This window comes from Gavia stellata, chromosome 5 (assembly GCF_030936135.1).
Source record: "Gavia stellata isolate bGavSte3 chromosome 5, bGavSte3.hap2, whole genome shotgun sequence".
Taxonomy (NCBI): Eukaryota; Metazoa; Chordata; class Aves; order Gaviiformes; family Gaviidae; genus Gavia; species Gavia stellata.
Genome location: NC_082598.1, coordinates 3,571,320 through 3,641,926, shown reverse-complemented (window position 1 = coordinate 3,641,926; position 70,607 = coordinate 3,571,320). Strand labels below are relative to the sequence as shown.

Here is a 70,607-nt window from a genome sequence, read left to right as displayed (position 1 = left end):
TCAGCCTTCACTGCTCTTCACAGCTACAAGAGGTGACCCAGGTAGACAGAGCAAACAGCTCTTGACTTTGCTTCAGACCAAGCATGCCCCTTTCCTCAGGATGAGGCTGAGTGTACGCAGAACATCCTGTATTTCCCCGACACCTGCGTCTAGTAAGGCCCTCGAGAGGCAATTTAAGGACAGTCTTCAGCTATGAATGTTCTTGGTTTCATCACTCAAAGTCAGACCTTTATTGTCATGAAAAGGATATTGTGGTGAGCGCTGTCACTTCCACTCGCTGTTGGGAAATGGACCTTGCCATGAACCAGCTCTCACATACCCTGGAGTATTAACCCATGTATTGCTTTTAGGACATTTATGAACAGTCCTGCCTCTAAGTCACTACCTAAGGGAGCGCTAGGGAGAGACACCTGCTTTAACAGAGACCAGGGCCACCAAATCCACCTGCTTGGGTCCTGATGCCTCCTTCCAAGGCATACACAAGAAATTGCACACGCAAAATGAACTCCATGGCCGAGATCCATGTGCAGCTGAGCCAATGTAGCTGCAGAGGGGAAGAGCCTCAGCTATTCCTCCCTGCTTCTCCCCAGCTGTGTGCTCCTACCCCTTCCCAGCACCCACTCAGGCCCCGACAGCACTGAGCACAAAGTCAAGCCAGTTCTCATCCATGTCGCTACGGATTCCATCTCTTGGGAACAGAGGAGGATGTTGTGTAAGGGCATGTGATATTATGGCTTATCGCAGAAAGTCTTTCCCTTCACAGGGAGCTCAGGTGCTGAAGCATTCAGCCGCATTGTCACAGACCCCAGCACGACTCCCTTGCGTGCTCGTGCAACGCTTGTCAAACACTTAGTCCAGGTGGACACGACCTCAGGTTTCACAGAATGACAGGGGTTGGAAGGGACCTCTGGAGATCATCTAGTCCAACCCCCCTGCCAGAGCCGGTTCACCTACAGCAGGTTGCACAGGAATGTGTCCAGGTGGGTTTTGAATATCTCCAGAGAAGGAGACTCCACAGCCTCTGTGGGCAGCTTGTTCCAGCGCTCTGCCACCCTCAAAGGAAAGAAGTTCCTCCTCAAGTTTAGATGGAACTTCCTATGATCAAGCTTGTGCCCGTTACCTCTTGTTTCATCCTGTTGAACATCTCTCTTGTGCAAGCAGGCTGCTTTGCATTTCTGAAGAACTTTTCTTGTTTTTCTAATTCTAAAAAAAAAAAATATTCTTATTTTTAACATAATTCCTGGACCCTCCTGAGTACATGGTGTCTTCAACATGCTTGAATGTGCCTGGGTGTGCACTGGTCTCTGCCTTATATCAGGGGACTCCCGGCAGCGTGGGGCAAACCACACAGAAGAGCTGCTGAAGAACCCATCCCGAAGGGCTCGTCATCAGGACAGGCAGCAACGAAGCCCCAGCTCCATGGGAAAGCACCTGGCAGCCCTCTCCCTGGAGAGCAGGGAGATGAAAGCTCCCAGGTGCACAAGCAGGCAGCTGCAAGGGGCCCCAGAGCCCGTCCTCGTGCAGCATGTCGTGTTCCCGGAGCAGGATCAGGGTGGTGTGACCCGCTCTGAAAGCAGCCAGGTAATTGCATGCCTACTTGGCTCATCAGTTGGGTCATCTCTTGGATGTCTGCTAGACTCCCGTGAACCCTCACCACTCGGACCTGTAGAAGTGGGTATCTACGCCGAGAAAGGGAGAGAGGCAGGAGTAGCTTGGAAAGCCCTCAGGTGGCACCTCCCTTCGAATCGAGAGGCTACATTCTCCCGAGGAGCTCTCATCACTATGATTTTGTGATATGACGTTCCCTAGCAGACCTCCACATGGGGGTCCCGTTGGCGAAGGCAGGATCTGCCCCATCTACCCCCACACCACCCACTGGAGCCAGAGCTGCTCCCTCACCATCGGGTACGTATCCAGGTCAGGAGCTGCCTGTCCACCTGGCTCCACATTCCACTTCATCCCCAAACCCGAGCTCCTGACCGAGTGCTTGAGCACTGCTTCCGACAGGACCTGTCTGAGCACGCGTTGTACGTGGCTCGGGGTGACGGCTGTTGTTTTGTAGGAATTCACCTCCAACGCAGGCACAAAGTTTGAAAGGAAAGAAAATACAAGATTAAATATCAAAGTTAAACCTGCTAAAACCAGAACCCTGAAGGGACAAGATCCCCAGCCTCAAAGCAGCTTACGCATCTCAAGTTCCTGGTGGTTTTTTGACCAACCTTAGCTCAATCCTGCCCAGCTTTCCTCCCAGACACAGTGTTTGCAAACAAGTTGCTTCCTCACTGTGAAAGCCTTGCTCCCACCCTGCTAATCCTTTGCTTTCCTGCTGCACCCCCCAGATCTACCAAATGTGCTTTTCCCACAGAACCACCTTCCCCAACAGCCCCCTCTAACTACATCCCCATGGTGCATCTCCACCATCTTCCCTGCTGTTGGTTCCAAATGGTCTAAACCCCCCAGGGTCTCTCCTGTCTGAAAGACGCACCCCACCCCAGGTCCAGTGGGCTCCTCTTCAGCTGCCCAAAGCCCTGGGGCTATCACCAGCTCACTTAAGTGTCTCCAGAAATGCCAGCCTCAAGGGGCTTCCAAAAATCATTACTCTTTATCCAGCACGTGCACAAATCTAGACAAAAATGAGACACCTCTGTGCATGTCTCCAGCTCACCACACATTGAATGTCTTATGGTTTTAGGGCAGAAGTTCCCGTAAGGTCTCCAGGACCTTCCCTACACACAGCTCTTCTGCCCTGATGTGGGCTGGGAGAGCCTTGATCTCCCCTCAGCCTCCGGCCTCTGCATTTGCCATCCTGCAATCTCTGTATCAGAGGTGGGATTCAGCTGGCAGATTAAGACACCTAAACATGTCCATCTTGTTGTTGGACATTGATGGGACACAATGGAGGAGTCTCAAATGCCACCAGGTGCCTTGTTTTCAGGCTACCAAAACAAGCATGGATGCCAGCTTTTGGAGGAGCCTCTCCAATCACACCCAGCTGATCTGCTGCTCCAACACAGGTCTTGCACCAGTGCTGGGTACCAGACACATTTTCTGTTTATCCAAACTCTCCTGACAACCATTTATCTGAGATCAACACTCCCCATAAACAGCCCCTGCACCAGGTGCAGGAACATCTCCCATCACATCCAGGTGACTTCCCCAGGTTGGCTTTGCAGAGAAAGCAAACGCCCCATGCTTATTTTAAAATAGAGTTTGGAGACTGATGGGGGTAGGCAATGAATCCCCAGTACAGGACAGGTCTCAGATGCCGTACGCAGATCTCTCAGATCATGCCAGGGCTCAAACAGTTGGTGGAAAGACCTCCACATGGAAACCATTCCTATCTTTCCTCCTGTTAGACTTTACTATGGCATGATCCACGTTTCCTCTTTGCAGAGCAGGTCCTATCACAAACACGCCTGTCAAGGCAGATAGGAGCTGTTTATCCTACGAGATCGTTTTCTTTTTGAACTGATGTGCACTACCTTACACAAACAGCCCGTTTGTCCCCAGCTACAATGCTGTCATGGGTACCTGAGAAAATGGCCACGTTGCTTGGAATTGGGGACAAAACTTATTTCAACAGCAAAAATAGAGGACAGGGAACATGCACAGAAGAGCACAGATTGAGGATGCTGAGCTTTTTATCCTGGGATCCCTCGCTCAGGACACACAGGGACCGATCCAAACCCAACACTCAGCATCAAAATCTACTGGGGTGTATAATGATTTAGCAGTCCTTCTCCACCATGGCTAAGAAACAACCCACAGCCAGCAGAGAATAATGAAAACTACCAAATGCCTCCACTTGCCTAAAACAAGAGGAGTTAAAGATACAAGAGAAAAGATGCTCCTGTAGCATCCCCTGACGTTCTACCCCACTTCCAGTACAGTTGAGGAGCCCATCCAGGAGGACAGCAGTTAAATCCAAGTCTGTATCCCTGAGAAAGGTGGGTTTTGCAGTGCCTGCTCAAGCCAGAAGGATGTTCTGGAATTAAAACCCCACATGCAGGTGTGGGCGCTATTCAGTGCAGTCTTGCTCCATACCCATTACAAAACATCTGTGTAAGTGCTGCCAGCACCCCTCATCCAGAGGAAATCATTTGGGGAGTGAGTGGGCACACGTGTAGCAGAGAGACATGATCAAACAAACATGGGAAAAGCCACCACCAGCAAGGAGAGCCCTGCAGACTCCTCCAGCCTAGCAAGGAAATACAAAGTTCACACAAAGGGAATCAATAAGGGAAAAAAATCAATTGTATTTTAGGACCCCTAAAGTAAAAATCCCAGCAGGAGAATTTGTAAGTCACATTCCAAATGCCAACATTGCTTTTCATGGCCCGTGGGAGCCAAGAGCCAATTTCTCTCCCAAGGGGAATCAGCACAGCCCTGCCGGAGGCACAGCGGCCGTGAGAGATACAGTGGCCCCTGACTTCCACCTGGTGACTTTCTTTTTACAATACAGGGAATTTCCAGTGATGAAAAGATCTCCACGCTTTGTTTGATAATTATCCTCCACTAGCAACTTCCCTTCATCTCCGGTTTTATTTTGACACGTTTATCATGCTTTTGATCCCCACCTTTGCAATGACACTGCAGATAATAATTTCCAACAAAGGATTAAATATTTTGACATCTCCACAAGTAGCATCTGCTGTCACTCTGGCTCAGAGGCAGCTGCAGTACCTCACAGCCCTTATGCTTCAGGGCAGAGAAAGGCAATCACCAGCTGAGATAACGAAGACATTTCCTCCTGCAGCACACCAGTTACGCAAGAATTTGCATGCCATCCTTTGCAGCTCCTGGACTTTGCAAATCCTCACCACAGCACTCTCCCTGCTCCTCGCAGGCTGCAGACGTGTGCAATGGGTCTTGCCCTCTGGAGGTACAGCCTGCAAGACCAGCATGGCTCTCCTTCACCCCAGGAGACCCCTTGTTTTAGAGCCAAAGTGTAAACGTTCAAGCTGAACCCATCCCTTCTGTCTGGGGACACTGGAGGGTGATGCAGGATGCTGCCCAGCGTGCACTGGAGGGAAGGAGCTGTATTATTTTCTTTTGCAAGGGAGGGTTGCAGCTGTCTTGGGAGATGCAGGTTTGGCAAGGGAGGAGGAATGAGATGCTGATGGACAGCCACAGCCCTCCATCACTCTGCAGGACTGAGAACTGGGAGGGCTGCCCAGCCCACCCTCTCAGCTGAGGCTTCCAACCCACCAGGGCTCATCCCTGGGGCAAGAGGGCATGGCTCCCAACCACAGAGCCTTTGCAGAGACACTGCAGGTGCCCAGTTTGCTGACATGCTTTAGCACAGCCACCTCCCCCTGTATTTGCAAGGAGCATCCTCAGTGTCATCCCTCATTCCCCATCTTCGGAGACCACCAGGATGGCTGCTGCCTGCAAATCCATGGGACAGAGCCCAGCCATCCCCTGGCACAGTGCACCAGGGTGGACATTCATGCCGCCCAAAATCACCCGCGACACCATCCAGACTCTGCCATGTGTGGATGAGGGCTTTCTCAGAACAAGAGGAAATGGCCTCAAGTTGCGCCAGGGGAGGTTCAGGCTGGATATTAGGAAAAATTTCTTTACTGAGAGAGTGGTGAGACCCTGGAAGAGGCTGCCCAGGGAGGTGGTGGAGTCACCATCACTGGAGGTGTTCAAGGAACGTGTAGATGTGGCATTGCGGGACATGGTTTAGTGGGCATGGTGGTGTTGGGTTGATGGTTGGACTTGATGATCTTACAGGTCTTTTCCAACCTTAGTGATTCTGTGATTCTCAACCACAGTGCAACATCTCAGGCACAGCTTGGCCATGACCTTGTGTTTGGGCAGGGTTGTTCCCATCCTTCCCTGAGCAATACTGCTGAACTCCTCAGTGGAGGCCACAACATTGAGCATGGCAACAAATGGCAGTCACATCCATAAGGCCATATCCAAGTCTCTCCTCATCGACCTGGGCTATAGGGGGTGAAAAACCAGTAGCTTCTGGAGCAAGGAGCTCAGCCCTGCCTCTCAACTGCCCTGGGCCATTTCTGACAATATTGCTCATTATTTAACTTCTTCCCATCAATCAATGGGAACTTCTCCCCATCCCAAGGGTCTAATTCTCCAAGAAGCAGGAGCATGGCTTGGTTTCCCCACCCAGTCATGCTGTATTCACACTCACCAACCCCAATTAAATCCTCAACGAAAAGCAAGGACAAACTCAATAAGAAAACCCACCTGAGGAGACCATGGACAACACCTTATGCATCACTTCTCCATCCAACAGCTCCCCAAAATCTCCGTATTAGAGGCTGCGCTGCCGCTCCTAAGGAGCTCCCCAGTGTCAGCAACACTTCACGAGCCGCCTGTCAATAAAGCCGCGTGCCAGCAAGGACCACAATGGCATTTTTAAGATGCAATTAAAAGCTGTCCTGAGGCAAAAGCATCCATGGAAAATAAAAACCCAACTGAACCTTTCCCCAGGATTGCAGTCTTTGCTGTTTCTCAGCAGTTTATGGCATTTTTTAATTGAAAAAAAGTGTTCTGGATTAAATTGATAAAATCTTATTCAAGATATAGATGAGTGCTAGCTGTCTGTTTCTTGGGGAAATTTTAAAAACTTTGAAAATCTCTATTTTAAAATAACTCCCTATGTACTTTCTCAGCAAAATGAGAGGCTCCAAAACAAAAGCCTCCCAGGGTTTGAGGGCAGCCAGCTTCTCCAGACTAGTGAAGATGGGTAAGTAGAGGAAGACAGAAACATCAGATGCCTCTCCAAATTTGTCCTGGTAGGCAAATAGGAAAAAACTGCAATTTGGAACAAAAGTTGTTTTGCTAACAACCTGCCATTGATCTGTGGAACTCACTGCTGGAGATATTTCTGAAGCTTTTAAGGTATTAAATGCCATTATTTATAACTGATTTCCACATGAAATACCTCCCTCAGAAACTAACTTCAGTCTCAAATCATCTGAAACACTTCTCCTGCTAGGGTACCTCCTACAGGTTTATGTTTCAGCTTCATTACGTGACTCACACCCAGAAAAATCTATATTAAGATAAATGAAGATGCTGACGTCAAACCTTGAAGTGACAGGAGATGCCTTGATGAGGTGAACTTCCCCTCCTCACCCCGTGCAACAGCTCATGCGCTTGTCCCTGCGAGACCTTGCTGGGACGAAGCAGCTCTGGGATTAAATCTGAACCATGTGATAGGAAATCAGGGTCTGTAGGTCTCTGAGGGGTTTGAGGAACCGTACCCTGCATGAGGGATGGGACATTAAAGAGAAGAACAGCTGCTTTCCTTGTTAAAAGCCATTGCACGTTGCCTGCAAATGCTGTGGCCATCTCTGGTACTGTGATACTAAATCACCTGCAGAAGGAAGAGGAAGAAGGAATTGCTCACATGCACATTATTTCCTAGATGCCCACGATGACAGGGACACCTGCATCATAAAATCACTCAGGTCTCCAGCAATGGCGTGAGGCTGGCTCCAGAGCTGAGCTTGAAGACAGTCAGTAACCACGCACCCACACAGGACAGCAAGGAGGAAACATCATTCCTGATGGCCACTTTGCCACACGTGAAAAACCCTACAAAGTACACATGTGGTGGGGAAAATAATGAATGAATCTAAGTCATTTATGTTGGAAAAGACTTTTAAGATCATTGAGTCCAACCATTAACCTAACACTACCAAGTCCACCACTAAACCATGTCCCTAAGCACCATGTCTATACATCATTTAAATCCCTCCAGGGATAATGACTCAACCACTTTCCTGTGTGCTATTCTGGAATATGCTATTCCAGACTGCCATCACACACCCAAGGAGCGACATGAATGTTATCATGAGCAGCTTGACATCCCCAGCTTTTGAGGTATAGGCTGAGCAACCCTCACTGTCTCAGAGTGTCTTAAATACATGTTAAGGATATCCACAGTGATGCTAGGCAGGAGACACAGAGGATCCGGGAAGGCTTATACAGGCTTGAACTGCAGGACATGAGCTGACACTAGCTGGTGGCAGAGGTGGAGAGAAAGCTCCTGTAGATGAGGTCTCTCATGACTTCCAGCAGCGGGACAACCTGATCATGCAGAGCCATCCCTACCCATAGCTCTGAACTGCACTTTGCACAGTGGTCAGAGGTATGGAGGCACCAGCACATCCATCCTAAGAGACAATTATCCTATTGCCCTCAAGTCCCAGGCTTTGCTAACTGCCCCGCTGCAAACATTTGACTTGTCAGTGCTCATAACCAATGAGCTCAGAAGTGCTCATAAGCTATGGCTTGAGCTATGTGCCACTTTCAGGAACTTAATCCCAAAGCAGGCAAAATTCAGCTGGGCATGTTTACATTACAAACCCTGAGCTGAAACCATCATGCTGGGAAACCCTAGGGGCACCTGCAAGCTGTGCCAAGACTGGCTGGTGACAGGAGCACGGCCCCAGCTCAGCTTTGGGTGGCAACCTGCCAAGTTGCAGTGCTTCTGGTCCCACCCCACAGAGCAAGGAGCAGGTCCTCTGGCCAGCATCCCTTGGCTTCTCTCCCATTCCAGGACCCCTTGGGTCACACAGCTGCTGGTCATAGAGCAGACCAAGCAGCTGGATTTTACAACACTTGGGATGCTGGGGCAGAAAAGAGACTATAGTAGGGTCTTGAGAACATGCAAGATCTAGGCATGACCAGGCAAGAGGGGTTGGTAGACTGAGTCTCAGCCACAAGAAGCAAGACACAATGGATCCGTCTCTCCCACTGGGTCCTCACCTTACAACACAGACAGCCCAAACCAGCATCTGCCAACCTTCTTCAGTCAGGGAGCAGGGTCCACAAGATAGGGGAGGAAAGGACATTGTGCCACCAAGCAAAGCCCCAGAGGGCTACTGGCAGCAACATCCCTGCGGATACAGTGAGCAAGATAATGGCAACACAGAAAAGAAAAGATGCTGAGGATGTGCTGGTCTGGAGGACACTTCCACCCTATCCCACTAAGACCAGTTTGAAATTCCAGCTGGAAGCAGTCTTGGCTGGAACAATATCATTCAGTTGCTCAGACATCTAGTGCCCTTGGAGATGCTCTAGGCCTGCCTCCCCACTTTGCTGGTCAAGAAGGGAGAAGACCCACCTTGTCCCAGCCAGCACCCTGTGGAAGCTTGGGATACTCTCAGGCATCTCAAACAGCAACACACCTACCTTGGGACATCCAAACCCCACACACTGATACCTCTACCCATAGGCATCTCAGTCCGTGAGCCAAATCCCACACTTGGTTGCTGGTTCCTGCACACGCACGCTCAGAGACGCTACCACAGAGCTTGTCGTGGCCAGTAAACAAGGACCAAGAGATACTGCATGCTCTAATGCTTCAGTCAAGTCTTGTATATACTCAAGTGATATGAAAACCAAGTCTTAACACAGCTAAAAAGAAGCTGATGAGCAAGCTAGAAACCACCACTCTTCCAAAACACCTCACACAGAAATTGAAGGCCCCAGGCTGAGCTTAAATAGAACTCCAGGGCCCATGGGTGTGGTGGAGGCCACAGGTGAGGCTGGTCATGGCCATTAAGGCATATTAGTGCCCTCAGAGCCCTGACACCAAGGATATCTCTGATGGCACAAGACACCTGTGTGTGGGCAGCTGAATTCCACCCCATTCCTGGGGGATTGCAACTATTCATGCAACGGCGTGAGCTGAACGTTTCGGCAAAGGTGATTCAGCCATCAAGGCGACGCAAGTTGCAAAAGGGCCAGCACAAACGCTTCATCTCAGAAATGCTCCAATATCGTGTTTTCACATATTGTGAACACCCTCCTTCATTTCTCGTGCTGACCTCACTTATTTTAGGGGTGATTCGCTTCAGCATCACCCCCTTCCAACCCCAGGGCTTCCATAGTGCCCGCTCAGTGAAGCGCTTGAGACCCTCTAGCAAGCGGTGCCACATTAGTGCGGAGGACATCTGCAGACCACAAGACTGTGTCATCTTTCTATCACCCTTTGAAGTGTGGAAATCATCTAATTAGTGGGTAATACAACTGGAAGTTAAGGAGCTTAAAAATCCTGACATTTTATGTTCAAAAGTGCTTGTTTTTACTGCAGCCCAGCAGGGAAACTATTCTGCTCTGACGCCAACCGATGGCTTTGGGGATATTATCTCTTCTGAACATTAATACCCATGAGCAAACAAAGGCATGTGGCTGAAGGGGAAAGAGTCCCACCCAAGGAAGGAAGGCAGTCTTCTTTTTATGCATTTACACTAAAAACTGATTCTAAATTCAGCTTTAGGAAAGGTCAGTTCCCATGCAAGCGACAACATGAAGCATCCGTGTCCACAGGAAGGTTCGTGGGTTGTGGCATTACCGCCAAGGGACTGGTCAGTCCTTCAGAAGACCTTGGCTGTATGAGACAGCAACGGAGACCGTACAGTAAGCAAAACTCTGTTATTGATTCACAAAGCAAATGCCATGGCAGTGTGAGCTGTCCCAGAAGTCTTCATGGCATTGAGAAGAGTTGTGGCTTCACACTCCAAGGACACAAGCACTGGGAAGGGGCAGAACAAAGCCCCAGCTCCCCATCACGTAACCTAAGCCCTCTTTTGACCCATAAGGTGGCAAATAAGTATCTTAGGGACCCTATGAGGGCTTGAAACCCAGTGAAAGACTTTGCAAGGAAAAAAACCAGCATGTGACCTCTGGTCCCAGCTCACCTCTGGCCAGGCTGACTTCTGCCACTTTCCCTCGCCCTTCACTGACAAGATGAGGTAATTCAAGAATCAGCATGACACAAGCAGTAGGCTACTCCCTTACATGGAGCAATACTTTACTCCTCATTCTTGGAGTCATCCCCAGATGTGCAGACCTGACCTGAAGCTCGCTGGGGCACACAGTGCCTCTGGTTTCCATGGACAATGGATGGGATATAGAGGGAAGGAGGAACCAGATCCCTTTTGGAGATGTTGGTGGAGGAGATGGTATTCCAGGTCTTGTCTGCCAGCACATGGGAAGGGTGGGAGCAGTGCCCACCCCCCATGGACATAAACAGCCCGTCTGAGACAGCATGTAGGCATCTCCTGACATCCATCCTGCAGGCTGCACCCGTCTGACTGGCAACACAAACGAACCCCCTTTTCCCCCTGGCTGTAGCTAACAGTAATCCGAACAAGGAATCCCTCTCCTTTCAGATTGCCTGCCCGCCGTTACAAGCCCTGGGTGAAACTGGCTCATTGCAGGTTGCGGAGTGTCTGCCATCAGCCAAAGCAAACAGAAACACCAGCACCAAGGACCCCAGCAGTTGGGGTTACCCTTGGCAAGTGCAGGCTCTGTAGATCAGGATGTAAGCCTCAGCTCATGCAGGACCTGCTGAAGAAGAGGGGGCAGATGGAGCTGCAGAGCTCCTACTTGAAGGGCTTTATTTGTGGCGTGGGCTTGGGGCTGGCCTGGCTTCCCATCACCCTCCAGAACCCTGAATTTCTGCTTTGCCACAGCCAGAGATCAGCAACACCCAAAATGATGAGAAATGGACTGCCCTAGGATCCTCTTCTTTCCTCTGTGAGGATCTCCAGACCTTCTCCTAGGGGGTGCCTCCTGCTCCCCCAAACTAGGGAAGACTAAACAGAATCGCAGAATCACAGACTGGCTGAGGTTGGAAGGGAACTCTGGAGGTCATCTGGTCCAACCCCTACTCCAGCAGGGCCACGGCTGGTTTGCCCAGGACCATGTGCAGATGCCTTTTGAAGATCTCCAGGGATGGAGACTCCACAACCTCCCAGGGAAACCTGTGCCAGTGCTCCGTCACCCTCACAGTCAAAAAGTGTATCCTCATGTTCAGAGGGACCCTCCTGTGCCTCACTTTGTGCCCATTGCCCCTTGTCCTGTCACTGGGCACCACTGGAAAGAGCCTGGCTCCCTCCTCTTTGTACCCTGCCTTCAGGTATTTATAGACACTGATGAGACTCCCCTGACCCTTCTCTTCTCCAGGCTGGACAGTCCCAGCTCTCTCAGCCTTTCCTCACAGCAGAGATGCTCCAGTCCCTTCATCATCCTCATGGCCTTTTGTTGGACTCTCTCCAGGATGTCCGTGTCTCTCGTGTACTGGGGAGCCCAGAACTGGCCACAGTAGTCCAGGCGTGGCCTCACCAGTGCTGAGTAGAAGGGAAGGATCACCTCCCTCGACCTGCTGGCAACGCTCTGTCTAATGCAGCCCAGGTCACCATTGGCCTTCTCTGCAGCAAGGGCACCTTGCTGGCTCATGGTCAAACCCAGGGTGAAGCTAATCCTGGGAAGGGCAAGAAGGTACGAGCTGTCCAGGGAGGGGTGGAACTGGTCACTTTGGAGGGAGGAAAAGGAAATCTTCACATAGAGAAGACGTAGCCAAGAAGATGCCAAACCTTCCCCTCCTGTGAAGCCTCACCAACATCTCCACCCATTGCTCCTTTCTTCTGAGAACATCCTCAACCTGGGCCTGGAAATTCAGGGGCAGTAAGGCTACTTACCAGCAATCTTTCCCCTCTCAACTCCTCCAGGTCCAACTCTGAGGTGGGCACACAAGGCCAGGCAAGGCTCAGATTCCATCTGGCAAAACCCTTTGGGTCTCAGGGCTGCTGGATTTGCACAGGCTCATTTTCCCGTTGACCGGGGATGCCCAGGCATCAGACATTGCAGGTGGGACATGAAAGCAGGTAGGTCAAGGTGGTAGACATTGCCAGACCTCACAGATGCTGGCCAAGGGGATGCACGTCCACTCTTAGCCCACTCCAGCCGGCTCTCACAATATAGCGTGTTAAACCAACTTCATCATCAACTTAAGGGATGTCACTAGGCTTTGCTCTGAAGTGGCCAAGAAGCAGGAACATGCCTTCTCCATCCCCCTCTATGGAGAGGCAGTGACTGCTGGGAGGGAGGTTCATCTGAAATGGCCAAGGCAAGACTCGGCAGCACAGACATGGAGGTACCCTTGGGATGGGGATGCTCTGGAGATGATGCACACAGGACTCTTCAAGGTAACTCCGGTAACCCATCAGCACCCATACAGCTTGCAGTGCCCTATGATATGATCCACACCAGCCTGCATGTGGAAAGCTCTTTGCTTTCTCCACGTCATGTCTCTCATTTCCCAGCCCGAGAGAGGGATATGGCCATTGGAAAGGAAGGCTCCATCCATCTGCCTTCCAGCTCAGTGACCCCTGCTTGCCGTGGGGTCCTGCCAGCACTGGGCTGGCCTGCAAGCAGCAAACACGTGTGTGGCCACTGTTCTTTAGGGAGGCAAAAAGAGTGGGTTCAAATGGTAGTGATGTCTGGGCTCAGCCCTGCCCATATGCTGGGGAAAAATGGACTCACCTCTCAGGTGCTCTAGGACCTAGCTGAAAGGAAGGGACTTTATTTGAAAAAAGACAAGCAAAACCAAAGTAAATGGGGTAATGCTGAGTACCTTGCAGTAAGAACTGCTCCTAGTCCTGTTAATGACTGCATCTTGGCCATCAGCAATGTCCTGGCTTTTCAGTAAGATCCTCTATAGCAGACAGACTCTGGGCTTGGTCTCCTGCTGAAAGGAGACTCCATAGACTCCCCTGCTCTTCTTACTTGAGTTGTAAATCCAGGGTGAAAGCCACCATCTCAGATTATGGTCACCACCCCACTGACACCTACTTATTTGGACCAGACTTTTGCACTTTATTACGGTCACAAGCTTCCTTCCACCTCCCTCCCCTTTTACACAGGTATCATTTTGAGCTGAGATGGTTCACCCTCCTCTCCAGTTGCAGCCATCAGCGGTGTGGGCCTTCGCACATCTTACCTGCATATGGGAATGCTGCAAGATGCTTGGCCAGCAAATACATAAAGAATTTGGCCATCAGGAGGTAACTACCCAAAGTGGACTGCACCCAGTAACACCTCTCTTGTTTTCAGAAGAACAAGTTGATGACGGTGAGATGCCAGATTTTTCCTGAAGCAGCTCAGGTCATGATTGTAGCTGGTGTTTCCCCAGATTTTCACCTCTGAGAGAGATGAAACACCCACCGGGACACAAACTTCTGATGGCAATACAGGAGTGGGAAGATGAGGTTTGCCCACAGCTACGTGTAGCTGGGTCACTGGCCGCAGTGCTTCGAAGCTTCTCTGCACACCCTCCTTCAGAAACCTCCCGGTCAACCCAGCCTGAACCTCCAAAAATTTGGCTGCTGCTTCTTCCCCACAGCTCCTGAGCCCAGCTCAAGTTTCTTGGCTGGCTGGCTGGGAGCCGATGGGTGGCTGCTGGGTCCCGGATTCTTTTTTAGTGCCAGTGGCTCCAGCTGGTCTGCCTGTGCTGGGGAGAGTTGGTAGGGGAGGGAATAGGAAAATAGCATAGGAAAAAGATGTGACTGTGGCTCTGTTTTGTAATCCAAGGGGGCTCTGGTTTTAATCTAGCTTGGGAAAACCCTGAGGGATGTCTCTGAAAGGAAAATAAAGAGAGAGAGCACTCAGTTGTCAAGGTCAGCCGGCTCCTCGTGTTTTGAGAAAGGGCAGGACTTGCGGCCGGGCTGAGCCACAGAGAAGGCTCTGCCTGAGCTGCAAGGCGAAAGCAAGCCTGAGGCGGACTCCTGTGGACCAAAAGCACAACCCACGCGATTTCCATCGTGCTGTGGGTGAACTGAGGCCAGGACTATGGCTGCGTCAGTCACTGACTCTGGCTTCAACCTCTACCCTCCAGCCTAGACAAGCAAGACCTTGGATGCCATAAATGCACCAAGGTCTGGAAGACCCAGAGCTTGTCTGAAGTTTGGCCCAACGGCCCATTTACATGCCAGCAAGGGGGAAGATGGCAGAGCATGGACTTGAGCAAGACCCCTTCACTGTCAGACAGACCGAGAGTTGCATCAATTTAGCGCTATGGTTCCCCTCGTGAAGATGTCGCTGCCCAGGAAGAAATGTGCTTACACCAGTGCAGCACATCCCTACCCAGCCAAGACACATCATCATGCTTATAGCAATGTGGCTCTCCCACAAGGAGAAGTCATGTAAGCAGCAGGTCTGAGGGCAGTAAATCCTCTGAAACCCAATCTTCGTACAGAAACTGGGGGACCTCAGAGCCCACCCAAGGTCCCAGCCTCCCTACTCCACATCCAGGAGAGATCCTGGCTTGTGTCAGCCCCTTCCCCACCGTGCCATGCTTGCTGTGCAAGTAAAGCCCTACAGGGCTTAGAAACAACCAGACTCCACTCGGTCTCGTGTCGAGGGTTGGGGCGCTTCTTCCTGGCCCAAAGGGAGTTTTTGGGCCACCCAGGAGCTTTCATCCTCTTTGGTTTTGTCTCTTCCCCACCCTAGTCTACTCCCAAGCCAAGGATATAACTTGGAAGTGGTGTGCACGTACCCACGCCTCTGCAACCCTTCCCAGCACGGGGCTCTGCCCACTGCCTCCAGGCTTCAGCCAGTCAGGAATATTTGGACAGACCTGTCTTCCTTCCCCCGAAAAATTACAGCGTGTATAGATATGTATCTCGGCAACATACATTGCCTTTCCCTGCTCAGGGGAGTTGGGGAAGGTTTGATGTTTTGCAAACATCCCGTTTTGCATCCTCCTAAAATGCAACATTTTGGGGGCGGAGGATTTTTTTGGTTTGGTTTTGGTGATTTATTTCAGATTTAATGGTTCTTGTTGCATTTGCAGTAGTCATTGTACCAACAGTTTGGGGTGTTTTACCTCCCTGGCAGAAGGAGTCAAAGCTCAACCTTTCCTTTAGGACACACAGACCACTTCCTTCCCAGATCAGGGGTATTTGCAGGGCCCCTTGTTCCCACCGTCCCTGCATCCCCATATAAATCCTTGGCAATGGGCAGGTAGGTCTCCTCCTCTGTCCCACAAGCATCCACCTTCTCTCCAGCAACAGCAGAGGCTGGAGGCAGCTCATCACATGGCAGAGATGCTCTCCATAGGGAGACCAGTACAGCCCAAAGCCACCCTCTCAGAAATCACATCCCAAGCCAATTATTTTTCCCTGTGCCAAGTTCCAAGTGTCTTTTCCCCCACCTCGCGGGTTCAAATGGAGATGGGGGGGAAGGCAAAGTGTTAAAGAGGTGAAGCAGGAAACCTCTGGGACATCCCACCTGCAGCTTGGAAGGAGAAAGAATGGGGGGGCTGAAATCAGACACTGGATCTTTCCATAACGAAATGGCCCGACACTGCCAAGAGGGTTTTTTCCACTGTACAGCTACTATAGGGTTGATGACAGGAAAGCTAATTATATCAACATCCTGTTTACCCGGCAGTGTGGAACACGAGCCCAGATATACTTGGGCTGTGAGGGCATACTCCGATCCGGTTGCGTGAAAGAAAAATCTCAGCCACTCTTCTGGGTGATTTTCTTCTGCAGGTGAAGTGCTACCTGCTCCCACTGCCCCAAACCTTTGTTGGTTTGCCCAAAGAGAGATCCTGGAAAGCAAATCATGCAATGTCTACCTCGTTCAGTTCCTGCTGAGAACGGCTCACAGAGCTGGGAAATTGCTTAGCCTGCTCTTGTTGGAGCACATGGGTTTATTTAAATCCCTGTGGGTTGCTGCTAAGCCTTGCAGCAAGCCCCAGCCCAAAGCCTGGGAGGCAGCTTTCCCTGGGAACACCCTGACCAAGCAAAACTTTGCAGAAGCAGCAAAACACCCAGCAAAACCCACCCAGCAAGTCGAGGCACCTTGCCTCAGTTTCCCTCTCTGTCAGTGCTGTATCCACAGACCTGTGCCTTTTTCCCATCCCCTCCTTGCCCCACACCTTACATTTCTGGCTGGCAGGCAGCTGGGTGTGCTGGCAGGGTCCTCTCCAGACTTGGTTTTGGTTTCAGCCTTTCCACCAGATTGCTTCGCATCAACTGCAGCCCCTCCGCTCGTCTGCTGCCTTCCTACTCTTTTTCCACACTTCCCATCGCTTTGCTTCTGCTAAGCCTGAAACATGATGGGACAGCCCAGGGAGAGCAGAGCTGGAGGAAGGAGGAGGCCACCAGCAACGAGCTTTCTCCATCTCCTTCCACTCCCTGGCGCATTGCCACCATACCCCGCACCGAAAGACCTTGAGGTGATGGGTTATGGCAGCAGCCTGAACGCCATTCTGTTGGCTTTTCCCCCTTCAATATCAGCATTTCAGAGCACCTGTTAAATGCAAACCCAGAGAACTCAAATAATTTGTACAAACCTGGAGAAACCATCCAGGACCAGAAAGTGTCCATTTATTCTGTCCCTTCTACTGGCTCAGAAAACATCAGGAGAAAGCTCTCCTACCCTCTCCCGGCCAACAGAGCCGGTGGCGTGACGTGTGTAGAGAATGAGCTGAAAGGCACAAATTCCTGAGCTAGGGCTAGAGCTGCCAGCAGGCAGGGGATTTGGCACCTGGATGTGGCCCAAGAAGAGTGCTCAGACCTGCCTCCAGATGTCATAAGCTGCCAGCACGTTTCTACCTGAGTATCAGAAATGAATAGAATAGAATATTTCAGTTGGAAGGGACCTACAGCAATAATCTAGGCCAACTGACATATTGTCTTGATGAAGCCAAGAGAGAAAGAGATGGAGATCCACATCTGGATCTGAATTTACTCAAAACTCCAGAGGGCTCAGCAGAATTTGGGATTGGGCCCAGCCTGGTGGGGTCTTTGTAGCTACCCTTTAATGCCTTCAGCCATTCCTTACAGGCGATGTGCCGTGGACCTTAACCGTCTTGGGGTAGCAAAACAAAGTTGCTGGGCTGCTGGAGGTCCTGCCTTCCATGGTCCTGTCACCTCTCTGTTATTAGTGACCCTCCGGCATTTTTGGTGAGGGCTATGTCATTAACCGTGAGCCCCCGGTACCTTTCCAAAGTACAGTTACCTCCAACCTCTTTCAGATCCTGCTACAATTTCCAAGGGTTGTACAACAGCTGAAATACGGGACAGTGGTGTGGGGCACCGCTGCATGGTCAGATGTCACCTCTCAGACAGGCTGCCTTTCAGCAGCCAGGGTGCAATAATCACCTTTGCATTGACATCTAGATATTACGAAGCTTAATGACTCAGCTCTCACAAGGTGCTCTGAAAAGAGACGGTGAAGAGGGACAGATAGGCAAAGAACAAGGAAAACCTGAAGGACCCTCACAATCATTCATTTCCAGAAAAACAAAACCCGAGATCCACATCTCAGCCAAGTCTGAGTCAAGCCAAGTCTGTTTTAAGGATTTTGTTCCTCTTGTCAAAGGAAGACCCAGTCCTAATTAATGTTAGGCCAAATGCCATAGCCAAGACTTCAGAAGACCACTCTTGCTGCCAAATCATCTTCCTTCCTTCACGTCACCTGCAAAACTGAAATGACCATGTTTTTCTCCAGACCTTATTATAAATTAGCAAGGCTACCCAGGTGTATTTATTATCCTGAAACACAGAAATGTCATTGTAAAACACCACAGCCCACCATTTCAACCTTCTCTCAAGCCCTCTTTCATCAAGGCCATCTGAAGAGAAGGGGGAGGTCGCTCCTCAGGCCCTGTGACATGTGTCACCTCATGGGGTATCAAAATAGGTTGAATCAAGAACATGAATCTCAAAGCCTGGCAGTCCCAGCAGGCTCTGGGTGGGATGCGGCTGCACACTGGGGACCATGGGCCATGGAGAAGCTCAGGTCACCACCTGCAAAGGGCTGGCTGATACGACAGAGGACCAAAGGGACATGCACACTCTTCCAGAGCAGCATCTGGAAACCAAGATCTAAGACAGCACTATGAGTCTGCGCCTGCACCAGTGTCCTATGTGAGCCACTGCACCCTGATGTAACAGGGTCTGGCTCAGACTGCCTTTTCCACTGAAAAAGGTGGTTTTAAGTGGCCAGAAGAACTCATGAATTTGGCAAATCCCTCTGGCCAGATGAAAAAATGAGAAAAATAATACACAAAAGTGGGGGGGTGTTCAGAAAAGTCAACATCTGCCACAGCTTATTCACACCAGCAGTACTAAATCAAAACAGAGTTAAGGCTAGAAACAAAAGCAAAACAACTCTTTTGTTTTGGGTCAGATTTCCATTTATTTTTTCCAGTCTCTGTTTTCAGTGGAGGGGGTTCTTCTGTTTATTTACTTTGTTTGACTCAGCCCCAAAATGCCCTTTGATTTTTCAGTGTAAGCTGAAGGCGAAACTCGGTTATTTGCACAGCTGCCTGCACACCCCGCCGCAGAGCACGAGCCCCTCGTGATGGAGGGCATAGGGACAGCCACTTCGGGTCAATCCAAAAGTGCCACACGAGAGGTCCTGTGACAGAGGAGCCGGTGGAATGGCCACAGCACGTCTCAGCCTTTCCCTTGTCCTCCAGTGTCCCTGTGCAACTCACAGCGCCGTGCAAAGACAGGAGCGTGGTGAATTCGTAGAATCGTAGAATCATGGCATGGTTTGGGTTGCAAGGGACGTTTAAAGGTCATTAGTCCAACCCCCTGCAATGAGCAGGGGCATCTTCAACCAGATCAGGTTCCTCAGAGCCCCGTCCAACCTGACCTTGAATGTTTCCAGGGATGGGGCATCTACCACCTCTCCGGGCCTGTTCCAGTGTTCTCCGCACCTTCTCGTATATGCCACAAAAGCCACCAGAAACAGCTGTTCAGCTAAAAGAAAAGGCAAGGTTCATATCTGCAGAAATAATTTAATTAAATTAATTTAATTAATTTAATTTAATTTAATATAATTAATTAAATTTAATTAAGAGTTTTGTGAGCAGCATCACAGCAGGATCCTGGTTCCCTCCAGCCAAGGTCTAGGAAGGCACAAGCCCCACAAGCCTAGGCACATCGGTAGAGAATTAGCATGGACAGCCCCAAACCTCACATCCGAGAGTGAAGAGGCTGGAACAAGTCCAGATTTTCCTCTTCCAATTCCCCATACAAACACCGTCCCATCCTGTGGGAGAGAGCGTGGTAAGGAAGAGCCATTGTCCTACAGCGAAGCAATGCCAAAGTCAAGTTTAACCCAGACTCTTTAGGAGCCCCACCTGCCTCTCAGCTCCGGGTGAAGGAAGAGAAGGGGATGGAGGGTTTCTCGGTGACATCTCTGGTGGGCAGCCTCTGCCCCATTTCCCCAGGGGTAGTGGTGGGGGATTTTGAGGGTTCATGTTTTGGCAGTTCCAGCAAAGGAAGATCATGCCTCATTAATCTTTTAAAATGTACTGCCTGAGTCAATGCATCTCTTGGGGAGAAGCAAGCTGGGCAATCATATTGAGGCCTTCCGTATGTACCAGAGGTGTAATCACATAGCTGAGCAGTCCCAGAGTGAGAAGCAAAATGCTTTCACAGAGTAAAAGAGGAGATAAAATGAAGAACCAGATGCTCTAGTGAGGGTCACAGGCTCTGTACTCATCCTGACATAGCATTACAGTCCCATCCTACCACTACAGGAGATGGATTAGGGCTTGGCTGAATTGTCTAGGTGTCCAATGGATCCCACCTAGGATTAGGATTGGGATACCCCACCTGCCGCCAGCTGCTGTCCCAGCCCCAGTCTCCTGGAGGTCCTCTGCTAAATCTACCAGCCCTACAGGGATGTCCCAGGTGCCGCAGGGCATTGCCCCAGACAGCAATGTTGCCTCTACCTGATTGAAACTTAGGGAGGGAGGGAGCACTGGATCCATAAGATGTGCACATTACAAACTTCTCTGGAACTGAAAAGGAATTTCAGGAAGACACAAAGAGCATCAGGGCAGCTGCATACAGCCCCTTCTCCCTTTTCCCTGATGGAGCATTGCAGGAAGGAGCAGCCTTGTTATGCCAGGAGGAGGTTGCAATGGGCACGTGGCCAACGGAGGCGAGTTTGCTGCCAGCCAAGGACGAAATCTGCTCAAGGACAGAACCCTGTCCTTCTCAAGTACTGCTGGTACAGTGAATGCAAGGACCTTCCCCCCCTTCAACTTTCAGGGTCCTCTCCAATGCACGAGGAATGAAACGGCTACAGAAAACAGCTGGAAGGTTCCCTCCCCACCCAACAGGGGCAAAACATTTTTTACTCCTAATCTCATTCTTGCAAAATGCTGAACTATTTTAGCTGAAACTTTCCAAAAACATTTCAGCCTGAAGGCATCCAGCCAGCCTGGAGAAAAAGTAGGGTCTGGCACAGTTATCAGTAATTAAAGGCAAAGTTTTATCATAATAGGAAACAAGGAGCATGCTAATGATAGATACCAGCTCTCCCTTTAGACAGGCAGGACCTCACTGGCCACTGAAATAGAGCTGTCCTGGGGCACCAAAAGGGAGTGAGTTATGGATGGATGGATGGATGGATGGATGGATGGATGGATGGATGGAGCAAAGTGGTAAAAAAACAGAAAAGTCCATTCCCCGCTCAGGACAAAGGGCAGGGTACTCTTCATGTCCTCCAGATAAAGCCCTACGAGCACAACCCCACTCAGAGGCTGTCCTCTCAGCCCCTTCTCCATGGGCATCAGACACACTTCAGGCTGCCCTTCAGAGCTGCTCCGCAGCCTGTGGTACTGCTGTCATTGGTGTCATCTCACTGGGAGAAGGGGTGGGGATGAAAACTAATCCTTTCAGAGTTTTCCAGCAATATCTGCAGGAGTCCTTGGCCTTCTCCAGACCATGAGTAGCTCCTGGAGCACCAGTCTGCCTAAAGGGGATGCTTTCCCTGACCTGCACATAGAATCACAGGGGAATCACGCATGGCCTTTCAACACTTGGACCATGGAAGATGGCATCTTCAGCAGAAGACAAGTCTCTTCCTGAAATAACAGGGATGCTTTGGGAACTAGCAAGGGGACAGTACTACTGAATTAATTCAATACTGCACAAAGCTCTGCATGGGTAGCTTGCTCCAAAGGCACAAAGCAGTCCTCTTTGCCCTGGGAAAAGCGGGCTTAGACCCACAAGCCCCCAGTATGTGTTAAGACCACCAAAAGCCTCACGAGGATGCAGTCCCAAATTGCACAGACTGACTTGGGGTTTCCAGCCGACTCGGGCATTGAACACATATAGAAACATCATTGCAGAGCCCTGGGCTTGCTCACGCCAGAGCTGGTGCTCCAGTGAGAAATGCAGCGGCAGACTGTAATCCAGCGACAGACAGCTGGAGGGTAGCAGATTTCCATCGTAACCACAAAACGTCAGAATTGCAGCTACAGCGAAAGCTGTGAACAATCAGAAAACCTGCTTTGGCCAAGAACAACTACATCTCATTTGGGATAAGCAGGACGGACAGGCCAACACGTTCACACCTCAGGGACATTGACTCAGGAATTCTTGGATTCTTAAAGTATCTCATTTGGGCTTTTTTTGGTCTGTCTTCTTGCTTTTGAACCTATCTTTTCAGCCTCCTCCGTGCAGCTGAATGGACCAGACATTTTTCTTGCCTGAAGATGTATTCACGCAGTATTCTTGTTAACACTCACACAAGTCAGGGCAGTAAGAAAAAGCACCAGAGATCCCAGTCAACAGCCAACAGCATCTGGTGTATTAATTTATTAATTAATTTCTATCATTATTTTTCTATTAATTGCTTTTATTGCTTTGGCTCCTAAGCTATCCTTTCACGAACCAAGATCACTTTGTGCAAGATGCAATGCAACGAAAAACAGTTTCTGGTGCAAAGAGATAAGATTTCCACTACATTTTCAAGCTATATTTCAAGTTTGCACCAAACTTCAAGAACTGGGTGAGATTTCAAACCTTTGTACTCTTGGACAGGGGAGTGATAGAGAAGTAGGGTCAGCATCCCAAAAGGCACATCTGAAGTATATCCAGCAACATGCATCTCCCACCAAGGAGCCAGAAGATGCAACGACAGCTCCGGGCATGATCATTGCCTGCAAGGAGGCATGGTCAGTCCCTCATCCCTTCTTCCCCCAATTCCCGTATCCCTCTCTATCGGTGCGTGAGCAGAGGGGAGGTCTGTTGTAGCTGGGACAGCTGCATCCATCGCTGCAGGAAATCCTGCGGTGAGACGGGACGCGTCTGGGAGAGGAAGGAAGGCAGGGGAAATGAGGCTGTCAGGATTCAAAGCAAATATCCTGTGCCAGCCGCGTCGCAGGCCCTGTGATGCTCGTGTCCCCTCTAGGGTTTGATGAGATTTGGCTCAGGGCCTAGCCCCATTTTGGGTCCTGTTTTTAAAAAATAAATATATTTATTTGCTTTAAAGCTCCCTTCTGCAGAAATCTCTCTTCCCGCTGCTCCCCTTGCTCCTGCCACTCTCCCTCCTATCGCTGCACTGAGTTGCCCAGTCTCCACTGCAGAGCACGGCTCCGACTGCTGAACCCCAGCAGCCACCAGCTCCACTCCCCCTGAGATGTTACCCTCCAGAGATGCTTCCCACCGGGTGCTCCCTCCACAACAAAGCCCTGCCTCCAGCCTAGCACAAGGCATGGGATGGGGGCAAGACCCAGCGCTCTGATGGATCTGGGAGACCTGGTAAAACCCTGGCTTTGCCAAAAAAACAAAGCTGGACTTCAGGTGGCAATGGTCACTGGGCCATCACTCCTGCTAACTCCAGGGTTTCCCCAGCTTGGCCATCATCTGTTTCTGCAGCAGGAGAAGCATGTGGTCCTTCCAGAGCCAGACGTTGGCTTGCAGCCCTCCAACTGTTTTCTCAGGCTACCTGGTGAACAGAGGCAGTGCAGTCTCCTTCCACCATCCCTGAAGGTCCACCATGGGGTCTTTCAAGCATGACACATGCATCCACACAGGGATGCTGAAGTCACCCCTTTTACCTCCTCATCTCCCCCTCCTCTGTCTCACACATAAACCAGTTCCCTGGGCCTTGGCCAGATGCTAACCTCACCCACTGCTCAGACAGCATCACGGATACACCCCTCCTGCAGTGATCCTGTCTCCTGGCCCACAGGACCTCCAGCCTGGGACCTCCTCCCTGGTCCTATACCCCTCACTAAGCAACTCCTTGTCCCTGGAGCAGCTCCCAACACACTTTCTCTGCTGGGAAAGAGGAAACAAAGGTCTTTTCTGTCCTCCCCAACACTACACAACCTCCACACAGTTGTATATCCAAGTAGTAGTTCAAGTCAAGAACACTTTGAAGACGGGGCTGAAGTAAGGCGGGGAGGTGGCAAGCCCACAGCCTTCACATGGCAAAAATTTCCCAAAGACAGGGATCTCACATTCATATCTAACACAGCTCCTCATTCCACATAGGCCACAGGAATTTATCTGAATGAATGGAGTTAGTAGGTGGCTCCTGAATCCACCTCTCCTTGGAGTGCCAGACCCAAGACATGTAGCCCATGGAGGAACTTGGTGTCAACTGCAGACGTCAGTCAGGACGTGAGGACTTGTACATGGACCAGCCCACAGCAACGCCTGGGTTTGGGTCTCTCTCCAGAGTCTGTGCAGATGGTGATGGGGTAAATATACTGAAAAACTTGGGAGAGCAGCGTTGTTGTCTTTACACTTAGTGGGTAATGCAACAGCCCCATTTGTCCTATCGACACGGACCAGGGCAAAGCATCAGTCCCTGAGCAAAGCATTGCCAGCAAAGCAGAGTTTTAAATACAGGTTTCCAAAGCCCTTTTCAGGCAAGAAAAGCTGCCCCCGACCTTTGCCGCTGATAGAGGAAGGGGACAGGGGAGCATCCATGGAGGTCCTCCCAACCCCACCTCCCCAGAGAAAAGCCGCATGCCCTGCACAGCGCTTGCAGCTCCAGAGACATCTCCGCCCCACCAGCACTGCTGTGCTTCTGGATATAGCCACTAGAGGATGGCAATGTCCTAGGCCACCCGCCGCACGCTGGAAATCACCGAGATCCAGCTTTGGAAACTGGCTGCACAGGGGATCCCATCACCGCCGAGGCCACAAAAAACACCCATCCCGTGTCACTCAAGTCCAAAGCACAAGCTGAAAATCCCCAGCCCTCCGCTCCACTTCACATCCCAAGCAAAGGCAGCTACTTCAGAGACGCATAACTGAGATTTTACAGGGGATCAGCCCACTCGTACTCCCTGGTCCCCTCAGGACACAGGTGGGTGGGTGTTTTGCTGAGTTACCTTGTGCACTTCCAGATGTTATTGTCCCACACACACCAATTTTTGTGACCAGAGGATGGTCAGAGCCCTATCATCAGAGAGTCCCTACCATCTCCATGGTTTTCTTGCATCCACCGTCAGATGGTTTGACCACAGCAATGTCCCTCCGGGCTCTCCGTGGGGCCGTGATTTCCAGCAGAAAGCAGGGAGCCTGACAAGGCGAGAAGGTGGAGGCAGCCCCACACCTCGACCCTAGCATCCCCCCCGGCATGCTTTGCAGGGGACTTTCAAGGCAAACAAATGTCTGGGAATGACAAATGCCAAAGTAAAAGCCCAATTATGCCAAAAATGTCCTGTCTGAGCCACAGCTCGAAGAAATATTCCTCCTCACGAGGAAGCATAAAAGCCAAGCTGAGCTGCAGAATGAGATGAGCCGTATTACCTTTGAACAAGGACTCGTTGGGGAATAAAACATTATCAGTTGTTTCAAAATAAGATCACGGTTCTGAGTGTGATCAAACTTGAGGCTGTGTGTGCCTTATTCGTGGGTGTGCATCGCACTGCTGCGGCCACGGAGCCCGTGATCATGAACAATTCACTGGGAATCAACCTCTCCTCTCCCCTGGGGTTGAATTCTGCCCAGTGTTGCAAGTGTTTTGCTCCAAGCAGAGAAGAAAATGTTCAGTTCCTGGTGGGTTTGAGCAAAGCAACCAGGATAGCCCTCCTAAGACACTGTGAAGAATTAATTATCTCAATATGCAAATAGATCTCAGTATGCAAATAGACAGAATTTGCTCATGTCTGTCTTAGAGTGAATATTGGCAGCAATGATGACCTCTTCTCCCAGCTGAGGTCAGCTGTAGTTTTCACCTTCCCTCCCACTGAGAAGACAGACCCAGCTATGCTGAGCACATCCCAGCCAGCGCGGTGGATCTGCTGGGCTGGCCCCAGTACACCAAGGTCTCTCTTGGACTGGGGAGCCCCAAATGGGACATGGACTCCAGACGTGGTCTTGTGGTGGTCCCAGGTCCTGTTCTGCAAGTGTTCAGCCAGTCCCAGGATGTGATATTTGCCTTTGCTGAACTTCAGGAGGGTCCTGTTGGCCTCATTCTCCATCCTGCTGAATGGCAGCCCTGCTCCCCAATTTGGTGTTGCCCACAAAATGCAAAGACCCACCGTTGGCTCTGGGAATCCTCAAGACAAACCTCAGGAGGCTGGGGAAAAAAAAGGAATAAAGGAAGCTCCCTCGAGTCCCCCAGGGTGCCCCACACATGTCGGGGACACTTTGCTTTGGCCATCTACACCAGCCGGTGGGTGCTTTTGGGGGCCAGAGGGGCACGGTGATACCTCGCCCTTCCCAGGCCATATCCCAGCCCTGGGGAGGGGGACCTGGTAGCACAGCATCCACCTGCAGCGTCCCTGAAACACTTTCCCGGTGCTAATTAAAGGCTCTGACATCAGTGTTTTGATGCCAAGTGGTTGCGTAACACCTGGGGGTGTCCAGAGCTCCGTGCTGCATCAAGGGCAGGGATGAAAATAGATCCCCCAAATTCCAGCTCCTGATGGCCTCCAGCCTGGCACGGGTACGGGAGGGACAGAGGGAGCTGCTGGCCCTGGGGAAGAGGTCAGCCCCCTCCATAAAAAGGGGCAGGTGGTAGCAGAAGCAGTATGGATCAGCACTGCTGATCCCCGACCCTGTGGTGCCTTCAGAGGGGGACTTCAGCTCGATGTCCCCTGCCACCCTCATATGGACCATCTAACCAAGTATCCAGACCCCTTTTCTCTCCAGTGGGGATTTTCATGTGGTGGCTCAGCTTTCTCCACCCAAACAGAGTTATAAAAAGATACAGCGAGACCTGAGGTTCATCCAGCAAATTCCTTCCAGCGAGAAGAGTAGGTTTTCAGAAGGGACTGGGTTGAAGTTTCAGAGCTGGAGCCAAGTCCAGCTGAGTCAAAGCTCCCTACCAGCTTGCCAGCTGGATGTGATGCACCCCAGTTTTACGGGAAAGGCATCCAGCCAAGAGGCATATGAAGCATTGCCCAGGTCAAGTGCTCCTCACCCGTGCACAAAACAGGGCATCGGCTACGTGAATGGAGGCAGGTGCCTCCTCCACGGGACCAGCCTTCTCCATAGGTTGTAAATAATCCCAGAGATGCTCAGCTTAAAAATTCCTGCTACCCCAGGGGAAAGCCCTTGGCTGGAACGGCACTATGAGCTCTCCTGGCTCTCCCTGGTGCTGGTGGGACAGCTGGTAAAAAGCATCTTCTGGAGCCCCCCCAAGGAGGGTGGCTCTGCTGCAGCATCCAGGTTCAGAATGGACTTTGGCCAACTGCTGAACGAGGTTACCCAACGCAACTGCCCAAAGCCGGTCTCAAAAGTCTGAGGACACGTTCCAAGTTTTCTGGGTCAAGCCAGTGAGACTGGCCTCTCCCCAGGCCTCGGGACAATTTTGCGTTGAGCTGCAGGTCTCCCAGCGCTGCTCTGCAGAGGTAATAATCCTCTTCGGTTCAAGCCAAAGCTCTGACCTTGAGTTCTCCAATTTTGGGGGAGCTGCAATATGTTTTCCAGGGCCTCCTGCTTTCTCCTTTCCGTGTGATCGTGTCCCACACATTTCCCATGGGAGCTGCTGATCTTTTCCCCTTCTATTCCCAAGGGCAACATGAAGGACCATCACTCGGTGCCCTGAGAAGAACAACATTACGAAGCCGGATGCCTCTAGGGAGAACAGGTCACCCCAGTGGGCTGTGCCTCAGTTTCCCCAGCTATCAAAAGAGGATTAGTTTGTTTCCAGTACGTTGTGAGGCTCAGAAATAAACATCGCTGGGGCAGGACTAAGTATCACACGGGCAACAGCTTATCTGGGCTGCTCCCAGCACTGCCCAGGAAGAGGAGATCCAGTGAAGCCTTGTCTCTCCAATTAGCCTGGTGACAGGCAGGGACGTCACAGGGGTGGACATGTGTCATGCTGGGTTTCCCTACGCCCACAAATTACTCCAATTGCTGAGCCCCGGTTCTTCCAGTCTCCTCGTTTACCCGGAGGGTAAATGCAGAGAGGGTTTACAGGGAGAGTCCCAGAGCCACATCTGCCCTACAAGACCTGCCACCCACATGTCAAGGTGGGAGGAGAGGTGAAGCCCTTTCCTGGCATGACTGCCACTTTGTGAAGGTGCTTCTGGGGTGGGATTTCTCCTGCTGGAGAGGTGTTTGCAGGAGGATTTCATAGCAGAGTGGAAAAAAATACCTTAACCTTCCCCCCCATCACTCTATCTAGGAAGCCCCTAGCCCACCCAAGAGCAAGGAAATCCCCCTCAAGGGTTTTCATCCACATTTTACACCTGGGGAAACTGAGGCACAGGGATACAGCTTGGCCAGAGAGATCCCAGATGTTGTTTCTCTGAGCGCATTGGAGGATTTTGGGGTGCAGCCAGGATCTTGCATTTTCTCTCGCTTTCTTGGCCCAGCCGGTGCAGAGCGAGATGCCGACCTCCCCATCTACTCCCTCCTTGTGCAACCGTCTTAATTAGGGCTGCAGTGGAGGATCCCACCTCTGCCTCCTCACCCACCGCCGTATCTACCTGGGTCATTGCACACTGATTTACCACCGCGCGAGCAGCTTTAATCCCTGGCAAGGAGCTAACCTTCTCCCGTTACAGGGCCGGGATGGCTCAGGGGAGATTGCTTGGAATCGTTTCCGCCAGCGCAGGGTAACGAGACATCTGGGTTTCTCTCCCTGGGCTCATATTGCAAACTCAGCTCTGCTGCTTCCCACCAGCATCCCGCACTCAATCCCGAAAATTTCCCTATGTGACTGTGATGCCACGCTCCCCAAAAAAATCCATTCCCCTCCACGGCTGGCCAGGGCCAGGGAGGCTTTGCAGGAGCATCGTAGCTGTTGTCCGCAGGTGGCACGGGAAGTCCCTTGTCACCCTGTTTTGGTGCAAGGGGGTGATGATGGCGCTGGGAGCTGCAAACTCCCATGTGGGCATAAAGACAGACCCAGAAGCTCAGTTCAGACAGTCGGAGTGACCATCTCATCATGCTGCTGCCAGCGCAGCACCATGTTTGAAGGCTGCTTTGGTGTCTAGGTACAATGAGGAAACTCAGCAAGAGAAAAACCGGTTAGAAATGACCTGTGGGCAGGATTCGCTGACCTAGCAAGTCCCCAGCTCCCTCCTCGCATGCTGGATAGGGGAGCAGCCAGAGCTCGAAGGTGCTCCGGGCAGGGACTGCATCTTCCTATAAACAGAGGCAAAACTTCCCGTAACCACAAGGCAAACAGCTCTGAGAAAGCCCCCCAAAAACCCCTTAGAGGGGCGAGCGTTGGAGGAAGGATTAGAGAAGAGCCATTTCGGGTGGCCTCTGCGGCTGATGCATTCAGCATTTCCTTCTCCCCGCTCTCCCGACCAGGCTCGGCCGGCTCCACAGGAAGGCTTTGCCGGCTCCCTGTGTTTACTGGCGTGCGATGCTATCAGGAGTCACAGCTCTGCCCGGACTTGCAGGAGGTAAATCTGCATTCGGTAGGAAGGGTGGGGACTTTCCTCGCTCCCAACTTAAAGGCAACTTCAGAGGAGCAGCATCTGCCTCCCATCAGCGCACAACAAGAGCCGGCGTTTGATGACCACTTTGCCGGATTTTTGCAGACGTGGAAGAGGCAAGTTAATTGGCCCCTCCGGCTTGGGGCCAGTGGTAGCCATGAGAACGGGGCTGGAGATGTCATTTCTTGCAGAGGCTCCAGGAGATTTATTTTCCTCTCTTTTTTTTTTTTTTTTCATTTAATTCAGGATAGAAACGCTGATTTGCTCTGCACACGCGCTTGCTACCTAAAGCTCGCTCCGTGCAGGACCTGCTCTTCACGTGGGGCAGGAGGGTCACCAAAAGAATGTGCAGGGTCCCAAATTCAGTGTCCTCAGCTCCAAAAGCGTTAAGCGATGGGAAGAGCTCTGGTTGCAGTGATGGCCCTGCACACCCAGAGACCCTCGATGTTGTCCATCGCACGAGCTGCCCTCTGATTCCTCCCAAATGCTGATGTCCCTTGCACACAGCAGCATCCCCATCTCCTATTGACCTGCCATGGGACAGGGGACATCCCACACCCCTGCCCGCCTGCGTCCTGACTGATTTCCAATGCCACAAGCCAAGTAGCACCCCACCACCTCCACGCACAAGTGCATTTCCTCCAATTTTCACCTGTTGGGAAATTGTCTCCCATGTAAAAGTTGTCCCTGGCTTTACCCAGGAGCCCCTCTCCCTGCGGATGCTCCTGCAAGGTTTTTCCCAGCCTAATTTTAAAGCAATTCTAGCTGATCAGGTGTGGTCCAAATTGAAGCATCACTGCAAGGATCTGAGGAAGGGATGCTATTTAATAAAGATGCTCTGGTCTCTCTGGTCCTCTCCTCCTGCTTTGATTGCAAGATCCTTATTTCTACCCAAAAAAAAATTTCCAAAAAGCAAATTGCCCTCAAAACCCCCAGGGTGGTGATGAATTTTGGTCCATCACTCCACCTTACAGTTAAACTAATGTGTTAGAGGGAAGCAGCTGCTCCTCATAAGGTGGGAATCACCTTCTCTTTCCAACAAAGCTGCTTGGAGGGGTGTAACATCCCTGAAACAGCTGAGTCTCAAGGGACTGCCGGCGAGATGGAGCAGATGGCAGATCACAGGAGCTGCGAACGCCAGCTCTCACATAGTATCGCGACTGAGTGAACACCCAGAACGTGCCTGGGATGGATCCTGCCTGCAAACCCCAAACACTCCTGGATGGGATGCACCTATTGCAAAATCCCGACTCAAGCCCTGGCAGAGCTTCGGGGTGAGACAGCGTGCGTGTGTGTGCGGGACCGTCTGGGTCTGCAAAGGGCAGTTTGGAGCCGTTCCTAGTTTGGAGCATTCCTGTCTCTTTATGGCTGATGTTCTCCAGATGTTTTGTATTGCAGCCTCATGTGGAAACCCACTGGCCCAGGGCTGAATCCTGCTCAGCCCTTCACGTTACACCCGGCAGAGAGGAGCAGGAGGAGGGTAATTACATCACTGTGTGCACGGCATTTATTAGATTTAAAGCATGTTTAAAGCAACCCTGGGGCTGAACCACAGCTGCACAAAACTGCCTACTCCAGTGCTCGCTCTTACTTTTGAACTCTTTTTCCCAAGGAAACACCGCGTGTGTGATCACCCCCTCTCCACGAGTCCATCAAGCACTGTTAAACAGAAAGGTACGGATACAACCTCTGGCTCAGGAAGTCCCGAAGCAGCAAATTGCCGGAAACTGAGAGAATATAATATGGAAAGCATTATCCTGGCTTGGCCCTCGCCTTGCATTCCTCCGGAGCAGCTCCCCTTGGTCCCGGCCAGCAGACGGATACTAGCAGAGACAGGCTGCGGCTCCGAGCCAGGAGGAGCACTCATCCCACCTTGCATGCATGTCCCTCGCCCGTATTGTCCGGTTTCAGTGGATTTTGTTGAACAAGCGGAGGTTGTAACCAAAGAGCCGGAAGGTTTTGTTCTCTGCCTGTGTCTTGTAAGGGTGGGATGATATGCTTGGTGCACTCCTAAGAGATAAGGGGGAATTTGGTTCCCCTCCTTCAGCTCTCGGCTCTGATTTGGTCCCTGTAAGCAATGAGCGTGGCAGTTCTCAGTTTTGTCCCTGTTGGCAAACGTGTCACGCCCAACAGGGACATGGCGGGTCCACGGCCATGGGACAAGGCCGTGGTGGCCCTGGCGGCATCGATGCAGCGGGGCATCACATTTTCCGTGCATTAGTCACCATGCTGCCGATGCACACGCTGTCTCAGACAAACCGGTTCAACCTCTGTTTAGGGAACTTTCTCATTTACTATTTATAATTTTTTTTTTTTTCTTTCCAAAGACATCCCTCCTTTGTTCTTTCTCCCTCCTCATCCCTCCACGGTCCATACCTCACCAAGGGGGAGGAGCAGTCCTACCCCCTCCCCTCTGCAAATCTGCCCATCGCTGGGGCCGCATCCACCTGAGCCCACTTCTCTATTTGCCACCCATCCTCTGCTCTTCCCTGCCTGTCCGTCCTTGTGCCAGTGCCGGCTCCTGCACAGGAGAAGGGCACTCAGCCTCGATAAGGGTCTTTTACCCGGAGCGGGAGGGTGCAGGCAGAGTCCGGTGGTGTTAATGGGGTGAAGGAGGGTCTGGCTGCCTGATGGGAATTCCCGAGCGCTTCCTCACATCTCAGGAAGCTGCCTGCATCCCCCAGCAAATGGTCCCTGCTCTGGAAGAAGGCACTTGAAAAGTTTTCCCGACCTCACTGGTAGGAAAACACCCGTGGCAATCTGCTCTGCATCCTGACCACGCTGAGCCCAGCTCCAGGCCGTGCCGGACACCCCAAACTGCCAGGAGCTGGGCATTCCCAGCAGGATCAGTCCCTGCCTGTAGCTCCGAGCCCTATAGCCATGTCTCCCCCAGCCAAAGCTTTCAGCGTTGCCCAGCGATGTCCAGGATGTTCATTTTTCCCTGGCACATTTTTGGCATGGTCTGGGGCAGAGCAGGATGAGGATGGGCCCACGCGGATGCAGGCTGTGCTGTGCCACCTGCAAGCACCTGGAAATGGGCCCAACCCCATTTACTTCCCAGCATGAATGCGAGCAGTGATTACCCGAATTCCCCTTTCCTATTTGGACTGGCAGGATCCTGCTCTGCAGCTGAGCCCCACGGCACGTTGATGGAGAGGAAGAGCCGCGGGGTTTGGGTTGCCACCCAGGAGCAGTACCTGCTCCACTTGTTAAGCTGGACGCGATGCTCAGAGCGAGATTGCCCTGGATGGGTGCAAGGACCACGGAGGCGGGTCACGAGGAGGTGGGTCACCCCTGGGCAAGCCCTGCAAAAGCAGCGTTGTTCCTTGACTCACAAAGTCATTCATGAGTCAAAGCTCCCAGGTAACCGCTCCCTGCTACAAGGAAGAGGAAGAGTCTGCCCTGCTCCACCCCGCTCCACATGAGTCTGGCAAGGGGCAAAATCAAAGTCCTGCTGACGCTGTGAAAGGGGTGGAGAAGAGGTCTGAGAAAGCAATCCTGCACCCCAAGCGTGGAGCAATGCCTGTGCTACCAGCTGAACAACGCTGCCGCAGCAGGGATGGAGGGAGGGAGGTTCCTCACATCCCGCTTTGGAGGCAGAGATGGGATGGGCACTCTTTGCACGTCTGATGTTCACCAACAAATGTCTTTTGCTAGCCGTGTTCCCTCTCGGATCGGCTGGCAAGGCTACCCCATAGACCTCGAGTGAAAGGAGGGAGAACGGGAGGCAAGGAGTGGAGAGACCAAAAAGTCATGGTGGATGAAAAAGGAAAAAAGGGGCAGAGTAAGAGGGATTGTTTCCAGTGAAGGAGCTGGAGGAGGACACTAGGACTGTGGAGGTGTCCAGGACCTGACAGCAATATGCCATGGGTGCTGGGACCGGAGAAGGGGATGGTTTGCAGGAGCCCATCTCTTCCTCTGCCCACCAGGTCTCCCATCCACAACACCTGTGTGATTGGCTTGGCCAGGCTGGTGAGATTGAAGGTCCCCTTGACCAGCAGAGACAAGATATGGGAATAAATGCCCCAGGTAGACTGTTTTTATGTCCTCTCTACTGCTGACACATGCTGACACATGACCAAAGCCCATTTCTGCTGGCAGAGTTGAGTCCACACCAAATCTTCTGCCAATGCAGATGGGCTGAGATTTCAGCAGCATAGACCTCACCCAGTAACATGGCTCAGGAAAAAGCCTGAGGGAAGTAGACAGAGGGTCAATCTCAGTGATGAGAAGGGAACATCAAACAGAAATCCTCCTGTAGGACCCACTAACACCTTCTTCTGCCTCATTTCATTGGGGCCTCAGCCAAGGATCAGCCCTTGACAAGCCCTGTGAAATCCCTGCCGCAGCCGGGGAGGGCTCCAGGGGGCACATGACACCGGGCAGTGATAACACTACAGATCTACACCTCCACCATCTCCTCCGTGCTGGTAATCAGAGGGTGTCTCTCCCCACAGCCACCTCATTAGTTTTCATCCAAATAGAGAAAATTACACCCAAGCCCTGCTGAGGTTGGTGTTCACTTCCCTGCCGGAAAAATTTTGGGTTTTCTGCTCAAATGAGGGCCCTTGGGCAGCGACAAGTTGGGTATCAGCATTTGCTTTCAGAGGGCTTGAGAGCACCAAAAGTGCAGGTACCTCATTGGGTTCGCTCAGCTCACTTCTCTTTTGGGAACACACTGAGCTCACCAGGCCCATGGAGCAGACCACGGCTTTCCTTGGGCTGCATGGATGAATGTAGGTCTAACTCACCACGGGGAACACAAAACTCTGCCACCACCCGCAAGCAAGTCTGAAATGCCACCAGAAAAGAGCATGTCCCTGTCCCACAGCCCAGTCATGATCCACCCAAGGCAACCTCAGAGGAGCAGGAGATCCTGGCAGGCTGCAGGAGGTGGTGAGTCAGGGCTGCTGCCACAACTCCAGCCTCCACTCGCTTCACATGGACACATGGGTCCCATCCCTGGGCTTGTCACCCCACTTCTCTTGGGATGACAACAGATCTGCCGTGGCATTCACGGTCCAGCACCACCTCAACTCAGGACTGGGCTACGAGGAGAGGTTTGCAGCTGGCTTGGTTCACATGTCATGAGAAGAGCTTCCCAAAGACGAGCTGCTCCTATAACAAGTCTCTAACTCCCTCTGCTTCCTCCCCAAAATCAGAGTAAGGACTTCGGGGTATCTCTGCAGGCTGGATCAGCACAGGCGAGCATCATGTGCATCGTAAGAGGAGTAGGAGATCCCTTGCCCAGGAGAAGGCAGTGTCTGCTCCATCTGCTTTATGCATTTTGCCAGCGGGGGCTATGCTTGTGCAGTGCAGAAGCAGCTTTGCGATGGGATGGAAAGAGGCAGTGGAGGTCCACCAGCCGGCCTGAGAGCCCTCCTATGATTGAAGGTAGGTGATTAGCAGAAAGCAAAAACATCCCAGAGAGGAATGAGAGAAGAAAGGAGACATCTTCCACCTTCCCAACGAGACAGACCCACCCTCCCTTATCATGCTGTCTCTCTGCCGTAAGGTCCAGGCATGCAGCTGGGCTGGATCTCAAATGCCTTCTCTCACTGAGTAGGAAAAACTGAATCTTCTCATATATAAAGTGTGGTGTTATTAGCAGGAGCGCACGGAGCAGGGAGAAAGTGAACAGTGTGGTTTCCTCCGCAGTCAGGGTGGTGAATCAGAGCTCGGAGATGCATCCCCGCTCCCCGAGACGAGCCGGTTTTGGATGCCCCCGTCCCGCAAGCCTCGCACCGCCAGCCTGCAGTCAGGACACTGCTCATCCGATCCTTCCCCTTTCACCAAGGGGACATTCTCAGCCACATGTCCACAGAGGCAGCAGCGTTTCCCAAAGGGGAAACCGAGGCAGGGAGGACAGTACATCACAGGGAGCTGTTTGCTATAACCGGCAGCAGAGCTTGGGCATAGGGCAGTGTCTGGGAGCCCTGTGCCAGGACTGGGAGTCCCAACAGCCACCGCACTGTCCTGGCCACCCTGCCTTGCAGGGAGCTGTGTCCAAAGGCAGAAGGTCCCTGGCTGAGGGGCCGGTTTGGGGTTTTTTCTGTCTTCCGAGGAATTTCTCCCTCTGGTGAAATGTCACAGCCTGGTTTCCACCTGCACCCCAAATTCCTTCATGCCTGTGTTTGTCACCTCCTCGGGGTGGGTGTCATCTCCTCGCAGGTCCCAGCAGCTCAGGAGAGCTGGAGGAGGAGGAGGTGGCATTTAAGGAGCCATGCACCAAGCATGCCAGTCCTCAGCTCCCTCTGGTCCCTGATGGGCAGACAGACTGAGCTGAAGTCCTACTCTCCCGCATGCAGACCCCCTCCCCAGTGCAGCCCCCAATCCCTCAGCTATCAGTCTTTGCAGACCTCCAGGAGGAGCAGCCGCAGGGACATCCTGCCCCTTGGACTGCGGTGACAGCGAGTGGGGCCATGCCACAGCCCGTGCTCATGCACCATCCAGCTGGCAGCACCCTCTGCCCAAATCCTGCCAGCAAATTTGGGCTGGACCGTTTTTCCCTCTCCATCCCCGCGTGCAAAGCCTGGAGAGACATGGGAGCCAGCAGACCTCCCCGCAGCTCTGCGCTGACTCTGCCAACCAGCTGAAGAATAACTATTTATTATTAAGGGCCAAACTCTCTCTTCCTTGAATATAGGTAACAGAGGAGGCGGTGTGAACAGAGACAGCACATTGCTTGCCTTCATGAATTATCACAGCATGCTGTGTCCCAACACCACCCCAGCCATCACTCAGGCTAGGAAAGGGAGATGTTTCCATCCATTTAGGTGCCCTAAAAGAAAGATGACTTTCCTTCCAGGATGTGCCAAGGACAAAGGCTGCGTGCGTGGCCAGCGGTGCTCTTCTCCACCAGCCGCAGCTCCAGGCTTCACCCCGGGGGCTGGCCAGCGTAGGAGGAATAGCAGAACCTGATCTCCGAGTGCATTTGCTTCCCAAATTCATCCTGTCAGCTGCTGGCGGTAGGTCCCTGCGGGGCCCTGGCTCTGCAGCCTCTTTGTCGACACCAGGACTCCCAGCTAAAGGCAGCTCCAGCATGTTCAGGCAAATCCCTCCCATGTGAAGTGGGGATTCCCACGGCAGGAATAAGGCTTCACTCAGTGAAAACATCCAGCAAACTGGCTCCCTGTCTCATTGCTCAGGCATCCCGAGGTCAGGGCCAGCATCGTCTTCAAAGATGCTGCAAGTCCTCCCACGACACCTCGTTAGGGCATCCTGCACTCACGCCACTGCCTTCCTCCGCTGGCAGGGGAGACGAGGTCGCAACTGGGATTAGTTTATGCTCTCACAGTGCCTGGGGATCCTTGCGTCTCAGCCCTCTCCAGAGCCTGGAGAGAGGCAAGGCAGGAAAGCAGCGTCAGTCCCCGCTGCAGGAGAAGTTTCCCACTGTCACATCGCTGGCAAAGGCCATCCGATTTCACTGGGATGAGGCTGCTGCCATGGTGCACCCCAGTGCATGGGGCTGAGGGAAGGAAACACCATGGAGTGACTGTATTCTCAGGTTTCTCTTTACAGGCTTGCAGCTAATTACAGCCCTGCCTCCTCTCCCTGGCTTGCCCACCGCTGAATCTGGCCTTGCCGGGCTTTGCCCGCCCGACTGGGAAAGGAGAAGGAAGATAAGACTTTCCTTGTACGTTAACAACATCCTGCAGATGAGCCTGAGCGCCTCAAACCTTGTGAGGAGCTCTGATAAGGATGAGATGAGTCACTGATGTACCAGAGATCCTGAGCTCAATAAATCGCTGCGGCTCATGACGCACGTGCAGATGGGCAGCACGCATGCTGCCATCACGCCGGACATTACTTGGATGCAGAGCCCCCGCTGCGTAGGTGCAAGCTGGTCTCTCTCCTCTTGCCTGCCCGGTTCATCTTCGAAGGGTGGGAAGAGAAAACGCGTTGTCCTTGGGACAACGAGAGCTCTTCCTGATGAGGTGACACTAGTGGGCTGACATCGCGGTGCCGGGGAGCGATGTCATTTCTCTCCCCAGTGATGTTGAGTGTGTATGGGATCACCCGGCTAAACCTGTTTCGGAGCACAAAGGCGAGATGCAGAGCTTTGTCTCACCTTGACAAATCCTTATCTATGCAGGGATGACCTGGGGGGAGCTGCAGAAACGGCTCAGCCTGAACACTGCCGAAACCCGAATGGAGCCTGAATGATCCCTTAACAAACAAAATGCCCCGAGTACCATTCCACCACTATTCAGTAACTTTGTGTGCTAGACATCACTAAATTACCACACAGACTAAGGAGCCACCAAGGCACCAGAGATAAACATTCATGCATAAGCCTGCCCCCACCCATCAAATCAGGGAATAAAAACCGTAAGGTTTGGGCAGAAAAATGGGGAGAGTCATTTTTCCAAGGACACAGCCGGCTTGTAGGAGATTCTTTCCCCCTTGTCCAGGACGCTGTACAAGGTAACTTCCCAGGGATTGAGAGGCCTTACCTGAGAGAGAGGGTAAGCGTTTAAGAAACATACGTATGGTATTTGGCATGCTTTAAGATCGTGATTAGTGCACTCTTTTTTGTAAGGTTTTAATATCTAGTGCGCTTGTGAATTGTGTATTTAATTGCAATAGTGCGTTCCTCCATTGCATCCATAAAAGAACCTGCAATAGTGGCGTACTGGACCTGTGAGTGAAGTTCAAATAAATTGTTAATTTGAACCTGACAGTGAAGTCTTTCTCTCCGTCACAGAGTGCCTGGGATGGGGATGGGGATGAGGATGGGGACAGGTCCTTCTCCCCCTGCGGACGCTGGCAGAGATGACCAGAGCAGGCCGGGGCCTGCTCACACACCCCTCCCAGTGCCACCTCCTGTCCCCTCTACACTACCCCTCTTGGCACCACTGCCACCCCGTCCCCACTGCCACCACCCCCATATCATCTGCCTTGTCACCACCACCACCCTGTCCCTGCCGCCATGCCCTGTCCTCACGTCCACCCACTGCCACCCTGTCCCCACTGCCACCACCCCCATATCATCTGCCTTGTCACCACCACCACCCTGTCCCTGCCGCCATGCCCTGTCCTCATGTCCACCCACTGCCACCCTGTCCCCGTCCCCACTGCCACCTCCCATCCCCACTGCCACCCCCCATCCCCACTGCCACCTCAGGCCTCCAACGCCACCTCACATCCCCACACCATCCCCGTCCCCACAGCCCCCGTCCCCGCTGCCACCCCCTGTCCCCACTGCCACCTCCTGACCCCACTACCACCTCAGGCCTCCAATGCCACCTCATGTCCCCACACCACCCCCCTGTCCCCATGCCACCTCCTGTCCCCACTGCCACCCCCCGTCCCCACTGCCACCTCAGGCCTCCGCCACCTCACGTCCCCACACCATCCCCCTGTCCCCATGTCGCCTCACGTCCCCACACCACCCCCCTGTCCCCATGTCACCTCCTGTCCCCACTGCCAACCCCCCGTCCCCACTGCCACCTCCTGTCCCCACTACCACCTCAGGCCTCCAATGCCACCTCATGTCCCCACACCACCCCCCTGTCCCCATGTCGCCTCACGTCCCCACACCACCCCTCTGTCCCCATGCCACCCCCCGTCCCCACTGCCACCTCAGGCCTCCAACGCCACCTCACGTCCCCACACCACCCCCATGTGGCCTCACGTCCCCACACCACCCCCCCGTCCCCATGGCACCTCCTGTCCCCACAGCCCCCGTCCCCACTCCCACCCGCAATGGCGCCTCAGGCCCCCCCCGCCCTCTCCACCCCGCCGTGACGTCATCCCGCCGCTCCGCCCCGGGGCGCGGCGTCGCGCAGGCGCAGTGCGGGCGGCGAAGCGAAGCGGCGGTGCCCGGCGCCGGGCCTGGGCGGGGCGGGGCGGGGCCGCCTCCATCCGGGTCCCTCCCCGCCGCCGGGCAGTGCGGGCGGCGCGAGCCTCGGCGGGACAGCGGCGGGTGAGTGCGGGGCGGTCGCGGGGCGGCGGGGGCCCCCTGGGGGGCCGGAGGACCGGGCACCCCCTCCCCACGCACCGCTCTGTGGGGCAGGGCCCCCCCCCGTGCGTTGTTCTGTGGGGCAGGGCCCTTCCTCCAGCACCCCTGTGGGGCAGGGCCCCCTCTTTATGCACCGCTCTGTGGGGCAAGGCCCCTCCTCCAGCACCCCTCTGGGTCAGGGCCCCTCCTTGTGCGCTGCTCTGTGGGGCAGGGGCTCCCCTCCCTATGCACCGCTCTGTGGGGCAGGATCCCTTCTTCAGCAACGTTGTGGGGTAGGGCCCTCCTCCCTGCGCACCGCTCTGTGGGGCAGGGTCCCTCCTCTGGCACCTCTGTGGGGCAGTGCCCCTCCTTGTGCACTGCTCTGTGGGGCAGGGTCCCTCCTCCAGCACCCCTGTGGGGCAGGGGCACCCCGTCCTCAGCAGTCCCCGTGGGGCACAGGCCGCCCTCCCTCTCAGCTCCACAGTCCTCTGTGGGGCAGAAACCTCCACAGGGAAACAGGGCTGCCCCTGACTGTGCCATGCAGGGCAGGACCTGTCCCTGCTGCCCCCCACGCAGACCCCTATAGGGCAGGCCCTCCTGGGTGTGACCAGGGTGTGCCTTTGGGGCGGCTGGCGGCCCTGTGGGGGTGCTACAAGTCCCCACTGGGGACCCATAAGGTCCCCACTTGGGGGGCAGAGGGGACAGCCCAGAGGAGGGGGCAGTGGAGGCTGGACCATGGTCTGGGACCGCATCGTCCAGGAGTGACAGAGGAGGGGGCTGGGGTGGCACAAAGGGACAGGGGACACGTCCCCACCCAGCGCCCATCGCACCCGGACCCCCTTTACAAGGGGGAGCTCCTGGGGGTCCCGCCCCACGCTCGGCTTGGGGTCCCTCGGTCACCCCATTCTCAGTAGCCGCCTGTTTGGATGCAGGCACGTCGCCTCACTGTCCTGGGGCTGAGACAGGACGCTGCGGGTTTCTTCGGCTTAAAAAAAACCCACCCAGAAGTGGGAAAAGCTGCATTTCAGAGTTACACGGGGCTGCTGTTCCTGCCGTACAGGCACGTACGGAGCCCTCCCAGCATCCGCTGCTTCGCCTGCTTTGGCAGGGGACGCGCGCGGGTCCCACGGGACTGAAAACTGATGAGTAAAAATGCACCTCCTGGGGTTTTGGGGTTTTTTTTGTTTAGTTTAGCCTGTCTTTGTTTTAGCCTGGATGTGCGGAGAGGAGCATCTCGGTGGGTCCCACTGCCCCACACACCTACAAGCGGTGCCGGATCCTTCAAATGTGCCAGCGTGTGTGTCTGGGGATTATTTCCCCCCTCCCTTGCGCACCTTTGGCAGGAGGTTTGGATGACATCTTGCTCTGGCACGCTCCTCGCCTTTGATCTCGAGTTTCCTGCCATGTATAACGTGTTCAGCAACACGCGAACCCAGCTCCGTGGCTGCCGGGGAGGGCGATGCGGGTGCCTCCTCACCCCGGTTTTCCCCAGCTGGCTCCTGCCGACAGCTCCTGGCTTTCCTTTGTCTTGGCTGCCGCCAGGACGGGCTCTCGCAGCCCGAGGATGCTCTGAACGGAGCAAAGACAAGCACAAAAAACCCCCGTCCCTTTGTTTGCAGACGTTCGCAGGCTCAGCTGATTTTATGCGGAGTTTCATGTGCCCAGGCAGATAAACTGACTAGTCGCATCTCTTCCTTTTTTTTTTTTCTTTATTTTTCTGTGTTATTTTGGGTGATGTAGTTTGCAGGGAACATATCCCAGCTGCAGGCTGTGCCGGAGGGATGCCGGGGTGAATTAGCCAGAAGCATAACTGGAGCATCTCGTGGTTGTCCTCTCGCGTCCTCCTTGCGTCTCCTCGGGTGAGCAGGGCCATAAGCACTCGGCACCACACACTAAAGTCCGGGTTTGCCAACCCTCCTCCTTGACCGTAGGAGAAGTTCGACCCAGGTTTGCACGGCCCGCTGCCGACAGTGGCTTTGGGGCTGGCGAGGACGGAGAAAGGTTAATGAAACCCAGGGCCAGGCTCCGACCTGACTGCCTTCATGGCTGAAATAAGCAGTTTTTTTATGCTTGACTTGCGAGAAAGCAAAATACAAGTTTTAATATTATTATTATTTTTTAGATTCCTATTGTTCTTTCGGTTCCCATGGTTGTTTGGTTTGATAGTGAGACCATAGCCTGAATTCATATTAACGCTTCTTTTTTATGACGTGTGTAAACAGAGCTATCTCGAGCGTGTCAAACAGCCCCTGAGTAAATCAGGATATTTGCTCTATTACTTTATTCATACAGGTTACATGCTCCAGCTGATGCATCTAGAGTGCTGTGCCATCTGGAGCAAAAATTAAATACAAATTTGGCCCCCAGCCTGGAAAAATAACAAGCCTTTGCCTCCAATAACTGGCGGCGGAAGAATATAGCCCCTGACAGAAGAAATGCTTGGGGGCAACATGGGAGGAACCCAAAACGCACTAATTGAGGTATTTAAAATGCACCAAAAAAAGGAAAAGAAATCCTTCCAGCCCTGTGTGCCAAAAGCAGACAGGAGGGTTGGTGTGATCCAGTTACCAAGTCATGGGGCTGATGCCTGCAGGTGAAGGTCCTGGTCCTAAGCGGGTGGTGGAGCTGCTGGGGGAGAGTGTGGTGGTGACCTCCTGGGTCTCCCAGTCTTGCTGTCAAAGGAAATCCCCTCCACAACCTCCCGAAGCTCCACTTGACCACCTGCTCGGCTCAGTTTTGCTTATTTTGTCCCTGCTCATCCCGGTAAAAGTTTCTGCCAAGGCTGGCCCGCTGGCTAGGACCTTTCTTCTCATCTCCAGCTGGGTTTGGATGCTCTAGGACTGCTGGTTGGGTCGCTGGCATTGTTGTTTGGTCAAAGGCTGTCTCAGATTTTGGGGGACAAGATGTGGAGGTGAGTAAGCTGTGGTGGGACCTCTTGCTTGTGCAGTCCAGGCTCCAGTCCACTCGCCTCCAAGCACAACTGGAGATACCCGTGATGGACCAGCCGTGAAGGACACCTTGATCAACATGCTCTGGATGTTGTGGGATCTGTCTGACCTTCAAATAAGGAAGACCGTATGTGCCACATGGGAAATAAGATGGTGACTGCTGGTTGCTACTGCTGTTCTTGGCCAGAGGGTGGTCCTGGCTGTGTCCTGGGGGAGAGGCAGGTGATGAGGAGGAGGAGGTTGAGGGTTACGTGGTGAGGAAGCAGCAGAGCTGCTGGTGGGGTGTCTCCAGACTGTGAGACTGAACCAAGCCTGGAGGTTTTACCCAAGAAGGGCTGATGTTTCCAGCTGATCTCCTGGACTAAATAATGTGTGGGATGATAACAAGGACACCCGCCTTTTGCTAGGAGGGCTTTTGTGCTCGTGGACCGCATCTCCACATGTTCCCTCTTGGATCACCCCTCCCAACAGCCCGACCATCACCTCCACATTGGCCATATGGCAGAAGATGTGTTGCAGGTGATTAGCTCATAGCCATAAAACACCACCTGGACGTTGAAAAGGTGGAGAGAGGCACAGCTGGGCACGGTCATCTTCTCCTGTTGCCACACCGCGACCTGAAATGCTTCTGCGATGGGATGGCAGGGCTTGACACGGCTGAGACAAGGTCCTCTCCCACCGGGTCAGACTCTTGCTGTCTCACCTAGGTACACAGTAAACCCAGGCAACTCCATCCCTCGGGCCAGCATAGGAGGTGCAAATGCTTCTGATGGTCTTCAACCACCTTGGAACCATCGGTGTCAAAGCCTGGAGGATGGTTTTTCAGGTTTGAAGCTTTCTCTGGTCGTCGGGTGTCTTGGTCTTGGCTGTGGTTGGTGTTGCTGAGCTGGGTTTCTGTTTATTTTTGTTTCCTGTGATCAGTCATCATAAAGCTGAGTGTTGTTGACATAAGATAATGTCTAGCTTGTGTCGACTTCCCTCCCCTGTCTCTTTGTAGCGACGTTGCCCTGAAACCGCTCAGACTTTGTGTCGGGAGCGGCCGCTCTGCCCGCGTCCCCACCCTGACTCACTGACAGCACTTTAAAATGACATCAGTGATGATGTGATGCAGGGCTTATCTGCAAGAGGGCTCAGCCGTCGCCTGACTCCAGTGGTGCCTCTTGCTTGGTTGAGGAATGCAGGTGATCCCATCGAAAACGCGCTTGAGGAGAGGATGCAAAACCCCCGCGGTTTCACCATAGCGATGGGCAGAGGTGATTTGCTTCCTGACCTGAGGAACAGGAAAACCTTGGTGTCTTCTCCGTGGAGTGGGCACGGTGGTTTGGAGTGGTACCTGGTTCCCCCCATCCCGGGATGCAGCGGTACCTGAGCGCTCCCTGGGGATGGAGCTGCATCATTTTCGGATGCTTTTCCCTCCCCAGAATGATGACACGGGCCATCCAATGTGTCTTTTTTCTACCTGTATGGCACATTTAATTTCCATCAAGGAAAAAAAACGAAACCTAAGCAGTTCCAGCGATGTGCCAAGGGCTCCTGTGTCCTGTTAATGAGCTGATTACGGTGCCAGAGGGATGTTGACGGGAGGAAAGAGCAGCCATCCAAAGCACCTCGAAAGGATGCCAGCAATAGTGTTGGCGGTGAGGACGGAGCGGCTGTGAAGCCTCCAAGGTAGGGATGAGCGGTGGCAGGAGAGGAGAAGACACGCTTGGGGAGGATGGACAACCTCGCTGCTCCAAGAGAAGGAAAAAGCCTCAAGGCCGATGCGTGGACGGGTGGCGGGAGCTGGACGCCAGAGCCCACGGACCAAATTAGCTGTGAGCAGCTGCCTCGGCATAGCCAAAGGCTGCGAGGTCTCGGGTTGCTCCGAAGCCGGAGCTAAAACTGGATCAGCCTTCGGAAAAAGCGGGCAAGACGCCGAGGAGCAGGAGGAGGAGCGAGGGCCGGGCTGCGGGAAGCCCGGGCAGGGAAGTCCTTCGGCCGGTTCCTTTTTCTGCTCCAGCTCCGGGGCTGCGAATGTGAGAAGCAAGCAGGAATAACTTCTCCTGGTTTATTTTTTTATCCCCGTGGAGGATTAGCCTGGCCACTAATACAGCTTTTAACTCGCAAAGCGCCTTAGAGGAAACCACCCAGGAGCGTGTTTGCAAGAGAGAAACTGAAAGCACTGAGTGGGGAGAGCAGCTGCCCTCCTCATTTCAGCCATCGGCCGTTACCGCTCTCCCTGCGTGCAAATAGCAGGGGGTTTCCCGGCTTCTTGGCTTGGAGGAGTATTTAGGGGAAAATATAAGAGCTCTGGGACCGTGCAGATTCCCACGCTGGGAATCCACGAGCGTGGAGGCAGGAGGTTTTGGCTGTTCAGTTGGACTGTTTGAAGCCAGGAGGAGCAGCCCAGCAGGTAAGAAGATGGGTGAAGCCCATCAAAATCGGGTAGGAGGGAGCACAGTCTCCCATCTGACCGCTTCCATCTAAAATAAATTCATCCCAGCGTCGTGCCTCCCCCCCGACCAGGCTCTTCGTGCTTGCAGCCTGCACGAAATTAAATTGCCGGCGTACCGTAAGGATCGAATTAAACTCCTCTCCACGCAGAGCTTTGTCGCGAGCAGGCAGATATTTTGCGGTGCTTTAAAGACTTTCATTTTTCTATTGTTCTGTATAAAAACCCGTCGCCAGGCTGGGCTTCCCCCGGGGCGATTTCCTGGCTCGTTGGTTATTAACACAGCTGTGCGGTTGGTTTTTTCTTCTGCTTTTTAGCTGAGAAGTGCCGACTTAAGACCCAGCATCTCGCTCTCTTGGTGTCTGAAATAAAAGGTGAGGCTTTTGGAGACAGTGGCGGTGGTGGCCATCCAAAGCCTGGCGGAATTGCGCAGCGTTGGGTGGTTTTATGGCTGAATAAATAGTGATAATCTCGCCTGAGAGCTGGCTGGAGCCTGTCCGCTGATGCTTGCGTAGGTCGGCTGGCTGTCAGCTGAGCCCTCCACCCTGGGCTCGCTTTGCATCCACACCAAAAAAAAACCAAACCCCATTGTGCTGAGCATCATTCGGGGGCGGCGCTTTGGGAGTAAAAGCAGGAAAAATAGATCGTTTCCTCTGCTGCGTCTTTGCCTGGGGGATGCTGAGTTGCAGTGTGCTCCAGACCGCCCTTGGGGCTTGCTCCTTGAATCTCCCCCCTTGCATCTCCTGGATATTAGGAAAATTTTGGTTTAGACTGGGTATTAGGAAAAATGTCTTTACTGAGAGAGTGATGAAGCATTGGAAGAGGCTGCCCAGGGAAGTGGTGGAGTCACCATCCCTGGAGGTGTTCAAGGAACGTGTGGACGTGGCACTGCGGGACATGGTTCAGTGGGCATGGTGGTGTTGGTTGATGGTTGGGCTTGATGATCTTACAGGTCTTTTCCAACCGTAGTGATTCTCTGATTCCTGCAGCATCCTCCTCCTTGCATCTCTGGCAGCATCTTCCTCATCGCATCTGCTGCAGCATCCTCCTTCTTGCATCTCCTGCAGCAACCTGCCCTGCATCTGCCGTTGATGCGGCAGGAGGAACGGGTCAGGGTGGTGACAGCGAAGGGGTGGGATGTATTGCAGCCGGGTGAAAGGGATGGGGCTGGAGACAAGCCCAGCATCAGGTGGTTTATTCCAGTCCGGAGGAGCCTTGGATGCTAAAGCTGGGAGCAGGAGCATAGCAGGGCATTAGGAGTTGGGCTGCACGGTGATGGCAAGTGTTTTCCCAAAGCCAAGAGAATGTTTTTTCGTGCCTAAAGAGAAAAAAAATTACGGTACCCCATTAAAATGGGCTGGAGAAGAGGGATTCTGCTGCCGTCCCATCAAGCATCTCCGCAAGGAGTGTTTTTAAGACAAGCCCTGAGGAGATTGAGTCCTGGTTTAAACTGAAGTTGAAACTTAAATCTCGTTAGGTTTCTTTTTTGGATGGAATTTAAGTAAGCACTAACAAAAGTTTGCTTTCTTTGTTAGAAAACAGAATTTTTCTAACAAAAGTGGCTTTTCCTCACCAAAGGATCACCTGAAGCCTTTCTGCCTGAAGCCTCCTTTAGGTTTTGATTTATTTTGGCTATTAACATTTCTCTTAAAAGCCAGAACATCAAACTTAGGAGCGAACCTTTCTGCAGGGGGTGGCTGTGCTTGGTATCAAAAACCAGGTTGCACATTGCCTGCTTCATCTTCTAAATCAAATAGTTTATTCTTTAATATTATGAATTATTCATTGCAAGCGTAGCAGCAGGTGACGGACTGTTTACACGAGGATGCTGTGTTATATTTTTCCACCTTAATAACGTGGGTCCTTGCCGCAAAGCTGTGCGGATGAAGGTTGCTGCGAAGCTGGGCAAAGCTTGGGTTTTGTGTGAATTATCCAATTTGCTTCTTAGACGTTTTCCCCCTTTTATTCTTACTATTAAAATAATGTTTTCTTCAGTCAGTACAGAACAAGTCGGGGGTTTGGGGTGGTATTTCTTTTAGCTGGAGCATCATTCCCATAAGAGTGGGACCCGAAAAACGGTCGTGATGTCCCAGTGGGATGCTTGCCCGGGATGGCATCCCACCTTTCGGCTGCAGCCGGGCAAGCTGGCTGGGCTCACCTCAGACGCTGGCATCGCTCCAGACGACCCTCCACAGAACTGAAATGGAAATTCCCCTTTTCCACCCCAAAACCAGCCCCGATGAGGATTTCTCATCGAGGACTCACTGTGTGGCAGCCGTCTCCACGGGCTGCTCTCCGCTTTTGTTTACATCTGGTCAAAAACTTCTCAAATTTACTGGTGAGGGAGTAATTCTAATCCTTTTCAATGAGATCAAGGGATTAGTGTCTCAGATGCTTATAAAATTGCAAGGATTAGCCGAGCCTTTCCCCCCCCCCCTTTTTCCCTCTATGCCGTGTAACGTCATCGCCGCGTTTTAAAAGGGGATCTCTGTGCTGTTACTAAGAGCTGAACCAATTTATAGGAGCCTTTGCGAATCAAAGCGTTTAAAACCAGTATCTTCATCCTCTCCCTCATTCGCTCTGGCTTTTTGTGCAATATTAGGGTTTTTTTTTTCTTTTTTGCAGCATCCCTGGCACCAAACCACAGTAGCCGTTCAGCAGATACGTTGGGTTTGCGTGGCTTGGCTGCGTTGCGGCGCCCGTGCGGGTAAGTAGGGAGTTGACCTGAAAGCTTTCCTTGATAGAGACTTGCAGAATCAGATATTGAGTTGAGCAGTTCCTGAAAATGATGTTATTCCACGAGGTTGCCCCGTATTGCAAACAATTTGGGCTCTGCGTGATCCATCCCCGGAGGGGAACATCGCTTTTGGGTCGATGGGATGCTCTCACCCCAGCTGTTGGGAGCAACGGGAGCGGGATGAAACCACGCACCCCACATTCCTGCATCCTCTTAATTATAACCTGTGCTTTCATTAGGACGCGATCACTAACTGGCTTACAAGGAAAACCACGCGCGGAGCTAACGCAGAGGAGGGTTTGGTTCTAACCCCGTTGCTCTGCCTCCTGTTGCAACATTGCCCTGCGCCTTTCCCTGCAGGGTATTTTTTTAAATGCCTTTTCTCCCGGGTCGATGGCTGCGCGGTCACTTGACCTGTGTGAGCAAGGCAATCCCGAACTGTTGAGTGGTAGGAGCTGCAAGCCAGGAATTTCTGGCCCCGACCCAATATACTTTCAGAGGCAAGCTTTTAAATATATACAAAGACAAGCTCATAATTTCCACTATACTAATGAGGCCGCGGCGTTTTCATTGAAATGTGCCAATAGCCGCCGCGGTGGTATTTTAGCAGCCTTGTACTGTGAATCCAAATGTGATTTAACATGGCAGCCCCCGCGGAGCGGAGGAAAACTGCCTTCTCCCGCTGAATTTCAATGATGCTTCTCGGTGGCGCTACCCGAAAATTCCCGCGGCAGCGGGACCTTTCCTTGCGTTTCATCTCGACGTGGGTTTTCCCCTGAAATGCCACTGTTCTGGCTAAAACGGGGAAGGGTCGGAATGAGTTGAAAGAGGGTAATGATATGCGAGGAGGGGAAAGTCTTTGTTTTAAAGAGTGGTTCTAAAAGATGTGTGGCTGGCTGGTGCGAGGCGGTAATTTAATAACCAGACTCGCTGGCAGTATCTTTAACTCATAGTAAAAACTGAATGCGAGGGCTCCCAGGCATCATGTGCTCTCTTGACCTTTAAAAAGACACTCGAGGCAGCCTGCCTGCTCGTTGCTAAGCCGACTCGTTAGTGCCACTCATATATTTTGCCTTCTTCTAGGCGATTCAGCGCCCGGGGATTTGTAAAGATCCAACAGCAGACTATTACACCCTTGAAAGTCGAGTTGGTGTTTTTAGGCTTCGCTGCCTGAGGAGGCCCCGGTAGCCTTGAAGCGGTCGGAAAATATTTAGTGGGTTTTGTTCAGTCAGCTGCAAGAAAAATGCAAACTTTAAGTAACCCACTCAAAAGTTGTTTGATTTTTTTTTTTTTAAACGAGTCCTGCATCAGCAGTACACCTGTAACTTGGGGTTTTACTTATTTAGGGCTTGGTTTATGAGAAACCTGGGTAAGAAGCAACATCCTTGGGCAAAGAAGGGGTGCGGGTAGGTAATGCTGAAAATTCAGGCATGGCTATCCATCATCTCCCGGTTATAGACCCCGAGGGTGCGGGTACCCCTGAATTTACAGTCCCTTGACTTTCTCCATCCCACTAAGGTCAGGCCACGATGCCGAGGAGAACAGGGGAGAAGGACGGTATCCCACGGCGTTGCCTTCAGCACTGAGACTCTGTGCCACAGAGGAGGAGATGCGTATGTTTGGTTTATGTGTATTTATCTCCATCAAGCACCTTGCTTGGCCATGCAAGGCCAGGAGTGGAAAAGTTCAATTTTCCATTTCCAGCTAAATTTTGAGGGTTTTGTGAACCTTGCAGCCCCCTTCGCTTGTGCCGATCCTGTGGGAGTGAAGGAGTTTGCGTCCTGTATTTGTATGGCTCCGGGGAGGGGTTTTTTGCTGGAGTCGAAAGTGTTGCAAAATCCCCCTGGTCTCTGTTAGCAGAGCAGAAGGAATGATAAAGAAAAAATACTCCCCCAAAACCCAGTACTTTTGTTAAAACCAGAGGAAGGGCGGGCTGACTGTGCAGCTCATTTTTCTGTAAGTATTAGGAAAAATAGCAAATGGCAGTGACGTGGCATTAGTGTAAATTCCCAGCAGGCTGAGGTTTGGGTTTGTTTGGGTTTTCCTGAAGGCTTTTTAATGCTTTCAGCATCTTAAAATACAAACCTTGCAGAATTGGCATGGGCTTTGGGGGACGGCTCCTCCGTAGGATTTGTTTTAGTGACTTTTTTCCGGTATCCAGACACCATCTTTTTCGTTCTTCTGCATCCAGCTACCTCTTCTCTTTAATTTTTACCACAAATATAAATGGTGCAATTAAAAGGGTCCGCAGAGAGCATTCCTGAGGACTGAAATCCAGGATCCGGGAGCAGACAGCAGCAGCATAAAGAGGAATTCTTCCCTCTCTGGCCTCATGCTGCTTTTCCACCGCGAGGCTTTACAGCCATCTGGATCCCCTTTCAGATTATGCCCCCGCCCCAAAAATCCATAACCTAGCAACCTTATTTAGTGTAAACGAGAGCATTATGCCTTCCTGCATCCCAAATTGTGCTTGGCTCCTCTTACTGCCTTTATGGGATGGCTGCTAGCAGCTGTGATTCCCGTCGCTGGCGCAGGGTGCCTACCTCCAGCAGGATTTTGTAGGGATTATTGATCCCTGGGTGTTGCACTGATTTTTATTTTTTTTTTCCCTATTAAAGGAGCTTAGGAAACAGGGGGAAAAGGGTTTCAGGAGGTCATTTAGTCCATCTGCTTCTCAATATAAAAGCATGGAGAAGGCCAGTTGCTCTTCTGCTCCGCAGAAAGCTGTCTGCTTTTGTTCAGCCTGAAGATTACTTGATCAAAGCGAGATTTTTCTTCCAGATGTGATATTTTGGGAGCACCCATCGCTTCCTGCAGCTCTCAGTGTCGTCACCCGGGAATTTGCAAATTCCCCGGAGCGTTTAACACCAAATTCTCTGGTCTGGCCCTTCAGCAGCGTAGGCTGAGCATTGCTCGCGGGGTTTCCAATCCGCTTTCCCCAAGGAACCTATTAATTGGGAAAAACTCTGCAAATGAGGAAAAGCAACCGCAAACGAAGGCGGAAGATTATTTCCACCAAATTAAGCAATAGGGACAGGGGGGCTGCAACATATGGTGTGAAGCTGCCCACCCTACAGTGATGCCTGACTTCAGCCCTGGCTTTCGGTGCTTTGCTTGGCCTCAAATACTCCTGTTTTTAATAACAAGCGTGTTATTAAATTTTTTTAGCACCTGAGCTACATGGTACGGGGCAGTGCTGCTCCGTTGAGCGCCGCAGCGGCAGGCAGGGATGGAGGCAGCGATGGGGTGATGTGGTCCCACCACCATGACACCACGCTGGGTACCAGGTGGGGCTTCTGCTTGCGCTGCCGTGAGTATGAACGGGGCCGGGGGCAGGAGGAGGCAGCGGCACATCCTTTCCCACCGCACTTTCGGGAGGAAGAGTGAGCTCAGCGGGTTGTGACGTTGGATCTGGGATGGATCTGCGTGCCAGGAAAAGGGGGGGAAAAAAAAAACCAGAAAAAATCCCCAGGGCCAAAGGGAAAAAATTCCTCAAGTGTTATTTCATTGCCGAGAAGCAATGAAACTTGGGTGGCTTGTGTGTGTGTTTCAAAGCGAGAAGCTGCTGACTCCGCTTCAAACCCTCCTGATAAGTGATTTCCATTTCTCATTTCTGCGATCCAATGGGAGCCCAAGCAGGGCTCTCCTCCAAACTCCGCTTCCCCCCCTCCTGCAGACCGGATTAAAAATAGCTATTGATTTTTTTTTTCGTTCTGTTTATTTTTGTCTTTTTTCCTGGAACTTGCAAAATCGGCCCTGAGCAAACCTCTGGTTTGCTTTCCCAACGGTGCTGGGTGAAAGCACTTGACTTTAAACTCAGCGATGGGAGCTGCAGCTGACCTATTTTCTGTGCCTTTCTCCGCCAACAGTAGCAAAAACATTTTCACATTTAAAGGTGCTCTTCGGTATTAAGGTCATGGGATCATTTGTCTCTTAAACTGTTCAGAATCAAAAGCACTTGCTGAAAATTGCAGTGGTACCAGTTGCACTGCCGGGTATTTCTTTCGTTATAAAGCCTTTTCTATTTTTTTCCAGTGGCTGATTGCTTTGTCGCATTGTCACATTGCTCTGTCCGCTCCCTCTGCCCAAAGACGGTGGAGAGGGTTAAGGTTTTGTGCCCAGTGTAGGCCAGCCAGGGAAAGCAGCCAGGAAATTTCCTGATTCCAGTTCAAAAAAAGCATCGGATTCGCTCTTGGGGAGAAGGGATCAAAGTTTGAAGCAGTTCTTGGTTGGAGGTCAGTTTGGTTTCTTGGTTGTCCAGGCACACAACAAAAATCCACCACCACCCCCAAACCTGCACACAGCTGAAATCGGTAAAGTAAACAGGTTTTGTTCCGTTTGACACCCAAAAGTTTCCTCTGTTCCCCAGCTGCGACGCAGCATCGCCCCGGACAAACTTTGCGGGATCTCGGTATCACGCTGCCCCACGGTGTAAGGGACCACGAGGGACTTGTCAGGATGCTCTCCGTTCCCGGCACGCTCCGCCACGTGGTCGTTAATCCCACTAATCAATAACGCTGCCGAGCCATGCGCCGTCGCTCGTGCTCCTCCTCCGCTCGCTGCCGGCTTTTTGTGGTCAAGGAGGGTCCGGTTGGATGCTTGGAGCTGGCGCTGGATGCGGCCAGGCTGTGGCCTGACACCATCCCCATAGGGAGCATCGTAGCTCTACTAAAATCGCAGCACACTGAGATTTTTTTCCGTGCTCTCAATCCTTCTGCCCCCCGTTTTCGGATGGAAAAGTACATTGCTCCCAGCCGGAGCGGCATTGAGCTTTCCCCAGCTCCATCCCAGGTGAAGGCGACGTGGCCGCGTGGCACCTCAGCATCTCTCAAGTGATGGCGATGCTGGTTTCAGGGGCTGGCTCTGCAGCTGCTTGTGATTTTCCCACCGCCGCGCTGCGGATCCTCGCGCTGGACCAGCTCCAGAGGTGGAGCTGAAGGAAATTCCTTCCAGCTGCTTGAGGTCAGGGCTTCACTTCTCTTTTGGGGTTCGCAAGCAGGGGTTTTTTGCGTGCAAGTTAAAGTAGGCATCTCTCACTGTCGCTTTTTAAACACCTGGAAAAATCTTTTTTTTTTTTTTTTAAATATTATCCTATTAGGCATACCCATTAACTCACCTTTACGTTGTGGATTTATTGCATGGAAGAATACCCTGCTTCGCAATACAACTTGGGGTATTTCAGAAAGGTCTTGTCAGCTGTTCACAGTTTAACTTTCAACCAAGTTAATAACCGTTTTGGTTAAACCCGTATAAAACACATTACGGACTTGCGTAACGCCTTTGAAACTCAAGACGCCGTTCGCGCCCGCTTGAAATCTTTCCCATCGATAAAATATTTCAACTTGGAGTTTCGCCACGGCTTCGCATTTTCTTTTCCCTGAGATTCGTGGTTTCGATCGGGTGACGGGATCCTGCATGTGTCTGGCTTTTAGTTTTTAAAGCTCAGTATTTCCTGGAGATGGGTTGCCTTTGCTAGCTTGGCTGTTGTGGGATGTTGCAGGGGCTCGGACCACTGGCTCCATCCAGTTTCCCCAGTTAATGGTTCAGGAGGTTCAGACCAGCCTGGGTTTATTTTGAATCCCTGCGGAGGAAGTTGTTTGTCTCGAAAACATAAGGTAAATCCCTCTGAAAACGGGGTTTTATTTACAACAGCAGAGGCGGAAACCACCCCTCCACCCAGTGCGTGGGCTATATTTAGGTATGATGCACAGCGCTCGCATGGCCCCTTTATGCGCTGGTATTATAAATAAATAAGAATAAAATAAACAAAAAAGCGCAAGCGGCTTCTTTTAATAAGTAAAACCCAGAGGGGGAGCACACAGTTCAAATCCACACGGCAAAACAGCAGGAAGGAAAAAATTTGTGGCTTTCAGCCTGTGAATGATGCTCGTGGCATCACCTGCAGTGGACCAGCGGCATCCCTGGTGTCACCCCCCCGGCCTCAGGGACCGTGGCTCTCCTGCCTCGCTCCCTTCCTCCCTGCCTCAGTTTCTCTACCTGTAAGAAGATAATTGGCTCCTTTATTAATCCCTTTGAGATCTCCTGATGCAAGCTGTGGGTAAGAGTTTGGCCCCGCTTATTAAGCGCATTAAGTGCTTGCTATGGTTATAATGGGGATTAATATGGCTAGGTGGCTTATTTAGGTTTGCCTTTAACAGCCCAACTTGTAATCAGAGTGCTGCGAAGCCAGCGAGTTAATGCTGAGCTGTAACACTTCACTTCCTGACTTCTCAGTATGCCATAAACCATAACTTGGCTTTTAATTAAAACTCGGTTTTGTAGTCGTTGAAGAAACGGGGATGTGCTCGGCCCCGGGCGGCTGATGCATTGGAGGGTGTATCGAAGGAGGATGCACAGAGCTCGGTCATTCTGCTTTGCGGCGTTACCATCCCCGGCTCTCTCTGCGTCCCTGCATACGGCCCCATCGCAAGGACACTGCCGTTCCGTTTTATTTTTGCAAGCCGTTGTATTCGTTAAATAAATATCCGCTAATTCGCTCCATGCTGCAGCCTGGGAAAATAAGATTTTCTCTCCTTTGCTTTAGTCAAAGGTGGTTTTGTTTGCAATACTTATATATATAGCAATACATTGTTTGCAATATATTATGTATACAATATATTGCAGTACAATGTGTTGCAATATATATATTGCAAAGAAATATGCATACATATATTTATATTTACTTTCTTTTTACATGCGCTGAAACGATTTTCCTCCAGCCAGCCCTTGACACTCTCATAGGCCTTCCCTGATTTTTTCTTCCCACTCTCGCCCTAGGTTTATCTTTCTTCAGCAAACAACTTCTGTTCTGAGTGCTGCTGGCTGGCAGGCACCCTTCCCGGTCCTCAATGTTTAGCCGTCCTCTCCCTGCGATTTCGTGCTCTGCCAGGACATACAAACCCGATGGACCGCCCAAATTCCCCACTGCTTCATCTCTGCCGTGGCCGCAGGTTCATTTTATAGACGAGGAGCAAGTCAGCATCTTCCCCCCGCTCCCCAATAACCTCACGCCACACAGAGAGTCCCATCCAGCCCTGGGGAAATCCTCCCCTCTGTAAAGTTTCTGTGGTACCAACTCCCTTTTTTCCGGGCAGCTCCTGGCCCCCTTCCTGGGGGGGCTGCAGGGACCTGCTGGGGGTGGTGGGTGCCCCAGGAGAGGCATCTGCCTGCTCTGAAATGCCTTGGCCATGGAGAGAGCAACAGGGAGGCTTTTGTTCTGCACCAGAAAGTTTTCATCCTTCTTTATGGCTCCTTTTTTATTTCTTTTGGCTGCACTCTCACAAATCTGAAGCAGATTAAAATACAGTTCCCCCCACCACTCCCCTGGAAAAAAACCCAACCCCAAAGCTTGGCTGCTTAAAGTCATCGGATTTCAGTGAAGTCTTCTAAAGTTAACAGTTTCCTGTGCAGGCTAACTTATTTTTTCCCTCTAACCTCTGTGTTTTTTGCCATAACGTTTCTCAGCTGTTGGAGCAGGAGGGGGGGAGGACCAGGGTAGCTCTGATGTGGAGAAGGTTATTTCACACGCGGGTTGGATGAATCTGGTGTGGGACTCACTGGACTTGCACCATAGGGAACCGAAGGCTTGTCCCCGGCAGGCTGAGACCCTGCGGTATGGCCGGCAGGTAGGTGACATCCTTTTGAGGCAAAATATTAGGGAAGTGGTACCGTTGGAAGAAGAGAGTAGGATGCTGTGGGTGGGATGGAGCTCCGTTTCTACTGACCATTTATTTGCCAGCGGCTGTGATGGTTTGTAGCTGTGGCCATGGCCATGGGGACCGGTGGAAGAGCTGCATGGCTCGGCTGGACATGACCATAAGGAGCTTTTCTGGCTTGATGAGATTTGCTGCCCTAAATGCAGCCTGGGTCTTCCTTACCCACCATCTCTGCTTTTATGCTTGGTCCACTGTGGCATCTCCTGGTGGGAGAGCTGAATTGAAGCCCCCAGCTCTGGTAAGAAGAGCATCAAAAGTTAAAGGAGTTGTAAAGGAAAGAAAAATAATAGTCCGGTGCTGGTTGGTTTTGTCGCCTCTTCTCCAAGAGTGGTCTCTCCTTCCTTGCAAAAAATCGCACAAAGCTTTCCCAGATGGAGGATGTTTGATTTTCTTTTGGGTGGTTATGGAGCTGGCGCTGGCCAACCTTGGCCAACACCTTGGCCAACGCCAGTAACTATCAACACAAGCCAGAGCCTCGTCTTCCAACCGTAACATCCTCTGTCACGTGAGCGTGACCAAGGGGAGAGCCCCTGAACCATCTAAAATCCCTTTGACCCAGCAAACGGTGCAGAGATGAAAACCAAACCCAACCCTACTTAGCGACCCTGAGCTGCGCATTAACTCTGCTGGAGCAGGAGCAAAGGTTTGGGGGCTGGTTTTGACTTTTTTTAATTTATTTGCAAAGCAAAACAGCTTGGCCAAGCGGAGCAAGCATTGGTAGAGGAGTGTGAGCTGCTGGGTGGTTGCTGTGCTATAAAATCCCATCCCCACCAGTGCTCACAGGGGGTGTGCCGGCTCCCCGAGCTCTTGTAGCATTTCCACGTTGGCCGGGAGAGTTTCTGAACATGCGTGTTGGTCTCTGGAGGCTTTAATCAAATCCAGGCTTTACCAGAAATCGCCTTGAAACTTCCAGCAAGCCGAGGAAACCGAAAGCAGCCGGAGCAAGGAGGCTCTCGGGCAGGCGTTTGGCGCCGGTGGAGATGCTGCCTTCAGTGAGAGGCGCGAGGAGGGTGCGGGCGAGGGGCTAGTGCCGGTGAAGCAGCTGGGATGAAAGGTGAGTTGGCTCCCTGCGTAGCAGTGGGGAGCATGCCACGTATATACGAGCAATGCGTATAAGGTGGGAGGATGGAGGAAAACCCAGCGGGATCGGCAAAACAGGGGTGTGAAGGGGGAAAGGAGATGCAGGAGCGAGGATGCTGCTTGGAGAAGGAGCAGGACATTCAGAGGATGCTTCGATTTTTGGAGCATCGCTCCCTGGCACGTGTGGGTTCAGGTCCCGTGGTTTCACCATCTTCTCACACCGTGTAAAAATTGGGAGCCGTGCAATTAATGCGCCACTGAAAACTCCCCATCCAGGGGAGGGTTTTATTATCCCTCAGTAATTTTACTTGGGAAACGGGGTCCAGACTTCAGGTAATTTCCCTGCTTGTTGGGCAATTTAATTGCGTGTCCAGCCCTCTCCCGTGGGCAGAAAGGAAAACAAGGCATATTTTTTAACTTCCTTTTCTAAGCTGGGGGTGGGTGAACTTTATGCCTGGCCAGAGACGGTTGTGATCATTCAAGGGTGAATGGCTCGGAGAGTGATTGCAATAGAAAGGAATAATAAGAAACAATCATAAATATGTGCTTTCCAGTTAAGGGTTTTGAGTATTAACGTGGGGTTACGGCAGCAAGGGGGTTTTTATGGCGACACAGAGACATCAGGCTGTTTTTCCACCTGACTCCTGAAAAACACTCCGTGAGGGTTATTGTAAAATATTAGCGTCCCCTGCGATAAAACTAAAGTCATGGGAGAGATCATACGCTGAAGTCGTTATCCCAGGCAGCTGCACGTGGTTTCGTTGGGTCTCTCTGAGGGGAGGGAGGTTTTGGTCATGCGTCCGAGACGTGGTACGTCGACAGCCAAAATTGTTGCATCTTCCTCTTTGCCGCTGCTCACGGGTGCTTCGGGGTTTTGCTGGGGGGAAGCAGTGTGGGATTATACTGAGGAATAAAGCTGAAACCTGCAAAAATGCCCTTAAACTGCCTACCCGGATCTCACGTGGAAAAAACAAACCAAGTCTGTTTTATGGCTCCTATAATTTCTCAGCGGCGCTGCCGTATGACATGGGAATGTCCTTGTCCTTTCCATCCTGCCTGGGATGTGCTGGGAGCGTGTTGAACGCCCACCGGTTCATGTGCACGCTTGGTGGTTTTGGAGGGGGGATTTCTACGGAGTGAGGAATCGATCTTGGAAACCGCAGGAGGGGAGGGGAAGAAAAACCTTCCTTGCTACAAGGCTTTCTGGCTGCTTTCAATATTTTGGCCTAATGAATGAGGGTTCGGGGGCATTGGCTGCAGCCTGGGCTGCTCGGATGCAAATCACCGCCATCTGTCTGATGCAGCATTTAGTTTGAAGGACGATGTGTGTAAGGAAGAGGGGAAATAGCTGGAGGAGAAGCTCACAGCGGGAGAAGAAAAATCCCAGCCCAGGCTGATCCAGCCCTGCTTTGTTTTCAGGGTTGGCGAGCTGGGGGCTCAGGTTCAGGCAAGGATGCCTTCGCCCCGGGGGGCGAGGAGTGAGAAGGCAGCGCTGCTGGCTGCCCTCTCCTTCTGCCCCAGCTGCCTTTGGAAGGGACCACTGGTTTCCTCCGAAGGGCATCCCATGCTGCCGAAGGAGCCTGACATCCATGTGTTTTCTCCCTGTCTCCTCAGCCTACCCATGAGCTCGGACTTCCAGCATTACAGTTTCAGGATGCCGAACATCGGGTTCCAGAACCTGCCTCTCAACATATACATCGTGGTTTTCGGCACGGCCATCTTTGTCTTCATCCTCAGTTTGCTCTTCTGTTGCTACTTGATCAGGTAAGGGGATTTTCCTCGGCTGCTTTCAACAGCTGCCCCGGTTCAGACCGAGCCCAGCACCAATCCCTCCATCCCAAAACAAGGATGGCATCACCGTGTCTTGCCAAACTGATGTGACCCATGAAAGAGGTTTAATTTTCCCTCATCGTCATGCTCAGCCCAACATTCATCCCTAATAGAGCCAGTAGACCCAGTGCAAACGCAGTGAGTACCGAATGCCGTCTGCCCAACACATCTTGGAGTCCCACAGCGCAATTACGTTATCTGCTTTAAAAACAGGAGATATGTTTACGTGTATGCTCAAACAGGCATGAAAACATGGTTGGCTTCTCAAAAAGACTGGAAAGGGATGTTTTATGGTTCCTGCTTTCTGCTTAATGTTTCAACACATTTTCCTCTTTAATGAGTAACTTGTGTACTGTGTGCTTAAGAAATGTTTAATACCTGCTCCGTTCGTTATTGTACACAAATTGCTCATTCAACAGCGCAGTTTAGAGATTAATGATGCAGAGTTGATTTGTTAATCTGAACGATGGGGAGTGGGACGGGAGGGTTAAAGGTTGTTCCAGTTTGGGGCTTGTTTTAATTGTTTTATGGGCCATTGGGGAGAGAGTTGGGCCACTAATTGAGAGGAGAAACTCTTCCTGTGGGAGAGAAAGTGAGAGGCAAGTGGGGAAAACCACAGTGCCTGGGAACTGAGGCAGCAATGGGGGCAAGTTGTGCTGATAACCTGGGATGCAGGGCTGGCTGCACTTCTGCCTGCGTCCGGGAGCAGAGGGTATCGCTCTGGTGGCAGCATCTGCCGAAATCCTGCGTTCCCAGAGCTCTCCTGCCAAGTTGCAGAAGAGCTTTTCCATCCCTTTTCTCTCCCCTCTGGCTTTTTGGATGGCCCCAGCTCCCTGCTAGCCGTACATCCATCACATCCCCTCCCTCTGTCCCTGTAAAACAGGTGCCTGGTTTCTTCTTGCACCATGGAGACTGCATCTGGCTGGCTCACAGCAGCCAGTCCCACCAGGTTTTCTATCCAGAGGGTGTTGAAAATATTTTGTCCTGCTTTTGTAGACCAGGGAAGCAAGATTTCAGTGTCACCTTCTAAGTATTTGATAATTTTCACCTATTTGCAGCTTTGTACAAAGCAAAACCTCGTAAAACTTGCAGGTGAGCCCAAACCAAGCCATACCCAGAGGTAATTTGGGCTGCCTGGGCATCATATCTTCACTTTTGTCTGCAATTATGCACAAGAAAAGGGTATTTGAAGGTGCAACGCATCTGTCCACCCCTGCAGACAAGGCAGAAACAGATCAAGGGGTCATCCCCAACCAGGCAATTTGTATCTCAGTTTGATGTTAACAAGGTCTGTGCTGGGATATAGCATCTGCGTTCAGTGTTTGCATTTTAACTGGGATGCCAGTGGGAGGGGATGCAAAAAAAATAGACAAATGGTGTTCAGAAGGCTCAAGGATGTGTTTTGCCCAGATTGAGCTTGAATCTGTACGGCTCGCTTGCAAAATGAAGAGGTGTTTGGATTTTCAGAGTATTTTCCTGGGCACCGGGTCTTGCTGGGTGTGTTCTGCCCCAAAGAAGAAATAACAAGTAGTAATGTCTGGACGATCAAGCCAGAAAATCTTTAAATTTAGAAGTTGGAGGTGTGTTGTAAGAGAGAGGGTGAGTAACCAGTGAAACAAGCCAGCCAGGGAAGTGGCAAGTCCCCCGTCTCTTCATGTCTTCAAATCAAGACAGAGGGCCTTTCTGGAAGAGACGTTTTGGCTCCCATTCCCAGGAGTAACGAAGTGCTATTTAATGACCTATGATAAATGGGAGGATGCATTAGATCAGCTAATGATCCCTTTATAGCCCTAAACTCTATAGAGACTCTATGAATCGCTCTTCAAACCACTGCCCCCAGCTCTATTATTGGCAAAACGGTGACAAACAAGAATCCTCTTTCCCTGTTTTGGAGGGTTTCGCCATGCCACGGGTTTTAGCTGTGCCGATGTGCCCCAGGAGCATCCACCTCCTTTGAATTTTCTGTGTAATCTCAGTTTATGTGGAGTATAAAAGCTTGAGCTTCGGCATGGTTTGGAAAGCCTTGCAGATGGAAAGCGGGATTAGGACCACGCGCCTGCAAGTGCAGAGCATCCCAAATGATTGTTTTGGGAAGGGTTTGCCATGTCGCACCTCTTCAGTGCTACGTAATGCTGAAACATTGCCGGTGCCTGGCTGCGGAGGAAGCAAATACCCATAGCCCTGCTGCAGGAGGATTTGGTATACAAAGTAAGATATTGAATTTAAATTTACTTTTTTCCCCCTCCTGACCCAGCTGCTAAAGCCTCCTGGATTACCCCATGCATTCCTGACCCTCTTCTGCAATGAGATGCGTGGCTTTAACACAGAATTACATCTGGAGGCTGTATAAAAGAGAGGTGTTAATTTAACAAGCAGATGCAGCATGGATCACACCATGTTGCGCAGAGAAACCGACCCAGGGCGGAGGGATGTGGGCAGGGGTGGACCCACCGGGAGCCCCAGGGCTCCGCTTGCACCCGCGGGGATTATTTGCAGGTAACGGGCTCGTGGCTTTCCCCAGGCCCTGCTTAGGTGCAGAGGCAACGCAGCCCATCCTCTCCCTCTCTTATGACTCACACATCTGCAAATATTTGGCAAATAAGGAGCGGAGCTCGTGACACCATCCTCTGGGCCCTGGTTCTCATCGCCTGCTCCAGATCAGAGCATCCCGTGCAGCCCTCCTCCACATCCCTGGCTGGGGAGGCATCCGAAGCATGGAAGAGCCAATATCTGGTGTATTTACCCCTAAACGCAGAGCTGACGGCATTAAATAAAGGATGTGCTGGGGAAGAAGGGCACGTGGGCTGCGCTGCACAACTGTGTCAATACGGAGTGCGCTGCCCACTCCAACGGGAGGAAGAAGTGACGTTTTTAATTGGGTTGGCTCAAAATGGAGTCCGATAGGAATTTCAGCCAAAAGCAAAGCAAAGATCATTTCTGTGCGCAGTACAGGCAAATCTTCAGCTCTTCTGCTGCTGCAAACCACTCCGGTACAAAGCACGGGTCGCACCCTCACGGCTGCTGCCTCTGCTTGGAAAAATTAGAAAAAGAAAAGGGAAGAAAAAGGAAATGAAATTTTGCAGGCAGCCGTTTGTGTCTGATCTCTGCTGAATTAATGAAATTAATAACCTCATGTTGCCTTCGGTCCCCTAAAACCTGGTTCAGAAGGATGCTGAACCGAGGGACGCCGTGCTTTCCAACCCTTTGAATGGCGTGCACGCTCGCCCTGGGTAAACGCTGCCGCACGCTCTCTACCCGTGCTTGGCTGCGGGTTGTACGGGGTTCGTCTCTGCCCAGACTAGAGCTGCTCAAAGTCTACAGGAGGCGCAGGGCACGTAGCCCTTAAAAAGCCCTTTTCTATAGGGCTCCTTCCTTCTGCATTCAAACCTGCCAGGATCAAACGCAGCGATTGGGTTTGGAGAGCCCAAGGAGCCTGGCTGGGCTGGGGAGAGTGATGTAGTGGTGGGGCGAAGAGCCAGTGCCCGATACCTTTCTACTCTTTCTACTCTAAAGCATCAAATAAGCAGATCTTAGAGGTAAACCTCCAAAAAGTTGTTTCCTCTGCATTTTATTTCCATAGTCACTCACTTGCTACTGATGATTCGGAGTCAACCAGAGAAACGGCGTGCTGCCTTTCCTTTGGGAGGCGTGGAAAGCTTGGGAAGAGATCACAAAATCCACGAGAGATGGTTATTAAATTCAGGGATGGGTGGCGGCGTGCGCATATGCACGGTCTCCAGCCATGCGCTCACTTTCAAGACGCTGTGTGGTCCCTTATCTAAATCAGCCATCTGCCAGAAATTCCTCCGGAGTCGCAGCTCTTGACACAAGATGGATGAAGCCCTGTGTCCGATGGGGAATAACGCTTGCCAGGATCCGGGGTCTCGTTACGACAGCTGCGCTAGGTCTGACCGGGATCCATCTGGCCCAGGATCCTGGCATTGAAGGGGAAGCATGGAGGAGCAGATGGAGCTCGCACGCTTCGGGACCAGATGTGCTTGTGCCGTTCCCCATAACCTTCAGGGAGGTTTTTTTTTTTGGCAAAGTCTCCTCATATAGCTCAGCACCAGCCTGTGGCGTTGTAGCATCTGCGCTCTGACAGCATGGAGCTGCTCGGATCCCTGGCCAGGTGGTCACTTCTTCCCCATCGCTGGTCCAGATGCCTCCACGGCGTCCACAGATTCTTGGGCTTGCTCTGCACGGCACCTTCCCTCCGGTGGCTTTGGCTCATCGGGGCCAAAGCCCCGCTGGCCGCTCGGTGCTCCGTAAGACAGATGCTTTTTCCCGTGCTGGGAGAGTTTTTCCCCTTGTACGCGGCCTCCAGCCGTGCATCTCGCTTTGCCCCATCTGTATTTCATAACCGGTTTCCCAGCCGCCGGGATCCCTGCAGATCGGGCCGGTTTCATCCTGTTTTCTCTATTGTTCGTGCATCTTCTGCTCGTGTTTCTGCTCAGTGGCGTTGGCGGAGGGATGCAACCCCAGCCTTCTCCTTCCTGCCCGCTGCAATTTTATCCACGGCTCTGCAGGCAGGTTCCCTGCCAGGCAGCTTCATTAGAGGAGGAGGGACGGCTCCCCGCTAAATTCAGGGCTGAGGAGCTGACTTACTGCAACTCTCTCTGCAGCGTTAAGGTGCATTTTTACCCATTCCTCAACTGTTAAGGTCCACAACATTTTGGGGGGGTGGCTTTCAAGCAAAAAGGACAGGGATATATTTTTACATCCTGTTTTTATAACTCACCTACTGCAGCTTGCGGCATCAGAAAGCCTCCGAGAGCTCAGGGTGAAAGAGCCGGGGTTTGAGACAGCCCCTAGAATATTTTTGGAGAAGTGAAATTACAGGCAAGGGGGTTCCCCACCTGAAATCACACCCGAGGCTGGCTGGGGAAAATATTCCTATGGCTGCCCAAGCCCTGCAGACGCACACTGACATCTTGTTAAAGTCCTTGGCCAACTCTTTAGCCTTGATGACTTCCCTCTCGAGTTTTCAGAGCACTTCACCAAATGCCATGTCTTGTAATGAGAAGCAATATTAGTTGGTTTTTTTTTTAAAAACATATTTATTTTAGGAGCATAATCGGCTTCTCTGGCCAGCTGATGCCTGCAGAACGCTCCGCCGGGCTGTGCAACGTGGGCTGCTGCTTGTTCTGCTGTGGAATGATGTTTTGATGGTTGGACTTGATGATCTTACAGGTCTTTGCCAACCTTAGTGATTCTGTGTGATTCTGTGATTTATTAATAATAGTTTGAACTGAGAACTATGGAGGGATGTGATGCGTGTTTGTGTTTGCTGTTTCGCTCGGTCCCCAGGAATGGGGACAAATGCTCCCACCCGTGCCTCCTGGAGAGGGGAGGCTGGAGAGGGAGGGGACGGGCCCAGCCCTTTGCTCGTGGCCTCAAATTCTCGCTTTGCCCGGCCAGACTTCCCACCGCAGCAGGTGCTTTTGGAATAGATTCATCCCCTCCATCTCCATCCCTTGATTTGCTGCAGGAATGGATGCTACTGGGGAAAAAAAACCACCCAGAAAACCAATATTGTGCTGAGCACAGTGCTTTGAAATGTAGGTGGGGGGAAACAGCTTATAATCCTGGTTTTGCTCCCCTGCCACGTCAGCTACGGCCCTGGCTCCTTCCCTGGGGAAGGGAGCGCCCTGGGTCATCGCGTGGGCTTATCACCCCATGCCTGCTCTCCTGATAAAAACCCCCAAAATCCCAAGATATAGGTTCATTCTCCTGCGGTTTTTGGCAGCTCATTATCTCTGGTTATTAAATTGCCCCCTGTGATAAGAGGCGAGAGATGGAAGACATCCCATTGCTTCTCTTCCAAAGCTTTCTGCACCTGTGTTATCTTCAGATAAATAGCTGTCCTCTGCTTGCTCAACCAGGTGGATGATGTCTTGTTGAATGCTTTTTCCTGAGAGTTTGGGAGGCAAAAGCATCACGATTGATATTATAACTGAAGATGAAGCTGTGTTTGAGGAACCCAACATTCCCCAAGCAGCATGATGGGGGCTTTGGTGGGGAACCTTTGAGAGGAGAGGTCTTCTTCCCCATCCTCACTTGTGCGGGAGCGGAGCTTTCCCCAGGTCTGAATACCCATCACTTAGAAAAAGGTGCCGCGTCCAGTCTAAAAATTGTTGGCAGCAGATGTGGTTGGAAACTGGGGGTATTTATGGTGGCTCCTGATTTACTCAACAGTTTTTGCTGGTCTTAATGGCACAGGTGATATCTGCGTGGAAAATTAGGGAGGTCAAAAGAGGAAAAGGGGAGCAGGTTGTGTGCTTCTGGATGCAGATGTTGCCTTCCCAGCTACAGGGAAAGCTGGCTGTTGCTTAAATGCGTCATTTCATGTGGCCGTTCTCATTTCTGAAATGAAAAATTAAAAAAAAAAAATTAAATCTGGAAAGGAGGGAAATTAATTGTTTGAGGTAGTACAGTAATCTTGATTTTTTTGCCTGTCCTCACATTTCTCCCTGTTTTGATTGCAGGCTTAGACATCAAGCACACAAAGAGCTTTATGCCTACAAACAGGTGAGATGACACACAGTAAGTTGTCGTCTTCTTCCCTTCTGCTTAGTGCCCAATCCGTGTTGGAATAGTCACTCCATCAGATTTCCTTGTTCTGTTCTTCTCCTTGGGAGGCTTTTGGTCTTCAAAGAGAAGTTGTAACCCCCAGGCAAACCTCTGTCCCTGTGGATTTAATTTTTTTCTACCAGCTGGGCACCCCAGGAGCATCTCTCACCCATTAGTCTGCAGGTCTCTGCCTTTTCAGATGAGGTCCCTGAGCGGTGGGGACATCTCCATCCCTGGACCACCTCAACTGGGTAACTCCTCCTAACCCTCACCTTATTTTCCGCTGGTGAGCAGTAATGCCGTTGCCTCCTCAGCAATCAGATGATGTTTTGTGGGGTCTGAATCTGCTTCCCGGGTCTCACCCGGCTGCTCTGGACCACCCGCAGCCATGGGGCTCTCATAGGGACCTCTCGTAGGGAACATCTCCACATCATCTTGGCAAACCCACCTGTTTTCCGCATATACCCACACACGCCAGTGCCGTTGTTAAAATAAACATGGCCAAGAGATAGGTGTCAGGCTGCTGCTTCAACGTCCTGTTTTCTCCAGGGCTTGTGTACTTTTTCTGTCTCCGATCTGTCATTCAAGCAGGAAACTGGGTGGAGTTGGGCTCATATGATATGATAATACATGGTCGTCCTGCATTTATAGCCCTCTCCAGGTGTTTAGCCTGGATGGAGTGAAAATGACGTGGCAGATGTCCACGCAGGAGCTCGCTGCACAGCGGAGGAGCCCAGGAGGTTCAAATTTGGGAGGAGACCTCCTGGATTTGGTCCTCGTGTTAGTGGTTATAGCTGTGCCAGTGCTGCCTTCCTCCTGTTCCTGCACAGGGGTGAAGAGTTGATGCGCTCCATGGTTGTGCCAGGTTTACTGGGGGTTTCCCAGTTCTATGGGGACGCTAAATGGGATCTGAATTTATGGAGATTTTTGCTGCAAATGCTCTTGGCAAAAGCTGTGTCCTGACCCCGGCGCTCTGTCTTACAGGTCATACTCAAGGAAAAGGTGAAGGAGCTGAACCTACACGAGGTGAGTACGTCCCCGGGGCTGTAGCGTAGCAGCAAAGACTCCCTCACCCTCCTCTTCCTCACGCTGGGGAGGGGATGGGGGACAGGCAAAGGCTGGCACAGGTAGGAAGGCGCAAAAACCCAAATTTAACTCCTTCAGGAGCAAAACGCACGGCTAGGTGTGCTGGCATCGCTGCCCGCTTGCTGCCAGTGGCGGGGTTTGCTCTGCAGCCTCTTATCCCGTTACAGGGAACATGGAGGGGGCAGGTTAAAACGGCTGCACCGGCAGCTCCATCTCTCCCCGATGCCACTTTTCTCTTTCAGACAGTCTAATTGCTTGTTAATGCAGCCAGTAAAAGCCCACCTGCAAAGGGGGTCTGGATTAAGCCATCTCCCTCCTCCTCCTGGGTCCCCTTTAGTTTTTACTGCATCATTATTATTTATTGTATTATTATTATTTATTGCATTATTATTATCACTGCGATAAAAACCTGTGGATAAAAGGGGAGGCAGATGCAGGCTAGGCTGTGTGTAAACAGTGTCTCTTGACGGTTACATCCCCTCCAGCCCCGCTCAGCCTCGCCACCATCAGAGCGTGACGATATCCAGCACATCTCTGCTGGCCGTGTTACTCGGGCAGAGTAAACTCTGCCAGGATTTAATTGAAATCAAAAATAAACACCCTCCCCAGGCTTCTGCCCCTTGTGCTCCTGGTTTGCAGCTTTGCAGAGAAGAGCTGGCTTGAAGAAGCAGGCAAAGGTGTGTCTGCTTGAATGTATTAAGAATTAAAACCCCTTTTTCCAGCCCTAAAAACATGGGGGTTTCTGCTCGCATTCGGGAGGACGGCAGAGCCTGCGGCAGCCATGAAGCAAAGCCCCAGCAGACTTTGCATTTAAACTTTGCAGGGCAAATTGTGCCCACGACTGCCCCTTCCCCACGATGCGGGCGCAGAAGCAGCTCCTTGCTGGGTCCTTCTGCGTTAACAGGTTAGGAGGATCTCCGGCAGCTGAAACACGTCTTGGAGTAACGATGTTGCCCTGATCCACCTCCACCTACCTGTCCCTTGAGGTTTAAAACCCGTTAGTTGTTCTCCGCTGTTTTGGGGCTGAGGGCCCCTATTTACAGACCATTTTTCATGCTGAAGTTGAGCAGGAATCTGCTCAAACCCTACTTCAAACACGGGCTGGATTTATTTCCCCTAATGACAACAAAAATGCCCACCCACATCCCGGACCTGAGTCCACTCATCTGTTAAATACCAGCTCCGTTTGCTTGTAAGCCACTATTTTTTTTTAAATCCCCGAGCAGAGCAACAAGAGCCCGTCCCATGTTTCATCCTCACCCTCCGCTCCCTGCAGCCGAGGGGCTAAATCCCAAGGGCAGAAGGGCGGCAGAGGGAGGGAATGGTCCCTGCTTGAGACCCGTATTTCTGATCCATTCGCATTACATTGGCTTGCAGTGGGGTTTTTTGCCAGCACAGACTTAAAAGCACTTCCTGGGGTGAGAAGCTCGTTGCAGGGGGGATTTGGGAATGCGCCGGAGCCAGGAATGGCCACAATAACCCTCTGTCCTCCTCCTCCATCGCCTCTGCTCCGAGCTCTCCACAGCTTTCCCAGCCCAAATGCTTTCAGGGAGGGCGAAGAGTCTGTGGGGAAGGGGATAGAGCAGCACAAGCTCTTCTTCCCTGGGGTTCTGGAAAGGCTGGGAAGGATTTTCTTTGGCTTCCTCCAAAATATCCCTTTTTTGGGCATTTGGATTTTGGTATTTACAGTAAGCAGTTCTGGAAAGCGGAGCACGGCAAGGGGGGATCTTGCAACATCTTGGGGCGGCTGCCAGGGCTCGCCCAGAGCCTTGCGGAGGGGAAAGTCCCCACCGAGCTCTTCAGCCCCCTGTTTCTGGGTTTGTTTTTCCTCTTTTTTCCATCCCGCTGTCTCTCCCAGGCTTTCAGGGGGCTCAAGACGTGCGTGTTCCTCGGGGACCGACCCGAGCAGCTACGCCAGCATTTGCTCGCTCAGTAAAAAAGTCTCCAACGAACTTTGGGTGGCTGGAAAGTATCGGCGGGTGCCGCGTTCCCGGGAAAGCCGGGAGCCTCCCGCGGCGCTTGCCAGCCGCCTGCCTTATCCCAAGGGCTTTTGGCAGTGGTGCTGGCCCTTGTTTCAGACTGCCGGAGAGTCCCAGGCTAGGGAGGGGTGGGGGGTGTGTGTGCTGGGAAAAACAGCCAGGAATATCTGAAATCCCCAGGAATATCCAAAATGGGTCGGGGAAAAACCGGTGGCATGGGGGAGGAGATTTCAGCTGGGTCTCTTGCCTGCCAGGAAAACAGCCACCAACTTTCCCATCCCTGGGGCAGAGATGCAGCCTTTGCCTTCTCTTCCCAGCGTTATCCCTGCAGATGCAGCTCGGTCCCAGGGACTAAGCAGCAGCATGGATATAGCCCCCTGCACCCTAAAGCCTCCTGGCACATCAAAACACATCCCAGCCTTGCGGCTGCTGCTCCCGGGGGGGCTTTGGGGTCCCCTCCACCGGGGAAGGGAGAGCCAAAGCCCAGGCAGCGAAGTCTGGGAAGGCTTTTTAGGGGGGATTTCACCACTCTGGGATGCAGAAACCTCCCAAAGGTTTCTTCTGCAGCACAGGGGACAAAAAAAAAAAAGCAGCTTCTTGGTCAAAACAGAGGGTTTGTAGCAGAAGAGGAGGTTGCTTTCCCTGCGGTACAGGGAGGTATTTCTCTCCCCACCCCCAGCGTATCCTCGCTGGCATCAGAAGCCAAATTGCCCTTTTTTTTCCCCAATCAAAGGCAGGGGCGAGGCAAGTGCCAGGGAGAAGATGGAAACTGGCCGAGGGTATCGCTTAGGGGAAGGTTTTTTTATTTGGGGGGGGGGGAATTTTGGCCAGTTCAGAGATGGCCACGTAGTTTTTATGTGCAACAAAACGCTGCCCGGCAGCTGACTCCCTTTTCTCTGTCTCTCACGTCTTTCAGATCTGCGCCGTTTGCTTGGAGGAGTTCAAGCCCAAGGACGAGCTGGGGATCTGTCCCTGTAAACATGCCTTCCACAGAAAGTAAGTGCGTGCGGCGAACAGGAGACGGAAGCCGGGCTGCCCCGAATCCTGCCCGGCGAACCCCGGGGAGGGTCTTGGCGTGAGGTCTGCTGGTGCCGCTCTCCTCGTCCGGGGTTTCTTCTCACCCCAATTCCAGGGGAAGGAGGGGAATTGCAGCAAAAGCCCCTTATTGAATTAATTGGAGCATTTGGAGCAGCAAAGGTCCTGTCGTGAGCTGGCAAAACCACTTCCCTTTTTATATATAGAGTCTTTATATAGTCCAAAATGCATCTGTGCATTTGTGTGTGTATATATGTATTTACATATGTATTATTTATATATGTATTTATAAAATATATATGCAGAACCACCCGAACAAGCTCCCCAGGGAAGGGGTCAGGGCCCCAAGGCTGTTGATGTTCAAGAAGCATTGGGACAACGCTCTTGGATACGGGGTTTAACTTGTAGGGTGCCCTGTGGTGAGTCCGGAGTTGGCCTCCATGTTCCTCGTGGGTCCCTTCCAACTCAGGCTGGTCTGTGAAAAATGTGTATATAGGGATTTTATACACAGAGATTTTATAAAAATGTAAAACACTATGAATTTTATATGTATAATATATACATTATATATGTATGATGTATATATATACATTTTACAGATTATATATTCATAAAATCCATAGATTCATATGTAACTTTTTGTGTATATATGTATTTTATATATTTTTCTGTATGTGTATCCATTTTTATATCTCTTTTATAAATACATATAAATTATATCTATAATTATTACAAGTACACAAAAGTACATAAGTACACAAAAATCCATGTATATATACACACGTGCACACACAAAAATGTCCTAATAAAATGTAAAGGCACCTAAATGATGAATTAATTAGAAATTTGGCAGCAGCAATGCTCCAGGGAGGGTGACAACGGATACGACGTGGCGCGCGGTCCCCGGGCTGTCGCCTGTCACCCGCCATGGAGGAACGGGGTGGCTGCCCCCCGCAAGGGGTGCACGAGGCACCAAGTTAGGGGCTTTTTTGTTGCAGCACCCCTGTAATGACCCCCCCATGTCTGTCTGTCTGTCCCCCCCCAGGTGCCTCATCAAGTGGCTGGAGGTGCGGAAAGTGTGCCCGCTCTGCAACATGCCGGTGCTGCAGCTGGCGCAGCTGCACAGCAAGCAGGACCCCGGCCCCCCCCAGGGCCCCCTCCCCGGCGCAGAGAACATCGTATAGCTCCGCCGCCCCAGGGACTGCCCCACCGCGGGGGGGGCCCCGCCGCCGGCCCCGGGGACTCGGAGACAACCAAAGCACTATGGCACCAGCACGGAGGGACAGGCGGGGACGCAGGCGGCCGGGCAGGGAGCCCGGAGCACTTTAGAGGGTGAGGCACGTCCCCCCCCCGGCCGAAGCGAAAGAGCTCGCGCCCCAAAATCCTGCCTCCGCGAAGCCATGCTGGGGTGAAGGGTCTCACACGCGAGCCCGGGCTTGATTCCTCTCCCGGGACGAGGAGGGGACTCGGGGTCCTCCATGGGCGCCTTGCACGACATCCTTCTTCCAGCACACCCCTTCTCCAGCACGATGTCCTCCGGGAAGCAGCATGGGGCACGACGGAGCAGTATCAAGCCACCCAACGATGCCTGACAGCCTCCTGCAAAGCCGCAACGTCCCCTCAAACGCCCTGGTACGCTTCCCAGCCCTGCTGCCCCCCACGCCCCTTCGCCACCGTTGAAAACGATGCCCAAAAGGCAGGAGCATCCCGGCTGGTCCCTGCTCCATTCTCCTCTTCGCCGTTACACAGGGTTACCTTTGCCTTTGCAATTCCTACCTAGAAAACTGGGTCTCGGCACCCT

General features: G+C 52.0%; 1 protein-coding gene across 3 annotated transcripts; it reads left to right on the top strand.

Moving 5' to 3' along the window:
• Positions 1 to 39,362: 39,362 nt before the first annotated feature.
• On the top strand, positions 39,363 to 69,990 carry RNF24 (ring finger protein 24). Of its 3 annotated transcripts, none has more exons than XM_059818088.1 (6): positions 39,363 to 39,380; positions 57,921 to 58,070; positions 64,622 to 64,664; positions 65,691 to 65,732; positions 68,688 to 68,767; positions 69,852 to 69,990. In XM_059818088.1, the coding sequence occupies exons 2-6, from the start codon at positions 57,928 to 57,930 to the stop codon at positions 69,988 to 69,990; spliced, it is 447 nt and encodes a 148-aa protein (XP_059674071.1). In that variant the 5' UTR covers positions 39,363 to 39,380; positions 57,921 to 57,927. The 3 variants fall into 3 exon arrangements, with proteins under 3 accessions (XP_059674071.1, XP_059674072.1, XP_059674073.1); XM_059818089.1 differs by lacking the exon at positions 39,363 to 39,380 and adding an exon at positions 47,474 to 47,481; XM_059818090.1 differs by lacking the exon at positions 39,363 to 39,380 and adding an exon at positions 55,126 to 55,136.
• Positions 69,991 to 70,607: the final 617 nt, after the last annotated feature.

Coding starts and splice junctions, on each gene's coding strand:
- RNF24 (XM_059818090.1), top strand. Junction 58,071..64,621: donor TTCTGTTGCTACTTGATCAG/GTAAGGGGATTT, acceptor TTTTGATTGCAG/GCTTAGACATCAAGCACACA. Junction 64,665..65,690: donor AGCTTTATGCCTACAAACAG/GTGAGATGACAC, acceptor TCTGTCTTACAG/GTCATACTCAAGGAAAAGGT.